Genomic DNA, 72089 nt, shown 5'->3' with positions numbered 1-72089 from the left:
AGACAAGGTTGACCCCAGTGGATGGTCACGAGCATGGTTCAACGAATCTCCCAAATGTGACCTCATTGTCAACAATATCTCCGAATGCTTCAATTCATATATCTTGAAGGGTAGTGACAAGCCTATTCTGACAATGCCTGAGATGATTAGGAAGCAGCTCATGAGAAGGTACCAATTGAAAAGGGATGGCATCAGCAAATTGAAAGGTAAGTTGTGCCCTAGAATTGTTGAAAAGCTTGAGGCCGTTGGTGAAGCGGCATCGGACTGCCTTTCCCATTATTCTGGCGATGGTATGTTTGAAGTGGAGGAAGTAGGCAATATGTTGTTGATATCCAAAATAGGAAATGTGGCTGGAAGAGGTGGCAGATGACTGGGATCCCATATGCACATGCACATTCTGCCATAACCTTTCATGGACATCACCCGGAGGATTATATGGATCCATGCTATAGCATTGAGACATACAAAAAGGCCTATGGTCCACTCATATATCCAATGCCTAGTGAGGAACAGTGGATACGGACTGAGCATGATGTTTTGGATCTACCAAGATCAAGATTGATGCCAGAGACCTCGGAAGGCTAGAGTAAGAGGTCCTGATGAGTCGAGAGTTCCTCAGAATCCTTATGGGATGAGAAAGTTCAGATTGAAGGGTAGGTGTGGGCTTTGCAAGGTGGTTGGACACAACACTAGGACTTGTCCAAAGAAGAAGGAGCAAGCATCTAATTATAGGCAACCCGCAACAGAAGTTTATTTGCCTGCTCCACCCGGAGCAAGTTTGCCTACTCCACCAGGAGCAAGTTTGCCTACTCCACCCACACCAAGTGTTAGTTTCACTAAGCAATATGTTTATTTTATATTTGATGTGTTATTTGATTTGCAACTTCATTAGTTAATGTGTTATTTGATTTGCAACTTCATTATTTAATGTGTTATTGATGTTGGCCTTCAGACCCAAAGCATTGGATGTAGCAGTAGTACAAGGAGAGGTGCACAAGCAGCAACCAACAGTCGAAAGGGAGGGGCACTAGCAGCAACCAACAATCGAAAGGGTGGTGCACAACCATCAACCAAAAAAGTATGTGGGATTCAATTTTTGACCTAAAATTCACTTTAATTACTTGGGGATGATAGTGATTAATCACATGTGTTTTGGTTCTTAAAAGAGTTTAAGGACAATTACTGGTGATACACAGCAACCCACTGCCCCACCTATTGCAACAGTTGAGAGAAATTTGGTACTTATCTTACTTTAGTTTAGTATTTAAAATGCATCCTACCTATCAGCTTATTTATCAATCTTCTTTGGACTAAACTTATGGCAAGAAAGTGACCTTGTTGGACTTAGATTGCCAAGCTGGAACAGGCAACCGGCAACACCTAGACCACCACCACCACCACCCAGGAGAGAGTCTAGCAGAATCAAGAACATGCTGTTTTTATTAACCTGACTGCTAGGTTTATTGCTGCTAGAGACACAGGAGGGAAAGTAGTTGGATTGACTCCAAGAACCCCATAAGTTGTTGGTAGTGGTGTAATGGCAACATCCTCAACAGCGCCTAAAGGAAAAAGGATGGTACATTCCATTGAAAAAGGATTATAGATTATGGAGTCAAAGCAGAAAAAGAGAAGGCCAGAATGGAAGCATTGATTTTTTATTTTTTTTTTTGACATGCTTTTTTTTTTTTTTGGAATGTAATGATTGGTATGTGACCAGTGTTGTAATGGTTTGTTTTTTTGGACCGTAATGTTTTTTGGACTGTAATGTTTTTTTGGGAAGTTTGTATGTGACCGGTGTTGGACTTTTGGTTTGTGTGAAGTAGTTTATGGACATATTTAGACATATTTGGATCATGTAAGTTTGACTAGCAAATGTTGAAATGTTGTTTATATAGATGGTCATGTATGTTTGGTAATGATAGTGGTTTTGGATGCATGTTGGACAGATTTTTGGACAAGTTTTGGTATGCATGCTTGGACACTTTTGGTGTAATTTTTGATACCAAAAAAAACTTTCAACCATTTTGATTATTTTTGGACAGATTTGTTTATGCATGTTTGAACAGATTTGGACAGGTTTTGGTATGTATGTTTGGGTACTTTTGGTGCAATTTTTTATACCAAAACAAACTTTCAACCATTTTGATTATTTTTGGACAAATTTGTTTATGCTTGTTTGAACAGATTTGGACAGGTTTTGGTATGCATGTTTTGGTATGCATGTTTTAAAACACTTTTGTGGACACATTTGTTTATGCATTTTTGGTGAAATTTATGATACAAAAAATTGCAACTACAAGTGAATATATGTTGACAGATTATTTGCTTCCTGATTTAAGCCTTACATCATTGGTGCATTCGGTTTGTCCATTTTAGCTCCCATCATGCATTCCATACAAATTTGTCTACGCAAACAACATCATAAACACATACAACAAAAAATGGATGATGTTTACAAAACAAAACCACCCTAAACATCAACATAAACACATCACCATAAACACATACAAAAAATGGATTATGTGTACTAAAGTCTAAACTAAGCCACCCTAAACATCACCATAAACACATCACCCTAAACCCTAAACAAAAGCATTATTGTCTTCATGGTAACAACATACGATAACGTCTGGAATTGAACACACCTTTTGATTCTGATCCAGCCATAAACAAATACACAATTATCAATATCCATGTACATACAATTACTGTATTATAAATCTTCTTCAATGCTTTGTTTTTGATCTCCCAAATCTCGATTTCTTTACGAAGGGCGGCAATTTCACACTCCATATTTGCCCTCGACTTTGCAACTTCTGCTTCAACTACAAGTTGACATCGTTCGACTTCTTCTGTCTCCATCTTTGCTTTCAACTTTTCAACTTTAGTTTCCACCATTGCACGATATCGTGCAGCTTCTTGAATCAAACTTATATGCCATTCCTGCAAATGATGTACCACCCTCTCTCCATGTGAACACATTTTGGGATCAACCCACTCCCAAAAATGGCAAGTCCGATTAATCTGTAACACCAAAACAAAAAACCAGAAAAAAAAAAAAGATCCACAAAAGGTACTCAAATTTCAACCCACATACCCGAGCTTATATAATCAACCCACACATAAATTTCCTCGGATGTACTCAAATTTCTTCAACTCTAAAAAAAAAAATTAAACTCAAAAAGGTACTCAAATTTCAACCCACACAAACCGTACTTTTACTGGACTATCATTATATAATCAACTCATACCCGAGCTTACAACACCGAAAGGTTCAAACATGATTTCCTCAAATGTCCGGCTCTAGAAATTTTTTTCATATTAATATGCAATATACGACATACCCAGCATTAAAATACCTAAATGCACCTTATATGCGACATACCCAGCATATAATATACACTTAAAAATCTAAACCCTAAATTACCTTGTACTTCTTGCATTTTATAAATCTTATATCAAAATTTCATTCGGTGTAGGAGGTTAACGTACAGGCCGGTGCCCCGCAATAACATAGCCTCTTTGCATTCGAAGTTGCCCCACTCCTTGAAGACTCCGAGTCCGTTGAAGCAGTGCCCGATGGTTGTATCTTCGAGGAATGGTGCGAAAACAAGTCAGCAATGTCGAAAACCGGAAGCCCACTTCGAAAACCCTAGTTCTTACAGAACTATTGGTGAAGGAGATGAGAAAAATGTCTGTGAAAAATGGTGAATGGGGACCAAATGCACGCACGGGACTAATAAAAAACAAAGGGAAAAAGGCACGCGCGCACAGGATAAAGGCTGGATGAGGCAGGGGTATTTGGGTTGGAGATATGTCTTAAACAATCATGTGCGTTGCACGTGATCGACTTTCCATCCAAACAGACGGGCGAATGGACAGATTGTATTTTTTGCCACGAGCTGGCAAATTCGGGGGGGTCATATCTAAATTTTGGTACATTTGGGGGTATATTGCCAGACCGTGGATAAATCAGGGGGGCCAAAGTGTCTTTTTCCCTAAAAATAACAAAGAAAATATAAACGCCCCATGATGGGTTCATCCAGCTTAGAATAACAAAGAAATCACATGAAATTCACTTTATAAGAAATGATGTGGTCGTTTTATAACTTCAATAATAATACCACTCGTAATAGCACGAATCACTGTAGGATAGTGTCTATATTGAGAGTGTCGATCATCAGGGATTGGTTGGTTGCATCTATCAAACCTCAATAAAATCAATTCTAATTTAGCCCTTAGAAAATGATATTTTTGTTTTTTTAAACTAACAACAAAAATTGAAAGCTAGAAAATAAATTAAAATACAACTAAATGAGGATAGAGAATAGGGATTTGATTTCACCACTAACGTTGTACCAATGGCTATCATATTCAACTAGGGAAACTCATTCTAGGCATGATAGTTACTTGTGTGTGGTTGTCAATCACACAACAAGGTTGTCAAGAAAGTACCATCATTAAAAATAAGTGTAAACCATCTTTGACTAGCACGGATCGTCTACCTAAGTTAGAGTGCAGCACGATTTGTCTATCCTAAGCATGGATTATCAAATTCATTAACTTAGTTACACCCAAACAATGATTAAGTGTAGCTCATCTTAGGATTAGTACAAATCATCTACCTAAATTACACTAATCTAAGGTATAGCATGACTTGTCTATCCTAGGCATGAACTATCAAAACCTCTTATTGCTTTTTCAAATAATATCATTGCATAACCGTTACATTTATCATCTTTTGAATTATAAATATAATTTGAGCACAATCAAGATAAATCACTTTCTAAGACAAGATAAGAATTTCATCAAGATTGCATTTAACATTAAAACCAATTACAAAATTGCAATCCTCATAGTTATACAATCATCAATGCCCAAAATATAAATCCCAAAGAAAAAACACAATTAAGCCATTGATACTTGGATAGGGTTTATCAACACCCTAGGGAGAGCTTAGCCAAGGATGGAGGTCCTTTGATCTGTTGGCATTGAAGCATCGTCCCCCATGAGCTTGCTAGAAATTTTGCAAGGAATAACATTGTAAACTCTCCCTCATGTTCACTATTTGTTTGTTCTAAAACTAACCTAAGAAAACTAACTAAAAACCTAAGAGAAGAGAAACTAAGCTACACACTCACTAACTTTACAAAATGGACGTGGGATCCTTTATATAGAGCCAAGGGTTACTTCAATGGAAGGAAAAGTATCTTCCTTGATCGCACAACACCGCCCATCAGGAGAATCACGTGCATCTGCAATTATTCCCAACCTTTTCCATTTTTTTTTTCAGAATTGCTGTTGAGCTGTGCAGTGCGGTGCCACATGGGTCGATTGATCGACTGGAATAGTTGATCGATCAACTTCGAGTTGTCTGATATTCCTTCCTTTTTCAAGCCCGATTTTTTAGGGCTTTTTGGTCTTTTAGCTTCAATCACCTGAAAATATTAAAAACACTAAAACAAGGAAAAACATTTGTTAAATTACAATGAGCTAAGGGTTTAACAATAGCAAATTAAGGGAGGGACCTATGGCCCCCAAAAGGTCCGTCGCTCCTCCCACCCAAACCAAACTAACATTCTTAGCTAAACCAAAGTATGAACAACCGTTGATCGTCATTCAGTACTCATACACTTTTTGAAGTTCCAACTGAAACTAACATAGCCTTTTCTGAGTCATCGTCAACAACATTCAAGGAAGTATCATTTAAACTTCCTATAGCCACATCAAAGTGAGACACCGCACTCCCATGAAACTTATTGTATTGCTAAATCAAACGATTCAAAAGGTGTCTTACCTTTGCCTCTATTTGATCCGCCCACTCTAGGCCATTGCATCTTTTTAACCAAAACACCAAAGCCTTCATCTTGTAGCGCATGTCAACAACCAAAGAAATATATAACATCACGTTGATACTATCCATACTCCCCCAATACTTCTAATATTAATACGACACTTATGATAGGATTAGAAATGAGACACCCATAATTCAAAGTATCTTGAATAACACAAAATTGCATGAAATATAAACTGGAGGTGACATAATTTCAACTAGAAATGTTTAATGTGGTATTATAAAAAGCTTTCAAAAACTTCACAAATGCCCTGGCATTTTCCCAATCAAGAAATCTAGGAACAACTAAATGATTATTCTCATCCTCCCCCTTTAGTTCAAATATCTTTTGGTAATTTTCAACGATGCTTAGCATTAAGTATGTTGAATGCCATCTAGTGAGAACATCTAGACACACCATCTTCTTACACTTAATATTTTTCCGCTCTATACAGTCTTCAAAATTTTCCATCCTTGCCAGTGTAGGCCTCAAATATCTCACTACGTTCTTAATATTACAAATAACATCATTTATGTCTTTCAAACCATTATTTACAACAAGATTCAAAATATGAGCATCACATCACATGTAAAGAACTTACTGCCCAAAGCAGTAGAATTCTTATCATTCACCCTCCTTCTCTATAGTCAATGCACACATCATTAGAGGATGCATTATCAACTATAATTTTGAAAATACTATCAACGCCCCACTCTATTAATGAAGTCTCTAACACTCTTCCAATGGTCTCACCCTTATGATTAGAAACTAGACAAAACTTGAGGATTTTCTGATGCATTATCCAATCACAATTTATGAAATGAGCGGTAACACACATGTAATTCAAATTTCGCAAGGACATCCATGTATCGGTAGTGAAGCAAACCCTTTAACGACTCAACAAAGCCTTCAACTCAAGCTTCTCTTCGATATCTGTCGAAGGGGAATGACTGGATTCTGTTCCTTAAGGTATTTGCCATTCTCTTCATGTTTCCTCGCTATTTATGGCTCTTAAGTAATGCATTTTTTTGGTAAGACCAAATTAGTTCCTACTTGTTTTGGTTTTCTTGACAATTATTAAAATGAAGGGTTCAACTTAATACTCGGGGAGTGCAAAAGGACCTTTTAAAGAGCAACAATTAAATTCTTCATTGTCCAAACAATCCAAAAAAGGAGGAAAAAACAATCTGCCCAGCACAGTCATCTAGTGAGAGCGATTTTGAAAACATAAGCTGAAGTACAGTAACTTCACAATTTCCATTGATGCATCGTCTTATAATCTGTAAAATTGACAAAGGATCCAACAGGTTTGGATGATACTTACTCCTAAAAACTTCCATAAGTTAAAGTTGTGTTTCAAATTATGTTATTTAGTATATAAAAGTAAACTAACGTAGGACAAGGAGTACCATTTAGAAAAAAGAAGAAAGAAAGAAAGGCAGTGTTGTCAGAAGAATTTTGTATGCTCTAAAAAACTAAGCACTGGTTTAATGCAGGAAAAATGGCAAGTATGATTTTATTCTTATGAAGTAACTTGTCAAATGGTTTCTGGTTGTGTGTTTTGTCAATTTTTTTTTTTTTTTTTGGGGGGGGGGGGGGGGGGGGGGGGAGGTGATTCTATCCCAAAAAGAGAGAAAACAAGATCTGTTTGTTACTTGGACAATTTTGGTAACCTAGGAAAATGTCATTTCAAAAAGGAAACTATTTCTCCTAATGTCCATAAATATTTAGGGAAAATCAACTGTCCCTTACCAATTTACAACATTTTCTGTGCTGTCGTCCAAATCTTTCCCTATAATATACTAGATTTGATCTTTCATAGACTCCAACTAATACGAAAACTGGTCTCACATAATAAGTATGTCTGTTTGAAGACATTTTTTGTTGCATAATATGCTGATATACAGTTGATGCATTTCTGGCAGAATTTTAAGATTATAATTGGAACCACAAAGATTGATGGAGCTAGCCAAAGCTTTTTTTTCTGACAAAAAATTTGAGCTGTTAGGGTCACTTTCTTCCTATTTTTTTTTTTTTTTTTGCTGATGAATTAGTCATTTCATCCAACCAAAAGAAGTACAAGAGGTGAAATCACAGTACAAAAGATACTAGCAGTAGAAACTTCAATCAAATCGTGAAGTTTTAAAACTCCTCTGCATATAAAATACAGAAAAAGGAATTCTCACAAACTACAAAAACTCTATTCTGGATGGAATTTGTAACACTCCTACTTATAGCAAGTCTCAACCTCACAGCAGTCATAATGTTTTGAATCAAGCATTCCTCGGATTTTATATTACCATTATGTAAGCTAGAATTTCTGTGAAGCCAGATAATAAACATTGGCTGAGCGGCAGTTTACAGAGTATTTGTAAAAGTCTCCCTTTCAGGATCCATTTGTTTTTGTTGTCCAAGTGGACTTGGATGATGATAAGTCACTACTCTTTACTCTGATGTTTATATCTTTTCTTTCTTTTGTTTTCCTTCCTATATTCTCTTAATGTTTTAATGAATTTTCTTTACTTATAAGAAAATGTATTCTTTTAATGAATATGCATTTGAAATCACCACCATGCTTTTATTTGTACATACCATTCATGATGAGGCACACCATGGCCACCTAAAAAGAGGAGATGTGTAATACACAACTTCTGAGGCCCCTTTGTTAACATTTGTTTATTGTGTAAATAATCCAAATTCGAGTTTGGTTCCTTGTTTTATACCTATATTTTTTGTTCATTTCAGCAATTCTGATGGGGGTTCTTGATTCAATTTGGCTTATACTTTTCTCTGCTTGTCTAATATATTAGGTTGTTCTCTCCCTACTGCTTCTTAGCTTCCTCGGAGCCATTTCACTTCATGGCTTTTTTGTTATAGGTTTGCTCTCTCTCCCTCCCTCTCGTGTTGGAGAAACAAAATTCAGTGTTTGAATAGTGAAAACAGTTTTCCTAAACTTTATCAAACAAGGCCTTGTCCAAAATTTCTGGGAGAGCTTGAAAAAAAGGTTGTGAATGAATCTGATTGAATGAATCAGATTGTTGGATATGTAGCAAATGTCATAAAGTTTTGTAATTGTTGTTCCTACTCCATTTGGCCATTTTTCACTTAGGTTGCTTTTTATTTAGTCATTGAGACTTGAATATGAGCTTCACTTAGGTTGCTCTTCTTGTTTTTGCAGGTCTTCCTGCTGCCTTCATAGCCTTCTTTATATATGAGAAAAAAGAGCAGGAAATTGATGCTATGGTTCTCGAAACTCTCTCTCTCGGACGCAAATTAAAATGCAAAATTGTCGGAAAATTTGTTACTTCCAAAAAGATTGACAGCTAGTAGCGCAAATTTTATTCACAAAGACGTGGTGCTAAAAAACCTTCCACCTTCGGCCACTGCTCTCATAAGTAGCGCGTGAGTAGTAGCGGAGGTGCGTGAGGAGTGTAGTGTTAGGAGTTTTATCAGATTTTTTCTCATGGGTTATGTTGGATACTTCTACGTTGAGGCGAAATCCTTCGAGATTCGATCTGAGAATTGTGTTGGGGATGGCAGAAGGTTAGCAGAGTGGAGCAAAGGTCTCTTCAGGGCAGTGTTTTTGAACAAGTTAAGTGTAGGTTGGTTTAGGAAATCGATGGAGGAATTGAGGCAGGGCGGGGAGATACAAGATTTTTGTAGGACTTTCCGGGTGGGTTCTATGGTGCATATCCTGCAATGGAGAGAAAATGCTTAAGGAAGATTTTTGGAGCTGTCAGAATATGGCTATGGTGGTCGACGGACGTGCGTGATTTTACCAGAGGGACGAAAAGGTAGCGGCTGGGCCAATTATCTTGCACAATTGAGGAAGTTAGAGAAATATTTTGAGAAGAAAGCTGCTAGGGGAAAATAGGCGAAAAGCCACCAATTGCCCCGACGAGGGTGACGAAGCTGGTGATCCATGACGGCCGAACGTTTGCGGCGGTGCTGGTAGGGCAAGGTAGTGAGCTGGAAAAAGGAGAATCAAACAAGGGCACTTTGGGAACTTTCGGAGAGCAACCCATGTCGATTTTGGCAAGAATGGAAAAGAAAGCGACGATTATGGCGGGAGGAGATCGCAGGGAGATTGATGGAGCGCAATTCATGTTAAACGGCTCTGTGGAGAGGCAAATACAGTTGGCAAATTTTAAACAAATGCTGGTTTCTATTCGAGAAGAAGCTACTAGATGGTTGGGTTTACTCGAATTGGGCCCGTTGAGGGGTGAGGCCAAGCCTAACGAAAGCCCAAGACAAGGTCAAATAGACAACGAAGTGGGTCCGGAAAGATTGGGCCTCAAGATGCAGGACCAAAACGTGTTTAAGGCTAAAGGAAAAGAAATAACCCACCAGGACAACAGTGGAAGCTCGACGATAACTTATAGGTGCTGAACTCAGTCTAGGCAGATGGTCCAGAATGGAGTGACGACTGAGACGGTGGCTAAAACGGTAGAACAAGGTCAGAAGACACCGATGACGATGCTAGAGGTGGATCCTGAACCAGAGGTTAACGGTATAGGGTCTGGAATGATGGGGAATAGTGTTGTGCGACTGGTGAAGATAATGGAGATAAACGGAACTGAATCAGTGGGTATTGATGGTGTCACTGGGGGTTTGAGGAAGGCCAGAGAGGAGATTATACTGCATGAGACCTATGATTCCTTATGTACAAGTCCTGGAGTGGCAGAAATAGAGAAGTTGGAGGAGCAGATTCTCGATGGCGGTGAGACTGGCGTTGCGGGTAAGTACCAGTTGGTTTCTGTTTTGAGTGTTGGTGTAGGAGAGGATAGGGTTGAGGATGATTAGGAGAGTGAGAGTCCGAGGAAGGCAGTAGTTGATTTTGGTTTGGGAGAGATAGAATCACCGAGCAAGGGATTAAAAGTGCTGAAAATTAATGGGGAAGTGGCTGAATTAGTGTGTGAAAAGGAATTACGAAGAAGGGTGAGGGGGATAACATTTCAGCTTTGGTGACCCAGACAGATGAGGTTATTGGGGGAAGTGAGATGTTGGATATACAACCGTTGGCAGTATTGGAGAAACAATTAGGAGATGACCCTAAGTCCACAGAATGGGTGATTGAGAGAGTTAGAAGTTTTTGTAAAGTTGTAGGAATGTCTTGTCCAAGCTTTGAAGATAAGTTGATGGATTTGTTCAATGATATTGAAGCACATCGGTATTCCGATAGGGTGAGGCACGACAATAATTTAACTGCTAAATTTGGGAACCGTGGACAACGTGAAGTGAAGAGGTTAGAATATTCGGCGAATTATGATGGGAAAGGAGGTCAATCGTCTAGGTTGACTAGGAAGGGGAGGGTTGGCAATTGTTAATGTTGAAGCCAAAGATAATTTCATGGAATGTACGGGGCATGAATGAGCTTGAGAAAAGAACGAAGATTAGGGGGTTGTTGAGGGAATGGAAGGCAGACATTGTGTGTTTACAAGAGACAAAAATGGAGGTAATTAGTAGGGAGGTGGTCTATAGTTTTTGGGGTTGTGTTTATGTGGATTGGGTGTATGTGGGTTCTAGAGGGGCTTCGGGAGGCATCTTGTTAATGTGGGATAGAAGAGTAGTCGAGAAGATTGAAAAGTATGTGGGTAGGTATGTGGTAGCTTGTACATTCCGTAGTGTGTCAGTAAATTTTGAATGGGGTTTTGCGGCTGTTGATGGACCGAATGATGATGGTGATAGAAGAGGGCTTTGGGATGAATTGGTAGGCTTGAGGAATATTTGGGAGATGCCTTGGTGTATGGGGGGGATTTTAACATCGTTCGATCTCTAAGCGAAAGAGGGGGGGAAGCGAGATCATCTCAGGCTATGGTTGAGTTTTCTGAGTTTATTTTTGAACAGGATCTCATCGATATTCCTTTGGTTGGGGGGAGATCTTCCTGGTCAAATTGCCGCATTTGGTACATAATTGATCAATTTTTGCTATCTACAGAATGGGAGGAATATTTTCCAGAGGTGTCTCAAAGACTTCTGCCTCGTATTCTATCGAATCATTATCCACTGCTTTTGGATTGTGGAGTCGGGAGACGGGGTAGGGGGTCGTTTAAATTTGAAAATATGTGGTTGCAAGTGGAAGGATTTGAGGAGCAGGTGAAAAGATGGTGGGGATCTTATATGTATGAAGGTACGCCTAGCTTTGTGTTTGCCAGTAAGTTAAAAGCATTGAAAACTGATCTTAAACAATGGAATGAGGAGGTGTTTGGGAATGTAGGGGTTAATAAAAAGAAACTGGAAAAGGGTCTGTGTGAGCTGGATTTGATTGCAGAGGAGAGGCCGTTATCTGAAGAAGAAAAGTTCAAGAGAGAAGAGTTTTCTAGAAATTTAGAGCGGCATGTTTTTCTTGAAGAAGTGAGTTGGAGACAAAAATCTAGGGCATTGTGGTTAAAAGAGGGTGACAGTAATACCAAATTCTTCCCATCGGCTGGCGAACTCACGTAGAAGACATAATAGGATTGAGGCTCTAGTGGTGGATGGACAATTGATTGATGATAGGACAATTATCCAAGATCACATTGTGGAGTTCTATAAAAAGCTATATAGTGAGCAATATCAATGGAGACCAAGGGTAGATGATTTATCTTTTCTTTCCATTGATGAAGAGGATAGAATATGGATGAAACACGAGTTTGAGGAAGATGAAATTTGGGCAATAATTCATAATTTCAAAGGCGATAAGGCTCCTGAGCCTGATGGTTTTACTATGGCATTTTTTCAGAAGTGTTGGGAGATCTTGAAGACTGATATTATTGCGGTGTTAAAGGAGTTTCAAACCAGTGGAAAGTTCAAGAAGAGCCTTAACGCTACTTTTGTGTCGCTGATTCCAAAGAAGGCTGGAGCGGTGGATATCAAGGATTTTCGACCTATCAGTTTAATAGGTGGAATGTACAAAATCATCTCAAAGGTCCTGGCAAATAGGTTGAAGGTGGTTTTGGGGAAGGTTGTCTCCCATTCTCAGACTAGTTTTTTGAAGGGGAGGCAAATATTGGATTCTGTTTTGGTGGCCAATGAATGCGTGGATAGCAGGATTCGATCTGGAACTCCGGGCATTATTTGTAAGTTGGATTTGGAGAAGGCGTATGATCATGTAAGTTGGGAGTTTCTGCTTTATGTTTTGAAGAGATGTGGTTTTAGGGAGAGATGGCGTGGCTGGATTGCTCATCGTATTTCTACTGTTTGTTTTTCCATAAATATCAATGGGTCGCCTTCAGGGATTATTCGTAGCTAACGAGGTCTTCGACAAGGGGATCTTTTGTCTCCGCTTTTGTTTGTGTTGGTGATGGAGGCGTTCAGTCGGATGATATTTGCGACGGTGGATAGTGGGCGCCTGTCAGGGTTCTCAGTGGGATCGAGTACGCAAGATGCTATGATGGTATCCCATTTATTATTTGCAGATGATACGTTGATCTTTTGTGATCCTATTGCTGACCAGATTCGAGACTTGAGGTGTTTACTGCTTTGTTTTGAAGCAGCTTCGGGCTTGAGAATTAATTTGTCTAAATCTGAGATGGTTCCAGTAGGTGAGGTAGGGAATGTGGAGGAGTTAGCCAATATTCTTGGGTGTGGTGTGGCCTCACTTCCGATAAAGTATTTGGGTCTTCTATTGGGTGCTAAGTATAAAGATGCTCATATGTGGAATAGCATTATTGAGGAGATGGACGCTAGATTAGCGGGGTGGAAGAGGTTGTGTTTATCTAAAGGTGGGAGGTTAACTTTGATCAATAGTACTCTTTCAAGTTTACCTACGTATTTTCTGTCTCTCTTCCCTATTCCAGTGGGAGTGCCAAATCGTTTGGAAAAACTTCAGAGAGACTTCCTTTGGGGTGGTATTGGAGATGAATTTAAATTTCATTTGGTTAATTGGCATACAATTTGTTCTTCAAAGGCTTTGGGGGGACTAGGAGTGAGAAATATGGTTTTGTTTAATAAAGCTTTGATGAGTAAATGGTTACGGAGATATGCTTTGGAGAGGGATGCTCTTTGGAGAAAGGTGGTGGATTTCAAATATGGAAGTATGAGGGGTGGTTGGTGCTCTAAGGAGGTTGGGGGTTCTTTTGGTTTTGGAGTTTGGAAGAGTATTAGGAGGGGATGGGATGCTTTTGTAACTCATGTGAGATATGAGATAGGGAATGGTTCGAAAGTTTTGTTTTGGCATGATGTGTAGTGTGGGGAGATTCCTTTGAAGACTCTTTTTCCAAAATTGTTTCTCATTGCTAGAGGCAAGGATGCTTGGGTAGAGGAGAATATGCAGAGACAAAATGACACAATTCTGTAGAATATTTTTTTTTTCGCCCAGTTCATGATTGGGAGGTGGAAGCGATTAGTAGATTTTTTGAGATGTTGTATACTCTTAAAGTTAGAAGTGAGGGAGATGATAAAATGTATTGGATTCCAGTGCGAAAGAAATCATTTGAGGTAAAGTCTTACTGTAAGGTTTTATCTAGTCCTATTCAGTCTTCATTTCCGTGGAAAAGTATTTGGAAAGTTGAGGTCCCCCCGAGAGTGGCTTTCTTTGTGTGGATGGCAACTTTAGGGAAAATCTTAACTTTGGATAATTTACGAAAGATAAACATTATTGTGATAGAGTGGTGTTTTATGTGTAAGATTCCTGGAGAGTCCATTGACCACTTGTTTCTGCATTGTATGGTGGCTACAGAATTATGGAGGATGATTCTGCAAATGTTTGGGGTGGAGTGGGTAATGCCGCGGTCTGTGAAAGATATGTTGGGGAGTTGGAGGGGGGCAAAAGGGTAATCAGACATTGATATCGATTTGGCGCATGGCTCCATTGTGTTTGATGTGGTGTGTATGGACGAAACGAAATGCATGTTGTTTTGAAGATTGTGAGACTAATTTGATGCATTTGAAAAGAATGATGTTACAAACGTTGTTTACGTGAAGAGAGAAATTTCAGTTTATGCATGAGTGTTCTTATTTTGATTTTATAGATATGTGCTCTCTTTTTTCTTTGAATTAAGGGCTTCATGTATACGTCCTGTGTACTATGGGTTGCACCCCTTTGCGCCTTTTGAATATATTTTACTTATCAAAAAAAAAAAAAGACGTGGTGCTAACATCGTCTGTTTCCTTGTTTGGACCAATGTCTTTCCTTGGGATAAAGTGAAGTACAAAGCCATTTGCCAGATATTTTGATGATTTGAGAAAGGGCATTGGCATGTCAATGCTGTGTGAATTGAGTTCTATTTGTGTCAGGCTTTGAGAATTCTCTAGAAAATATGAGGTGCTTGATATGCTTGTGCACCTGATGATGATTCCTCTCCTTTTTGGCGCTCTTCTTGCACACCCCCTTCTCTTCCCAATTGATTTGTAATAATTTTGTTTCAGCTACATTGCGTTTTCTTACAGTATAACTTACCATCTTACTTTTATTTCGACGAAAGATAATGCTTGGATGAAATATTTGGATTTTGCTTTTTCTTCTAGTTTTCTGTTCTCCTAAATCATGTTTTACGTCCTGTTTCGTTAAGTAGCTTTAAGAAATATTTTCAAAAGGACTGTCGCGAAAAAAAAAAAAAAAAAAAAATCTCCGAAGGTTTATCATCGTCTCGATAGATATTGTAGATTGATGGGGAATTCCATAGCTCTGTCAACCTAGTTAATGAGCCATTTGGTACCCAAACTGTAGCCCAAAGAACCACCCAATTTCAAGCACGTTAGAAGCAACCAAGTATTCGTTCCCAATTCGTCTCAAACCAACTGACCCAAGGAGAATATTCACTTTTTTTTAAAAAAAAAAAATTGGGGCAGTTTGGTTATTTTGACATCTTCCGTTAAGATTTAACAAAAAAATCTTAATGAAAGAGTGAAATTAAAAGGGGTTGAAAAATAGAATACATATATTGCAACTTTTAATAATTTGGTAGGGACATTGCGAATTCGTGATACATTGAGATCGTGAAAAGGGGCTGAAAAATAAAATACCTGCATTGTAATTTTTGATAATTTGACGGTGACATTGCGAACTCATGATACATGGAGATTGTGAAAAGGGGCTGAAAAAAAAAATTGAAAAAAGAATACAACCGTAAGACGTAGGGATCTACTGCATTTTGTGCACTTAGTTGCATGTGTATGATTGATTTATGCCATTTGTTTAATTGGACTCGGCCTATGACAGTTTAATGTGGCTGAATAAAGTGAAATTTTTGTTAAGTATCTATATCCATCTTTCGTTTTTATAGGAAAAAAAATGTAAATTCAATCTTGTAGTTAGCATAAATTATAAATTGTTCAATGTCGTATTAAAATGAATTCAAAAGTTCTTTTGGTATGCCAAAAAAGCAATTTAATCTTTGGAGTTAAATTCTGTTAGGTGTCACGTCAGCGCTAATAAAAGGACAACACATACTCTTCTTAATAAAAATATATATATAAATATACACAAATAAAAAATTATTTTAAACAAAATGGAAAAAAAAAAAAAAAAAAAAAAAAAAAAAAAAAAAAAAGAAGAAGAAGAAGAAGAAGAAAATATGAAAGGGGTGGCTGCCGGTTCCCTTTGGGGTCGCAAGCCACCACCAAAGGTAGTTGGGGGTGGCGCACGACCACCACGTACTAGCTTGATTTAGGGGTGGTCGAAGGCCACTCACACCTCTGGGGTGGCCACGTGCCACAACTAGAGGTTGTCGGGGTGGCGTGCGGCCATTCCAAAAGAGGTGGTTGCCCAACTGGCAGCCACCCCTTTCTTTTTTCTTTTCTTTTTTTTTTTTTTAAAAAAAATAATAATATTTTTTTAAGTTATATATATATATATATTAAGAGTGACACACGTTGTCTTTTTATTGGTGCTAACGTAGCACCTAACAGAATTTGTCAAATGCTTTAATGGAATTTGACTTTAGGGACTAAACTGTTTTTTTGACATACTCCAAGGACCTTTGAATTCACATTGATACGACAGAGCGATTTATAATTTAAGCCAACCACATGGATTGATTTTATATTTTTCCTTTTTTTATATGCCACTAGTTGATTGTGACTCGTGAGTGGTCGGTTATGAGAGAGATGGTAGTTGTTGTGATACCCTAAAAAGTTAGTTAGGTGGGTGGATTATAAAGGCACTCAGTAGTGTTAACTACTAGCCTATTATGGTGGTTCCTTACGGATTGAGATCCCATGTAATAACTAAAAGTGAGAAAGAAACATGTAGAAATAGAAACAACTTTTGAAACGAAGGGGACTAAACAGAAATAAGATAAATTCACTAAAGAAGATCCTTCTCCTTAATCTTTTTCGGAAGAAAAGGAGAGATCCAGACAAAATTTACGAAACAGAAGAGATCTGAATGAATGGAAAAGAAAAAAACCAAAGGATGAATTCCACATTAAAGAGACTATAAAAATAGACCTATTATGGAACTTCTTATCTAGATGGGAATCAAGAAAATTCCAAGTTAGAAATATTTAAAGATAAATAGGATAAAGAGATATTCCAATTTGAAGGTGCAATAACAATTTTTTGGAAATGAACAATCTAAATCGTGACAACAATGCAAAAAGAGAAATAAATTGGAAGATGACCTTTTGGTGTGTGTTGGGGGCAGCTGAACCACTCAAAGGAGTGGTTTGGCCACCCAACATCATGTTCGAAAATCTAAAATTGTTAAACTTATAATTTTATTATTATTATAAATAATTCAGATCTTATTGAGAAAAAAAAAAGGCTAAACCCTCATACACGAAAAGTATACAAAAGAGACTTAACCCTATAAGCTGCTACAACCTTGTTAATCTTATCATTAATTCGAATTATGCAGTTGTAGTCCTTTAATACCAATAAAATTCAATATGTTACTAAAATCATACTCTACAAGTAGAAAGGCTAAGAGCTCAAAACTTTTCTAAAACGCTGAACTTTTTTGATAAATAGTCAAAATTTTACAAAAAGTGAACAAGCACATCCCGAGTACATAAGAAATATACAAGAGAGATATCTAAACAAAAAAGACTATTTTTCGAAGAAAATCCTAAAAGCAAGAAGAATGAAGACAAACAACCTTAAATACCAAGAAGTATACACATAGTTAAATGAAACATATCCTACTCCCCACTTTGTTGGTGTTGTCCATACTCATACTCCAACATTCCTCGGATACTCAATGCAGAACATTTCTGCTGTCTCATCTCTATTCCTCCCTTCACCAAATCCAGGGATGCAATATGGAGAGGAATGCTCATTTCCCCTTCCTCGTCCACAAAAACATTCCCACTTATCATCTCCTTTCGACACTCAAAATCACCAACAATCTCATCCCCACAGCCTTGGCCTTCCATTCCGTGCATCATGACATTTGTTGTTGACATGAGTGCAGTTGAAGCCAATGTTTGATCCACACTTTGTTGTAAGTCGGCAATAATTTGTGCCTACAAAGGGCAAAGTCAAGTAAGATCAGATCTTCTGCCACTGTTATACTTCTTAGCAATGGGAGGCCCGTTCCATAAAATATTCTTTTGCCAACCAGAAAATATTTTCAGATAACCCAGGAAAATAACCTTTACGAGGCGTAAAATGGTTTACACTTCTTACTTGCGTAAACCATTTTTTGCACCTTTCCCACACCCCTCGGACAGGCAATTATGAGAGAGCTCTTTATGTTATAGGACTTACTTGCCCGAATAGATCTTGATCTGTCCAAATGGGCCCTACAAGGACCCTTTCACAATTGCCTACCCAAATTGCAAGCAAGATGGCCATGCAATCGCATTGAATTTCAATCTCACTCCCAAAAGCCTTCTAATCTTACACACTCTTTTCCTCCTCATTTCCTCTTCGTCATTTCTCTCTTCCTCACAACTTCTCAAATTATATGAAAATATAAGGGATATTTGGCAATTTTCCACACGAGCCAAATGCTGGAAAATACTTTTCGAACCATTTTTAAAGTTGCAAACAAACAGCAAAAAGTAGCCATTCTTTTTTTTTTTTTTTTCAAAAAAATGTTTTTAGCTTTTAGACAAAAAAATATTTTACGCTGAAACAAACCGGGCCCTGACTTTGAAAAAGAGAACCATACGTACCTTAGTGGTGCTCTTCCTTTGCTCTCTTTCTATCTCAGCAATGAGGGACATTTCTGTTTCATAAGCCTACATTTGGAAGCAATTAGGTGAGTTTTTATTTTTATTTTTGGGATAGCTAGCTGGCCTTGTGAAAGAAAGCTATACCTGGGCATGGGACCTCCGGATTAGTTGCATGAGATCTTCAATCGTTTGAAGGTTCTGCCTAAACTGATTCTCTATGACCTGCATACCATAAATTTCATGAGAAATGCTCATGCTGTTTCAGCCAATAAACCACAAAGAACGGACTCACTCACCTGTATGCCCTCATCTCCATAGACATCATCGACTTCAAGTACATTAAGCAATTGAGTACTTGTTCACAAGGCCAGCTAGCAAGTGCATTTAATTGTTCCAACTTGTTCACATCATCAAGAACTGCAAGGATTCTTTTGCTGCCAAGTTCCTTTTTTATCATTGCGGTTCCTCTTTCGACGTTGTCTATGTTCAAATTGTCTTCCATTAGGATATCAGAAAGGAAATGTTTTTGTAAAGCAAGTAGTCCACCTGGTTCTTCTGCAATTGTGCTTACATTGGAAAGGAAACTGCTGCCTTCAAATCTCAGAAAATTTTGATTATAAACAGCTTTGGCAATCGATGTTTTGTCCATTCCACAGATGCCTATTATGAGAACATCATCCGATATGACAGTTAACAAGAGATTGAGGTACTCTTTACCAGAATCCATTCTAGGCGGGAAGATCGAAGCACTCATGTGCGCATCTTGATGTCTTCCCATAACATGTTTCACAATTTCCTTGATGAATTTTGACTGATGCCTGCCAAATTTGACCAAAACCAAAACATTGTAAACATCATTGAGCTACAACAGAAAACGCATCGGGGGATATACTCTAATAAGAAAACTGCATCCATAAATTTGTCAATTAATATGGAGAGTGTGTTAAGCAGCAGCCACACTTGGATGAGGCAGAGCTAGACACAGATCAAACACAACTCAGCACAGCCAGCTCAACAGTAAATGATATATATCTTCAAATGAGCTTCATATGTCGAGATAACAGGATCATATTGTTAGAGTTGTAATTTTTGAATTTCATATTTGAATTTAGTTAGTTGTACATTGTAGATTAGATTGTAGATTTTTTTTTTGTTGGATGAATGAATTTCTATTAACAAAACAAAGAATACAACACGCTCTAGCAGAAAAATGCTAGAACCCCAGTTGCCATCAAAACATCTTGCTACAACCAACATCCAGCCCAAAACAGCCAGAAAACCACACTGTCTGAGATTAAACACTCTAAATCAACAAACTACTCAGTATAAGAGCAACTAAAATTCAAAATAAAAAACAACAGAAACTAACAGCAAAGCACATCAACTAAAAACCTGCAACCAGAGCAGAGAGTACTGACAGCACTCTTCAACTGCTACGATACAAAAAGTATTCCAATCCCCCAACTTCTATGCCAGCCGCAAACAAGCAGACACAATACAATTCAGCAGCAACATAACAGTAGCTCTAAGCATCCAACAGCAATCAGATACCCCAACTTCCATTCTAAAGTCAGAACATTTAGAGAGATGCCCCAATTATTACAAATGGCCACATTTTCTTCATTTTTCTTAAATTTCCCCTTTCCCACAATTCTAGTCCTAACCTGCCAACATATTTTTGCAAGGTTTTTTCTTCAGAATATATTTGGTTCCCATGTTTCATATCATTCCTATACCTCCAAATAGTATAAACTGTAGAACCCCGCCATTCCTTCATTCCTTTCCTTAGAATCTCTCATCCCAATCAGTAGGTATAGTAAACAAATGGTCTCTACATTCAATGCACAACTTCTACAAAACAAGCATTTAACTTCACCTTCAACCCCCCACTTCAACAGATTAGATTGTAGATTATCATTCAAGTATTCAAATCAATACAACAGGTTTATTTTCAAACTATTGGTCCTCCTCATTATCTGCAGCTTGATTTGCTGCATGATGCTCTCAGTTGGTTCCCTGGATTAAAGGAGTGGACATCATGTCCTTAAAACCCCCCACTTCAACAGATTAGAGTGTAGATTATCATCTAGTTGTATGTATTTCAAATCTTCTGTAATATAAAAGATCTAACCACTAGCTTTGCCCCAGCAAACAGAGGAAAATATAAATATGCATGGAAATTGATAAAGAAGTACCAGCTGGCAACATTCTGCAAATCCCATCCTTGAGACAGAGTAGCAGCCTCTGTCAAAGCTGCCCTCCACTTCTCCAGCTTGCTTTCGGCTAAATTCCCTCCCCTGAAACGCTCTTCATGTGTGGCAAACGCTTCCACAAAACTCCCAGGGTCAAGAGGATCAACATCGTAAAAGATAGGCAGAAGCAGCTGCCCAGCTTGGTTCTTGCACTCTACAATCTTCACCAGCTCGTCGAGGCACCACCCCGAATTCGCATAGTTTCTTGAGAAGACAATGACGGCAATCCTCGACATTTGGATGGCTTTTAGCAGCTCAGACGCGATCTCTCCCCCTTTGTGGAGGTTGACGTCGTCTTTGAAGGTTGGAATGCCTGCCGCCTCCAAGGCCCTGTGTAGCTGCGGCGTGATGTTGTGGCGGGTGTCTTCGCCTCTGAAGCTCAAGAACACGTCATGCCTGCACCTTGTGACGGCGGACAAGAAGGAGAAGGATGACGAGTATACCCTTGTGAACGCCATAGATGTGGAGCAGAGTGGATGACACAATTGAAGATTTGAAGTTGCAGCTCTGCTGGCATAGGTCTCGTTGACAAACCATTCTCGACTCCCTCCTCTTTTTCTTTTCAGTTCTTTTAAAAAATAAAAAAAATAAAAAACAATTTAATTTTTTTACACTTCTTATAACACATCAATCATATTTTATTATTATTCAAATAAAAAAAACTCACTACAAAACAAAACTTTTTCACTTTTCTATAAAACATTCTCAAATTTTATATCACATTAATCACTTCTTAGGGTGCGTTTGGGATTGCGATTTCGTAGACAATAAGTGAGATTTTAAAACAAATCGCAAAACATAAATCGTTTAGGAACTGCGTTTTTAAAAATTGCGATTTGAAAACGCAGAAAATATACCTTTTCAAATCGCAGGTAAGATGGTGCTTTTTTGAAAACGCAGAATTTTAAAGACTAATTTGTGATTTTAAATGCTAAACTGCGATTTTGCCAAACGCTTAACTACGTTTTTAAAAATCACTTTTTTTCAAATCGCACATTTTAAAATCGTGATTTTAAATCGCACTTTTTGAAATCGCAAACCCAAACGGACCCTTACTATAAAACACACAAATATTTTACAACACAATTACTTACCAAACGGCCCATAATCACTCCTCTCCACCTTCCAAGTTCCAAAATTACACCACAAACTCGTTTTATATGTCATACACCTAATATAAGAATGTAATTACACACAACTTCCTTCAAAGATTTGGTTTTTTTTTTTTAATTAGAAATTAAAAGATTAAAACTTCTTTAATTTTATAAGCTTGAGTTTTAAAGGTACATAATGATTTTACGTGGTAGTAAAGAAGAGATCCTAAACTTAAATTCTATTTTCGTTATTTATCTTTTATTTCACACGTTAAAAAAATATTAAAGAAAAAAATTTATATACCCTTCAAAATATCATTCGAGTGACATGTTCCTCCAAACTTTTATTTAGAATAATGTCTATTCAAATTAACAAAAATTGTCCTGACAAAAATATTCATAATAAATTTTAAAAAAAATAATAAAAAATTTTAAAATTTTACTTTTTTAAAGAAAAAAATTAAAAGGTTTTTTTTTTTTTTTGAATTTGAAAAGGTGTGTTTGTCCTATTAAAACAATTTTAGGATATTTGTCTTTTTTTATTTTTTGTTGAGAGACATTGATAATTTTTGATAATTTAAAGAAAATCTTGTCACAGTTAAAAGTTTAGAAGAATATTATTAATTATGTAATAATTTTAAAAAAAATATGTGAACTTTTTTAACTATTAAAATAAAATTTAAATAATTATATTCATACCTTCGTATAAATTTATCTTTTAAGATAAATAGTTTAATATCTCAGTTTTCAATTATTAGCTTTTCTACGTACGTTTTGTCCGTTATTATTTTTCCTTTCTTTTTGTCTTGTCTTCTGTACGTAGGACCTGTTCAACTTGGATTTTCTTGCCTTTAGTCAAGGCAATGTCGGCAAGAATGACCACACTGAATTAAAAAAATACTCAAATTTATTCCACACGGACCCCGACAACACACCAAACGAATAAAATTTCAAAAAAGCCGAGAGGAAAGGAATAAAAGCGCAAAGTGAAGTAGCTGTCTGAAAAATGAAAAAAAATAAATAATAAGTTTCGTATCCATTGTTTTTTATTTTTTTTTTACAAAGATATCTCATGTGCTTATTTTGCTGGAGTAATGATTCAACGTTATTTAAAGATATAATTTTTTATTATTTTGTTGACGTGATAAGGCTAGGTGATTTTTTATCTTAATTTATTTTTAAAAAATAAAAATTTAAAAATAGTGACTGGCTAAAAATAAAAAAAATAAAAAAAATTTAAACTCGAGAACTCAGCAATCGTCCTAAGAGCCCCAGTTTTTACGACTCGATCAACCTATTGTGGTTAATTTTCATATGATTAATGATTAAATATCACTTAAAGATATAATTTTTTATCACATTACTTATGTGGTAAGGTATCCTTACCTTAATTTATTCAAAAAGTAGTAGAATGAGAAGTTGTATCTTTAGTTGGTATTCAGTAATTACTCTTTTCATATCCATTGTTGAGCTCTAGCTTGCCTATTTTCCATGGCCGTATCATCTTCGACCTCTAGCAGACTCCATGACATCTACTTTAGTGTTCAACGCGAAGACCCCCGCAAGTACATTACAGACATGGTGGAAAAATCTTTGGCCGCGCGTGGAGTGCCCACCTTCAAAGACAAGAAGGAGCTCCGAGGAAATCAAAGAGGAACTGATCTTGGAGAAGATCTGAAAGAGACTATTAAGATGTCAAAAATCTCGATAGTTTTGTTCTCTAAAGAATACCTCTGCTCCAGTTGGTGCCTTGAAGAGCTTGTAATGATCTTAGAGTGCAGGGAGAAGTGGGGGATGATCGTCTTGCCCATTTTCTATGACGTGGATCCCTCTGATATTAGAAAACAAAGGGGTTACGCTGCTAAGGTAGCCGGCATTCAAAGGGTTGGAGGCTTCTGGCGGAGAAGGTGGGTGGATGCTCTTACGCAAGCAGCCAATTTATGCGGCTGGGATCATCGCGTTAGCCCCAGGTACTCCTCCATTTCCCTACCACCTAACCCCTCCTTGCTACTTTTAAGTTGGAAATTAAACGGGTCAAAACCATCGATTCTAAGTCAATAATTTTGTGTTGGATTATTGTCGGATTTGCTGATTTAGTTAAAAGTTGACTGCCTTTATATCGTGTGTTGGGTTTGGTTCGTGTCTAGACACGAGTATAAAAATATATAAATCAACTCTAATTCAACTCACTTAATCAAACGACTTAGACCACTAAATCCTAACTTATTAATTTTATGTTAGGTTAGTATTAAGTTTAATGATCATGTCAAAAATTGTTAACTCGTAAGTAACACAAAGATCCCTATTTTAGTTTTTGGCGTAAGATACACCATTGCAATTTGAGGCATCCATGGATGGAATAAGTTCAAGTCTTGAAATTTTTTGTGGTTGCAAAATGGGAATAAGGTATTGGAAAAATAGGTGTTGGATTGATATGATGAGCTTGAGCGGTTTGAGAATTAGGCAAGTAACAACTGCGACGAAAATATTGCCAAAAAATGCATCCATTACCATTGAGAACTCCACCACCAACAATGGTCTGACTGATTATTCATTACCCCTCAGAACCACCATTGTTGTTGTTTGCAATTCAACAAGCTTGTCCATGTATCTCTTACTTATCAAAAAATAAAAAAAAAAATAAAAAAGCTTGTCCATGTATGATATTTTAACTTGAAACAAAAATTATACTTTATACTCCTCTTGTGACTTGGTTTGAGTTTGAATTGTCAATCTATTGTTTACATAGTTTAAATTTAGTATTTTTGTTGTCTCAAATTGTTAGATTTTTTTTATTTATTTATTTATTATTATTATTACCTAAACTACATTAATCCTTTAAAAGTAAAGCAGTTTTTGTTATCTAAATTTTCAACCACTTTTTTTTTTTTTTAGATTCCTTGAGAAACTTTTATAGGCAACCTTTTCCTGGCTTTAGCTTTATGCTAAATTAGTTAGCCCCATTGCTAGTTACATGACAACTTTGGACTTTGGAGGAGCACCAATTCTGCCTCTAGACAATGAACAAAGTCCTGCTCATATAAAAAGGCGTATATATGTTATCTTAAATTCAACCGAGATGTCAAAATAGTTTTTTTTTTTTTTTTTTAAGGAATCTAAATTTCATTAAAAAGTGATGCGACCCAAATAGATAGAAAATATATAAGAGAAGCCACCTAGTTAATAGGAACAAAAAAAAAAAGAAGAAAAAGTCATCGTACCGTCCTCGAAGCTTATATCATCATTTATTTTCCTTCATAGATACCATAAAAGGCACGAAGACACTTTTTTTCACACAACAGCATTCCGAGTACTGCTTGCAGTCCACTAACGAGCATACAAGTCAACTACTCATATAGGCATAACCCAAAAGATAACCCAAATTGATTGAAGAAAACATTCCAAGTGGTACAAGCAACCTCATGATGAAGAAGAAGATGGTTCACGGACTCCCCATTCCTTCTACACATACAACACCTATCAACCAAAATGATGCGCTGCTTCTGGAGATTGTCCATAGTAAAGATCTTTCCTAGGGCCATCAACCAAATAGAAAAAGCCACACTCAGAGGGACCTTTGTTTGCCATTACAACTCATGACACTGTAGAAAAATTTAATACCAAATAACCATCTTTTGGATGGGACCCACCACAACTTATCGCCCCCCTTCCCGTCTCATTCTCACTAGATACAACATCCTGAAAAACGAGGTAAAGACATCGATCTCCTAATCATGAGCCACTCTAGGAAAACTCACATTCAATTGAATGGCATCTCTAGAAAATTTCACGTAATCCCCACACCAGAGATCATGCCAGAATCTAACCTTAAAGCTATCTTCCACCTCAAATCTGCTATGACTACAAAATTTCTCCAAACCCTTCATAATATTCTTCCATAAACTCATCCCATACGCCCCAACAAGCTCACTAGAACACCACCCTCCCATGAACTTCCTCATGTCTAAATAATAATTGGGGTTGATAGTGTATATAGTAATTTGTTTAGGAGAAGGCGTAGCATGATCGATGATGGTAAAAGGGCTTCCAGACTAGAAACATGAATCTTCTTATAATTGAAATGCGAAATGTCTTCCAAAATGTAGAAAAGTAAACATCCCAACGCCTTTATTATTAACAGGGGGACGTGTTTAGTTGATTTTTTTGCATTACCACTGCTCACATGATTAGGAATGCTCCTCCTGTAAACATCCCCACCAACTAGGTAGTCTGAAGATAGTGTCAATATATCTATTATTTTTGACCAGCAGATGGTGAAACAAGAATTGATACAACGATTTTATGAGAATTTCTACAAATTTATGTATTTTTATAAGGGTAAATTGTGAGTCAGCTTTTCTTTTCTTCATAGTAGAAACATTGTTCAATTATTATATGCTAGTTAATGCATGGCTATTAACGTAAAGTTTAATTTGTTCACTCATGGATTGTTCTTGTGCTTAAAATTTTCATATTGATGACCACATCCAGGATTGAATCTCTGTTGGTTGGTCAAGTTGTTGAAGATATTATACACAAACGAATTCCGACGAATCTGAACATTTCCATCTATCCCCTTAGATATGATACATGCCATGAATACCTAAGTCTCTTCTTGCAAGTAGGGTCTAAAGATGTCCTCATAGTAGGGATATGTGGACCACGCAGAATGGGAAAGACAGCAATTGCAAAAGCTATTTATGATCAAATCCGTTCTACTTTTGAAGGTAGCAGCTTCCTCACAAGTGTTGGACAAAAGTCAAAGCAGCCCGATGGCCTAGTTTATCTACAGAAAAAACTTCTGTCTGATATTCTGTTAGAAAGAAATATAGCAATAACAAATGTTACCAGAGGAATGGACATGATTAAAGAACAATTATGCTTTAAACGGGTTTTAGTTGTTCTTGACGATGTAGATGATTTGGACCAACTTTTTTACCTAGTTGGAAAACGTAGTTGGTTTGGATTGGGAAGTAAAATCATCATAACGACTAGGAAGGTGCATCTGCTAAATGTTCTTGGAGTGGATCAGATACTTTTGGCTCAAGGGCTTCCTCTACCACAAAATATAGAGGCAAGTAAGCATTTGTCTGATGAAATCTATGCATTGTCACATGTTGGAAATATATATATGAAAAAAAATTACAGACGAGAGATTTTACATGGTTCTGTTTAATAAAGTCCAATGGGTTACATTATGTTCTTTTTCTCTTGATGATTTTACAATACAGAAGACTCATATTTATAGGAGAATTGATATAAATAAGTATGGTAATCAAGTCTACCGTCAAATCTGATTACAATCAATCTTATAAAAAGTAAGTAATGTACAATATTATATTAATATATTTTCTTTTAATATAGGAAATATATTCTCTAACAACATATAGTTGAATTTCTATGTATAGGACTAGGGGTGTAAACGAGCCGATCCTGAGCGGGTATTGCCTGTCCGGGATCGGCTCGTTTAAGTAACAGTAAAGCTCGAGCTCGAGCTCGAGCTCGAGACGAGCTGAAAAATCCTGTGCGAGACCGGCTCGCGTAGAGAAATATATTGTCCGAGCTCGAGCTCGAGCTCGATCCTTTTGGTCGATCCCGAGCTCGAGTACTCGGATCGAGCTCGGCCCGAACCAACCAACAAATGAACAAATTCCATACACAATCCATAAAAGCAAAGGACGGGAAAATAGAATGCAAGCCTGATGGAACGGATCTGAAGCCAATATCGTAAACGGTTGTCACCCAAACAGTACGAGTCCACCGCCCAAAGGTCGTGAACTGCGTGTGATGGCTTCCCCGACGTGCTCTCTGGCCCGAGACTACCGCAATGGCTAGTGACGCACCTAGCACCTCCCCTTCAGCACCCAACACCGAAACATCCCAAAGGCTAAAGACGGCAGCCTACGGAACGACTGAGAATAACACCTTTGCCTGATGTTTTGGGAAGGACGGGTAAAAGAAAATGAAGAAGAAGAAAAGGCTCTGCATGAGAGTGATAAAAGAAAATGAAGAAGAAGATCTGAAGAAGTGAGTGAAGGAAATGTTTTTTTTTTTGTTTTTGGGTAAGGGAGAAAATGAAATGTTAAAATAAGTCAAACCGGCTGCATTTGTTTTAACCTGGCGGGACCTGCGTTTTCAGACGCGCTATCATGTAAAACTTGGGTGTATTTCGCTATAAAGTTCAGCATTAGTATGAGCTTGTAAAGACCGTTAACTAAATCACGATGTAAATAAAATAAATCTTGTCCGTTAGATGCATGTTTACAGATCCGCGTGCACCAAACACTCCAGCATTAACGTAATTCAACCTTCTTTCCTTTTTATTTTTATTTTTTAAAAAAATCAAGCTTTTGTCTTGTTCAAGAAATATGCTCAGGCTCGTCAGACGAAATGAGTGCATTGGAATTCGGCTAGGTGTAAAATATTTACACCATTTTTCCAGAATTTTGTGATTAACAGCCGTTGGATTATTAGACCAGTAGAGTTCCTATCATTTTGACCGTTCATTCAATTTTATAAGGCGCAAGTGACCTCACCTAATAATTGCCCGTAATCAAAGGCATGTCTTTGCCTTTTTATTTGACCGATGCATCATAATGGGGGTAGTTGGGGTTATTTTCTCAGGTGTATAATTGCTTACATGGTAGCTATGGTTTTAATTAATATCAACCTTTGGATTTGTATAATGTAGCTTAGTTATCATCTGGACCGTTCAACCATTGCCTTCTTTGTTCGAGTGCCACAGCATATAATTCCCCATTTTCTCGGTAAATTCAATTCGAATAAGAAAAAATATTCATTAGTAAATACAATTAACTTAAATTAATCATAAAATTAAAACAAAAAAAAAAAGTGTTTACCTTAAATTTAATAAAGCAAAATAAATTAAAATCATTAGTCCAGAAAATTTAATACTCAATTTTTAATTAGTATACACTTTATTTTCTTTTTTTAAAAAAAATAAAACCTTCCGTTGGATTATATTCAACCTTGATTTTAACAATAATTTAATTTGGTTAATAGGATTTTTAAGGAATGTTATTAATGCAATTAAATAGTACGGTTTTAATTTTGGGACTTTAATTCATGTGATTAAAGAATAGGGATTTAGGTTTAAGGTTTTTAATTAATGCAATTTTTTAAATAAATTTTCAAAATTCTAATTTTTGTTCAATTTTCCAAGGGTCCGTAACTTTTGGAAGGAGGATTTTCGCAAAATTAAAAGATTGTCAAAAATAGGAGAATCTTGAGTGAAATTTTAAGAGAGAATTAAATTTTTTAAAGATAAAATTTCTTGCCAACTTTTCACACAACTAAAAACACAACTATCATATGTGGCAGGGAATCATAGGATAATTGTGACTTTATTTATTTATTTTTTTTTTTCAAAGAGCCTATGATTTCCTACCACATAGGATAGTTGTGTGAAAAGTTGACAATGAATCATATCTTAATTTTTTATTAGGTGGATTTGGTCAATCCAATTCTCATATTTACAATTACTAAGATCTTTTATAATTCTAAAATTTCAATTTAATATCAACAAATATTTGAAATCAATAATACATTGTATTTACTTTCAAAATAATAATAATAATACATTGTATTTATTTTTACGGAATCAACAATAATTTAATTTGGTTAATGTGAATTTTACTAAATATATAAATGTTTTTAATGACATTAAAAAATACGGTTTTAATTTTGGAACTTTAATTCATGCGATTAAAGGATATGGATTTAGGTTTTAATTAATGCAGTTTTTGAAATAAATTTTCAAAATTCTAATTTTGGTTCAATTTTCAAATGGTCTGTGACTTTTAAAGGAAAGCTTTTCACAAAATTAAGGGAGGGCCAAAAATATGAGAATCTTGAGAGAGACTTGAGTGAAATTTTAAGAGAGAAATAAATTTTTTATTAGGTGAATTTGGTTAATACATTCCCATATGTACATTTGTCAATATCCTTTGTAATTCTAAGATTTCAATTTAATATTAAATAATATTTGAAATCAATAATATATTAAATTTGTATTTGATAATCTTATGAACTTTGGATTTTAATTCTAAAATACATTTTTTTTTTCCTTCCAAAGTGATCCAATTAGTTGAATTGTATTTGATTAGGTTGCTTTGAGCACCTACTTAATTGTTTAATATTCATAGCTTAATTTGTAATTATATGAACATATTCTTATAATAATGTGATTTTGAACTCAAACTTATAACTTATTTTCTAATTATACATTTATAAATTATTATACAACAATTCATATTTAGATACCTAATCATAATCTATATACGAAATCTATATACTTACATACTTAATATATATAACCAATGATCATATCATATGATCTCGAACAAAAAAGTATTATCATTTGATCTTTGATCATAAAATGTGATATAATGATTCTTGAGTATCTAATGATAGAAAATTGTAACAATTGTCAATATAAATATTAACTATCATATATTGAGTTAATAATATTAACAATGATAATTATTATATAATCATATGATCATATCAAATGATTATATTGAACAATTTTAGATCATATGAGCACATGATCTAAATTGTAATGATAATACTTAATTTGTGATTATAATTAACATATTGGTGATTATAATCGTAATTACTTAATTTTGGATTATATGAATCAGTTTATCATTGTACATGGATAATATAATTATATCATATGTACTTAAGTTTCAAAACTGTAAATTAGAATTTTGAATTACACTATCATTATATATGAATAATATGATTAAGTTTAAAAAGTGTCATTATAATTCATATTAATATGAATTCATACTTATGTATATAATTAAGGAGGCTTTTTCTATTTTTATGGATTTATGTTGGCCGGAGGACATTCCTCTGAGTGTTAGTAATATTGTTTTTAGGGAACAACCATGTCCCTAAGATACTTTTGTTTAGGATCAATATTGATGTAATGTTATTCAGAGATGCAATAATGGAATATATTCAGTTAAAAAAAAAATAAAAAAAAATCTATATACCTAATCATTGTATCTAAGACTCTAAGTATTATTAATAATTATGAGAAATGATAGAGGTACCAAATTTTTGTTACCTAAAGATGGGTACCAAATGATATAGAGCTTATTCATTGGTACTTATAGCATTTCTTTTTATTAATTGTTTTGATCATCTCAAATGAATAAGCTCCAGATCATTTGGTACCCTTCTCTTGGTAAAAAAATTTGGTACACCTACCATTTCTCAATAATTATTAGATACTTAAAATCTTACATCATACTTAATCAGTGTATTTAAGTATTTAAATACTTAATATTTTATTTGTATACTCATATGATCTTAGATTTTGGATCACGTTATGACGGTGATATAATGATTCATAAGTATCTAATAATAATTCTTATAAGTTATAACATTGGATATAGTGAATTAATAATTATATGCCATATGCTACAATGTTATATTATTATATGATCATATAGTCGTATTATATTACATGAATAATATAATATGAATCATATGATTAAGTATCTGAATGTCATTATATCATATGATTATATGATTAACAATTAAGTATTGATATTATTCACTTTTACTATTTTATATACATATTGATATAACCAATTAATATTTATTGATCATTTTTGTTTGTTACTTAATTCATACTTACACATAGTATATCATACAAATAAGTTATATATTAACAAATTAAAACTTATTTTTAATATATATATATACACACGAGTCGAGCCTTAATGAACGAGTCGATCCTTATACGAGCGGGTTCACGAGCTTTAATCGAGTCGAGCCGAGTTTATACGAGTTTGTATCATTTAATAATCGAGTTTAATTTTTGTGTTCACGAGTAGCTCATTTAATAATCGATTCGAGCACGAGTCGAGTTTATTCGAGCCGATCTCGAGTAAGCTCGCGAGTAGCTCAGCTCGTTTACACCCCTATATAGGACATTTGGGAGCCATTCCAGAAAAGTTGTCGCACGGTTGCAGGGCTTAAGGAGTATATCCAGACCTTCCAAGAGCAGGTAGACAATAACAACACTCCTAATTACTTTATTTGATTTCCCTATTAGTCATGTAGTGTTGCCAATTGACTTGCAGACAAATGAGAGAATGAGGTATCTTCAAAATTGTTTACTCAGAGGGCGTCGGAAGAATGCCTTTCAGGTAATGTTTACTTGTGCCCTGTAAAACCATAATTCATTGGATGATGATATCCAGTAATATTTGACCTTTTGTAGATATATTTGTAAATTTATACCAAAGCCCTATGAGAAATGATAGGTTTACACCCACTTTCTACTTTCAGTTACCTATACCCTGACGTGGCATTACTACATCAGATTTTTTTTTTTCTTTGAAAACAAAGATCAGGGTTGGGGTCATTTTCCCCAACTCTCTCTCTCTCTCTTTCTCCAGCCAACACCCAGGTCTACTCAAAAGGATGCCAGTGAAGAGTGGCTACAACCAGATCTGGGCGCCGGCAGGAGAGAGAGAGAGGCGAATCGGATCTATGACGGCAGAGGTGAAGGTCGGCCAGTGGACATGGCGCTGGTGAAATAGGTCAGCCGGCCTCATAGAGAGAGAGATGGCCGGTAGTAGAGAGAGAGAGACGGTGCCGATGGTAGAGAGGAACGGCCGGCCGGCTGGTTTCAGGGAAGAGAGAGAGAGCGTTGGGGAAAATGACCCCAACGTTGATCTTTGTTTACAAAGAAGAAAACAAAAAAAGAAAAAGAAAAATAAAAAGCCATGTCCGCGTTGACGTAGAGATGTAAAACAAGTGTAGAAATAACATATCTTAATGGTGATAATGCCATGTCATTGATGCCATGTCAAGGTGTAAGTAAATGGGAGTGGGGAGTGAGTGTAAGCCTAGCATTTCTAAAACTATATGTGCATATTTACATCACAGATCACTATAAATATGCGACACACTTACGGCCAAAACACTTTTTTTCTTACCTTGAAATATGTCATCTGTCTTTGTTGTTTCAGGAACAAGTCATACATAATCTGAAGCAAGCTCGGGGTCTGGATTGTGGTCAACAGGTTACCATGATGCTGAGAAATGATTGATTGGCTGCAATGATGACATTGGACACTGGCGGAACCAAGATTTTTTTACTACATATATAAAAAATAAATACATAAATATATATACCAACTCTATATGGATCAAGGGATACGGACTCTATATCTATAAGGATTCAAACTATATCTATCACGTTAGGATGAAAATTATCTTTTATTTTTTTAAATACTTGAGATATTCTCATTATAGACATACAAAAAAACACTACAAAAAAAAAAAAAAAAAAAAAAAAAAAAAAAATGCCAATTCCTGACATTTTTTAAATGCTTGGAATGTATCAATAGATGCCAGGAAACACGTTCCTGGCATTTGATTAGTGGCAGTTTTAGTTACCACTAATGCAGTGTTTGAAAAGTTGCAGTTACTGGTATATACCACACATGCCAAATTATTCTGGCGCAATAATTTGCGTCAAGGATGAAGCATGTTGCGCTAGGAAGCTAGGATTTACTTCCTAGCTAATTGTGAATCATCATGCATGCCAGGAGTTTGCTCTCCCTGACATATGCCCATGCGCCAGGATGGGTTTGCTCTCCTTGGCGCATGGGCATGTGCCAGGAAGAGTTTGCTCTTCCAGGCGCATGTTCGTTTGCTCTCCTTGGCACATGCTCTTGCGCCAGAAAGTCAGTAATTATATTTAATTTATTTGTATTAATTTCGTCTAACCAAAATTTTTAAAATCTATAAAATCAGTTTCTGAAGTACCAAAATCCTGATAAACAAAAAATTAAATATCATACACAAAGTCTGATAAACTAATTGCTTAAATATGTTTTGATAAACAAACTAAACATCACCACAATAACTAAAAATGTTCTTATAAACAAACTAAACATCATCCACCATAACATATCCTAATAAATTAAATTCTTAAACAAATGAAACATACTATTAGTGATAAACAAATTAACATCATCGATCCTCGATAAACTAAATCATTTGTTGTTCCCACAAAATTCTTCCTTTAGTTTCTTTGTCATTCACTAATGAAATGGAACCCAAAAACTACTTGCTTACATACTACAGTTTTCTCTACTGGAGTCCGTAGCTATTTCCAAACCAACTTCTAGGGATCTTATTGATAATCTAGACAGTTTTACAAACATACTAGATACCTGAATCAAACAAAACAGGTTCCTTAAATCCAAGAATAAAAATGGTACTTGTCATCACATCCGAATCTCCTTCAGGCCCTCCCAGAACAAGTGAATTGAATAGACTCGCACCGGGGCCAGTGGCTTCTGCACATTCCCTTGCTGTGGTGCTCCCATCTTTACTGTACAGTCCTGCTAAAATGACCGAATAAGACGTATGTAGCAAGTGCCCGTTCCTATTCTACAAGACCCCCAATGAACCCTATTCCACTTTCGGCACAACTACGGTGCTTGATTCTTCTGATCCTGCCGGGGTTGATATTGAGGAATAATTGGAGCATGTCCTTGAGGTGGCCATTGAGATGGTTGGCTACTCATAGCCATCCTTTTGCCAGGTCTGGCCCTTCCATTTGAAGTTCCGAGGACAATGGTCCTTTTCCCCTGTTCTGTAAGGACTGATGCATTTTCCCTCTAAGGTTTCTTCATACATCCAAGTATGATCCACCAATTGAGAGAAGTTACGGATGTTAAAGCATGCAATCGTAGTCCTGATATGCGGGCTTAGGCCCATCTCGAACTTCTTAGTCTTCTTCCCCTCGTCTGAGATGAGATAGACGGCAAATCTTGAAAGTTGGATAAACTTAACTGCATATTCTATTAATGTCATACCCCTTGGACCAAGTCCATGAATTCCCTTGCCTTAGCCTTCTGGACTACTCGTGGAAAGAAGTGCCTATGGAATTCCTCCTTGAATATCTCCCAAGTAATGGGTTGCGCCGAACCTTAAACCCTAAACTCCATGAACCGTTATCTCTACCGTTTCACAGTGAGCGTCTTCCCTAATGTCTCTAAATTCTAGGGCGTTAGGCCCAATAGATGGATTTCTTCGGGGCGTCATATTTTGTAATACATAGCATATTGAAAACCGACTCGAACAGAACCAAGCAACTAACTTAAGACATGATCCCAGATGCTAACCTAAACCCTAGCATTATTGTCTTCATAAGGCTATCTCTATTAATTCCAATAGTTTTCATAGAACAAGGCTTTGATACCAACTTTAATGCCTAGTAAAATTAACTAATCGGTAATTAACTTTATAATTTACCTTCTAGTCTCATTATATAAGGAATAGACCACAGGGATTTCATCTTCTCCGAAGAGAGTCTGCAGCAAAAGACTTTCACTTATAATATAGGGATGGCAATAAAAACCCACAATTTACAATATGAACAACCAGAGTAAAACTAAAATTTCATAACATAGATAAGTCTGCAATTGTCACGGTCAAAGACCAGTCTCTAGTATGGCATAAATATTACAAACTGAGTCTAAGAGTCATAAATAAACATAACGATTTATGGTCTAGTGTTAAGGAGATACAACAAATTAATGAATAATCTTAATCATATCATGACGGGAATCCTCATGGACTTCAGTCAAATTGGGTCTATCTCTTCAAGATAATTCGTATCAAATCCTCTAAACACACCATCATCCACTTTGGAATCATCATCAAAGAAATTACAGAGCATTACATATTTTATAGGTGAAAAATATATAATCATAAGTCCCCGACTGATAAAAAAAAAAAAAAAAAAATTGATAGAAACAGAACCGATAAAAAAAAAAAAAAAAAATTGAAAATTGTTGTTGACAAAATGGAAGGAAAAAAAAAAAAAAAAAATGAAAACTTGTCGGCGCTTTGTCATTAGTGTTGGAATTGTGAAATACTTATCAGCATTTTGTCGTAAGCGCTGAAAATTTGTCGGCGCTTTTTCAAAACGCCAAAAAATAAGGGTAAAACGACGGATTGGAGATAGCGTTTTTCAGAGTGCGGTTAATTTAACAGTGCAATTATAACAAATGCCAATAAATCTGATCCATTCTATTCTCTAATAAACGCTCGATCCCATTGCTATCTTCCTCACTCTCTCTCTCTCTCTCTCTCTCTTTTCGTTGTCCCTGTCACCACCCGAAATAGTCTCCATCTACAAGAGGCTGTATAAGTATGTTTTAGGTTTTTGATTTCATCTCTAATGGGGTCTAGCTTCTAATTACCTTGAAATTGAAATGATAACAAAGATATTCTCCAAACAAACTACTCCCAAAGTTTCGTAGGTATCCTGCAGTCTAATGAAGGGTAGAGATTACTGCAATCTAATGAATTGGACGTTTTAGGGTTTTGGTTTTCTGCTTCCATGCCACTTGAGAAGGTTCTTATGTAATATTCTTCGCTTTTCAGTGAAGCTTAGCATAAAATCTGTCCCAAAGCTCTTTATAGAGATTTCTGCAACTGTTCGTTTATTCCCTGAAGGTACGTATGTGAATTGTGATATATACTTGGAGTTTTATAATAATTTTATAAACTAGTCTTCAATTCGATCCATTCTTGTTCACGTTTCCCTTTCATGGATTCTAGGGTCGGCCTTGACTCTTGAGGATGCTTAATTTTGTTGGGACTTTGATTTTCATGCCCTAAAAAGTCAATTGTTAAAAAGTAGATTGGAAATCTATAATATAATAACAATAATAAAAAATTGCAAGCCATCTAAATTATCTAACGAGTTGCATGTGGAGTATAAGCAATCACCCATGTTTGACATTTCCAAGCATCCGAGACATCACTGGCGTCTGGCAGGGCCAAAAAACAAAAAAAAAAAATTAAAAAAAGAAAAAGAAAAGATCGAGTGACTGAGACATATGTGCCATTGGTGCCGAAAATACCCTCTGTGGTACAGATTTATGTCGGCAAATTAATGCACATTTGTCATATATATCAGTGTCCTTTCAGAGAGAAGATGAGTGAGACTCGAGAGCTATGGTTTATGAAGAGTAGGTCCACCAGTACTGCATTTTATATTCACATGATTAAGCCATGTTTGAAGAAGAATTATTTCTTAGCTGGGGAAGGGCTTTCACTGATCTTGAAGTAGAATGTTTATTTATTTATATAGAGTAGGATCTCTGCCTCTCTAAAGGGAGAAATATAAAACTCACCTTCTTTGTTCACTGAATATGCATGTTCTAAATTCTGAATGGAGTTTGAAAAATTTATCATGTCGTTATATACATCTCTTGCTGATATTTAGTAATTAGGGTTGCCTCTGATCTGTCGTGTATAGTTCAGATCAGTAGAGATTCTATAATGAAAATGGCGCATGCAGTCGAGCAAGGAAGTTATGTTCAACCTGGCAATTTATTCTCTTATCAAGTTTCAGCTTAAGATTAATGGACTAGTTCTTAACTTTCTTGTGTTTTCTTAATGATCACTGTTTTAAAAGTTGCATCGGATTGCTACACCTGCAAATTGATATGGCGGACTAAACAATTATAGTTTAGAACCATCCACTCCAAAAAAAAATAGTGATTTAGCGCCGGTTGTACTAAACAGTCCGATTACTCAGCGGCAGAGAATGAATTGCATGGGAAAGAAAATGCGTGCGAGAAAGAGAAGCTCAAACTCGAAAAGTTGTTTATGGTTTTACAAAAGGAAAACAATTATACAGGGATTAAAGAAGATTTTCTTGATCAACCAAAAATGTTTTCGGTTTAATTACGATTTTCGATCGTACTAAACATTAAAAAATAAAAAATAAAAAAATTATTTTCTAAATAGCATTTCACGTTGAAACAAACGGAGCCTGAGTACCACTCCACTCATAACACATCTTTAGCTAAATAATTCCGCTCTTCCTTCTGGGAAATGCTAAAGATCCTCCGCTCATCCCCCCTCATCACCCTCTTTTCCTTAAAAAAATTGATTTTTATTAAAAAGTTGTCTCTGATGTGACATCAGAGGCAACTTTTTAATAAAAATTAATTTTTTTATTATAAAAGGGTGATAAGGGGGATGAGGGGAGGATGTGTAGAATGGCTCATTCCTTCTTGCTTTGGATAATTAAGAAATGAGGAATGCTACATATCATCTATTTGTCCTCTTTTTGTCTCCCAAAAATTGATGTGGCTCTTAAAATCACCATTGGATCAAAATTCAATAATGATCTATCATAAATTCAATTGTAATTTTAAGAGCCACATCAATTTTAGGAGGATAAAAAGAGAACAATAGGATGATATGTAGCATTACTCTTGAGAAATGATGTGCTATATCTGAGCTGTCTCCCAATGTTAATCGATAGTAAATTTGGTGCTGTCCGTGTCTCCCAGGGTAGATTAAATTTCCAAAAGGCTCCTCATGTTGACACCTTATACTCTAGTCCTTGTTCTAATCGATCAAATTCAGAGCTACGAGCCCCAAGTACACAGCAAATTGGAAAGAGAAATGTTAGATGTTATAATTTTATTTGATATGCATTCATTCAACAAGGCCATGCGTCAAGCAATGAATCCCTAGATTACAAAGTTGATAACGTGTTGACATCACTAGATTACAAAGTTGAGGGCATCAGAGTCAAGCAGCTTGCACTCAAAATGTTACCATGAGCAATGAATTGCACATCCCCTGCATACGGATCGAGCTTAATACTAAGTAGATGCTTAAAGGATATTTATTAAGAGTGACACATGCCATCTTTTTATTGATTTGATTTCATGGATTACACTGTTTTTTTAACATATTCTAAAAATTTCTGAATTCACTTTGATATGACAGAACGATTTATAATTTAAACCAACCACATAGATTGATTTTATATTTTTTTCATTTTTATATGCCACTAGTTGATTGTGACTCAACTTAGTTGATTTTGAAATGAAAACATTTCACTTACAATTAAAGAATGATTTCGAAGGGAAAGTATTTTCACAGAGAAAATGTTTGTACTCAACATATTTTCAAATGGTTTGGAATCATTACTTATTAATTTTTTGCTCATTAGATTTGTTTTTCTATTTTCAGGTAGAATAGGTGGCTAAAATAACAAGGTATATAGAATAGTTGGGATTATAATAAGTCATCATAACAAAATTTAGATAAAATGCCCTTTATTATTTTTAGGAAAAAAATATAAAAAGTACTCTCAACTAATAAGCGATTTTAAAATAGCCTCATAAATTTTTAAGTCTGTTAAAATGACACATCAAACTACCAAGGTGTACAAAAAAATGTAACTTATTCCTATAATACCCTTATTCCTTAAAAATTAAAATAAAAAAATTAATAAAAACTATTTTTAAACAAAAGAAAAAGAAAAAGAAACTATTTTTTTCCCAGATAAATGTAAAATCAGTCCCTGTAACTGACCTAAACCACAAATCGCTCCCTGCGGTATAAAAATAATTCAGAAGTCATAAGAGTAGGCCAAAATAACAATGACGGCCACCTCTAGGGGTGGCTGCTGAGCCAACCCTTGTTTTTTTTGGTTTTTTTTTTTTTTTTTTTTTTTTTCTTCTTTCTTCTTTCGTCTTTTTTCATTTTTCATTTTTTCATTTTTTTTTCTTCAAATATTTTAGTTGTTAAAATTTTTAATTTCTTTAACTTTTTAGATTTCATTTTTTTTTAAAAAAAAAATATAGGTTTTTTTATTCATTTATTAATTTAGTTTTTAATAGAATAAGGGTATTATCGAAAAAAGTGGCATTTTTAGCACAACTTTGTAGTTTGATGGGTTACTTTAGCACACTTAAAAATTCATGAGGTTATTTGAAAATTGACTGTTAGTTGATGGGCTTTTTTTTTTTTTTCCTTATTTATAATAAGTGTACTATGAATAAGAGAACAAAATTATAATTTTCAGACATTTTATTTTGTTAAGCTTAGACCTTTTGTTTCGGCATTTTGATTTTTTAATAAGTATTTTGATTAATTTCTCATGCATATTGTCTTATACTTAGATGTGCTTTGTGTATTCTAACTTATGACCTTTGCGCCTTTGAGGCTTCAATAGATAACAAACCTAGCACTCTCGGGTTGGGGGTGTTATAGTTGATATCAGTGTAAAGTTTATAAGGTTGTGTATTAAGGATTTAAGTTTGGATTTTTTATATCAATGATCTATATAGTGTGATTTCAGTTCTGTAATGACTCTTGGTAGATGTTCTGGTTATAATAGATGTTGTAGGCTTAATGTTTAAGGCTCGATTATGTATTAAGGATTTAAGTTTGGATCTTTTATATCGATGATTTGTATAGTTTGATTTCAGTTCTGTAATGACTTTTGGTAGATGCTCTGGTTGTAATAGATGTTGATAGAATATTTTATGTTTTCGCTACATAGTATTCTCTTTTTGAAGAGTATAGATTTATGAGTCTTATTCCTTTTGGAATGGGACTGGGAGGCGAACAGTGAAGTTAATTACTAGTTAATTTATTTTTCAGGGTGTTAAAAATGTCTAGTTAGCATAGAAGGGCAAATCATGCCTATAAATCTTGTAGTGTTTGACATGCACAAGTTTCACTAATCTTATGCATGGATTGGTTGTCAACCTATCATGCCAGTGTAGATTGCTTCCACAAGGAAGTAGTTTTTAGTCTGCCTGTAACACCCCGCTTAAACACAACAATTATTTTAAATAATTACCGGTTTAAAACCATGAGAATTTTTAAATGATCTTAAAACTATTCAAGTATAAAAAGTTCTCCAATATGTATAAATGATTACAATTATTTTCTATCTTGTATTTGAAATCTGTTTTAAAATTATTATCCTTTGGGTTTCATTGACCAATGATTAATCGGTTTGAGAACAATAAATCGATGCTTTTAAATGATCGATTGATGGACACCTATATGATTTTGAACAATTTTTTAGAACAATATTCGTGGGTAGGGTCCAATTTAAGGATCGTAGATAAACTTTAGGTTCCATTGCACCCTTTCCCAAAAACTCAACCCTAGAGTGTGTATGTGTGTGTGAGAGAGAGAGAGAGAGAGGGCCACCTTCGAGGTCTTTCTCTTAAGAGCTTGGAGAAGTTCCAACCTTGAGGTAAGGAGGCTTAACCCAATTCTTATTCCTTAGTTATTATAAAAAGGGAAGTTTGATTTCATTTTTTTTTTGTCCATACAGTATTAAAGCATCCACATTTCAACAATGTAAAACACTTTTTCTTGGTTGATTAACAATGCATTATGATTATGAGAAGAAGGGTGGGGTCGACCTTTAACATTTTTAAGCAATGTATAAGAACGTGCTTGATTTATAATGTAAGCGCATGACGTATGATGTTTATTAGGACTTTGAGACAATTAGGAGTCTTGGTTAAGCTTGAAATTAAGGTTTTGCAGATAATATTAAGAGAAAACAGTTTCTGGCAGAGGAACGATCAATCAATCCCCTCGAGGAATGATTGATCAGTCCTGAGTAGCAATCGATTGGTCAAGGTAGAAGGAGCTTAATTAAGGTTAAGTGCATGAATAGGGTTTCACCTGTAAGATTATAGTTTTTAGCGTGGAGACATGTCTAATTTTAGAGTATGACTTGTAGAGACGGGAAATTGATCTTTTGAGATTTTCGAGATTGAGTACGAATGCTCGAGGTCAGTAAGTACTTACGGAATAGTTAAAATGTTTTTTTTTACCATGCAACATGTTAATTTTGTCATAAAATGAGTACTCTTAAATGCAGGCCTCTTATGAAAGATTATGTTGTGAGCCTAATGTTTCTAAACAATTTTTATAATTTGATTAAGATTAATGTTTACTCGTGAGAAATTTTTTCGATAATTTTAAAAAAGTTTTGGGGATCATTATGTTTGGATGGTGAGCACACGTGTATGATCATAAAGCTATCATTATTGTTAGAGAAAAATATAAAATTGTCCCTTGAACTAACAACCGATTTTAGAATAGTCCCCTAAATTTTCAAATGCACTAATATGACCTATCAAACTACTAAACTGTGCAAAAAATGCAACATTTATTGAAATATTCCTACAATACCCTTATTCTATTAAAAATTAAAAAAAAAAACTATTTTTTTTTTAAATAAAGAAATTTTTAAGAAACTATTGATATAAAACTAAATAGTTAAAGAAATAAAAAACTTCAAAAATTAAAATTTTTAATTAAAAATAGAAAAGAAAAAGAAAAACGAGAAGACAAGGGGTGGTGCGCGGCCACCCTAATGGGCTCGGGGGTGGCAGCTGACCACCTGAAGCCACCTCTGGGGGTGGCTCGTAGCCACCCCAGCCAAGGGGTGGTTGTCGAGCCACCCCTTTTATTCTTGTTTTTTTTTCTTAGAAAATTTTAATTATTAGTTCTTTAATTTTTTAGTTATATATATATATATATATATGGCACGTAACGGAATCTGTCAAGTGTTTTGACGAAATTTGACTACAAGGAGAGATTGAGTTTTATAAATGTATATTTTTAATGTATTGATATTTTTTTTAGTAAGAGTGACACATATCATCATTTTTATTGGTGTTGAGATTGACACTAATAGAATCCGTCAGTATTTTAACGAAATTTCACTACAATGATTAAATTGTTATTTTTTGCCTACCTTGAAGATCTTTGAATTATTTTTTATTCCACAATGAACGATTTGTAATTTAGACCAACGACATGATTGATTTTGCTTTTATCATTTTTTTTTAAAAAAAAAATAGTTTAGTTTTTTTAGTTTTTAAGAGAATATGGGTATTATAGGAATATTTTGATAAAAGTGGCATTTTTGGCACACTGTGGTAGTTTGATGGTTCACATTAGTACACTTGAAAATTTAGGGGGCTATTCTAAAATTTGCTGTTAGTTTAAGGGACTTTTTCTATATTTTTTCCTTATTTTTATTACTAAATGTCATTACTACTACTGCTAAATGTAACATTGTTATCACTGCTGTACTCATCAATATTATTATTGCCGAACCTATCATAATTATTACTGTTGATCATTTTGATGTTGTCATTGTTACACCTGTAACTATTGTTACAACTAAAATAGACATTAATACTACTACTAAATTTATGCGTATCATTGCTGTTGGAACTACAATTATTGTTGCTATTGAAGTTATAATTATCATTACCACTACAACTAAACATAGTGATCATGTATTGCATTAACATGCGCTTTCTTGTCTTGTGGAATTTTGGATTTGAGTATTTTTTGCAGGTGATAAGCGTTAAATGTTGAACATCAAACCCCTAATTAACTTGCATATGTTAGCCCTTTAGTTTCATTGTAATATTTATGTTTTATGTTATTTCTATGTTTTAAGCATTTTCATGTGACTAAGGAAAAACAGAAGTAAATCTTTCAGTTTTAAGCTTTAAAAGCAAATCCAGTATTCTGTAAGGCAAAATGCTTGAGTACATCTCAAAGGGCTCAAGCGCACTTCGGGAAGGCTTGAGTGCCTAAAGGTTCGAGAGCAAATCCATGCGAGCGAGTGCAGGAATCCACCAGAATGATGAGCTCGAGCGCATTTGAAAATAGCTTGAGCGCACAAAAGGGCTCAAGCAAACCAAAAAAGGGCTCGAGCGTATTCGTGGCGGCATAATAGAATGCAAGGCGGAAACTAGAAAAAGAGTTAGTTTTATGACTTCTACTTGGATTAGATGTTCTGAAAAGTACAAAAATATCGTAGGATTTCACTTCTACTTGGATATGATGTGGCATCTAATAATTTTCATTAATCAACGGGACAAAAAGGACAATATTAAAGGTAGCTCACCTCAAGAATTTTCAAGACATGTTTTATACCTTAGTAATTTATTTGGTACAACTACAATCCTAAGATTACATAATAACTTTACCTTTCTTCATTTTAGTAAAGAACAAACTTTTCTTCAAACTTTTTCAAAACCCAATTTATTAAACTGTCACGTGTTTCAAATGGACGTGAGATTCAAATTGCAATTTAAGAGACTCAGATGAATTTCCTTTTAAGTTTAGAAGAAAGCTTAAGCTCCATCTCTTCAAATTTTTATTTTCTGCCTTTTATTTTATTTTTCTCAAAAAAAAAAAAAAACATTTCAGAAGCTATCAATACACTATTTTTTCAGGTGTGTCATTTAAATATTTGAGCGGTTTTCTCTTCTCGAAACAAATTATTAGTTTGTTATTTAGTATTTCTATTTAATAGACTCTTATACATATGTCATACAACAAAATGGCATGACAATAACAATTAATTATTATTGTAAAAAATAAAATACCCAAATACTAATTATTACTATCTGTTATTCTATATACTTACCTTCTATCTCTCTCAGTTTGGTGTGATAGTGTAACTACTCGTACCCTACATATTTAAGGAGAAGTAAAGACGGTACCCCACTTTTCTTTGGCATTTTGTATAAAATATTGATCTGATCGAACGCACGTGATCCACCGGTCCACAATTTTCACAGAAAATGCGTTTTGGTTGCGGTGGTTGACAAGTTTTTTCAGAAAGCACGTGAATCATTTGTACGGAAAAATCAGGTCTGATTCACTTTTCCACAAAACGTGGTGGGTCAAGGGTGACAGCCTTTTTTAGATGCCACATGTATCACACTTGCACAATAATAACTTCTTCTTTGTACGTTCTTTTTATTGTTTGGTGTTTGAGTACTACGAGACATCTAATAAGAAGTAGAACAAATTTGTACCTATATTAAGTACAAACAAAATAATATATCCTATGAGATATTTAGGGTATCAACTTATATTAGGTACAAATAAAATAATATTTCTTATTTGATATTTAGAATAATTGTATTTCAATTTTTTTCATTTTTGTCTAGGTGATTTGCACTTGGACTTTCCATGTAAGTGTTTACCATTTTGTAAGGGTTTCACTATAATTCATCCAAAAAATATATTTATATCATGTATAAAAATTAAGAAGCCACAGATCTCTCTCAAAGTGACCACTGCATTGCTTACTTTAATTTATCTCAAGAATAAAATCTAAATCCTATAATTATGTTGATAAAAGTCCTACCCCTCGTGAAAGACTCATGTCCTCAAGGGTCATATTTGTAAATTGCTTCTCCGCGGCTCCTTCTTACATAACAACATCCTCTTCCTCATCCTCATGATACTCAATTCTCTAGCACATAGGCCAATGACATAATTCTCATTGCATTTAAAACATAAGCCTTTATTTGTCTCTCCCGCAATTCATTGGGTGCCAGTCGGTTGATGGCGCTAGACAATCAATAACAACAGTGTAGAGGACAGCCACAAGTGGCGGTGGAGAGTGGCGTTGCTTGAGTGAAAGAAATCAGATGCTGGAAGAAAAGAAAATGACACTCGGCTTAGGCCCTTGGGGTTGTTTGATGTTTCCAACTTTCACTTTCGCCTTTTTTTAAAAAAAAAAAAATAGTTTGACCTGTTCATAAATGTGTTATAAATGGGTTGACCCGTTTATGACTCGAACCATTTAACCTAAACCCAAACCCTATAACTTCATGTCGAATTCACGGGTTGTGTAAAAAATATCTATCCCTACTTCTTGTGGTGTTCCTTGATAGCGAGAAAATTATTCCACCCTGCAGACGCAACCATTTGTAGCATCGACCCTCGACTAGAGATCTCTTCCCGTGTGCCTTAGGAATCTTGGGGTTATTCTCCTTGGTCAACTCTTGACGCAGAACGTTCGGTTATGGTCAACAATTGAAAAGTATCGGTGAGTCTCGCATTTAGTTGTTGTTGTCCACATTCAAGCTACTGCACCCAACCCTCTATGCCTAGTCTTTGATACTGCTTTGGTATGGACCCAATCATGCTAGAGGATTTAAGACCTATTTTTAGGATAGGTTAGGGTAAGTGTAACATCCCAAATATTAATTAGGGTTCAGACTGCCATAATAAAATTCAAGAATGTTGGGGCTGGTTCCAAGTGGAATTTTGGACTTTTAAGAACTTCCTATGTGGGCCGAATGTTCGAAGTGGGATAGCGAATGATATAGCGAGAACATTCGATGTTGGATTCCGAATGATCGATGGAGTACGTTTGAAGTTGGATTTCGAATGTTCAAAGATATTCCGGGAGCATTTAATTTTTCCACCTTAACTTATCTTGTTGTGCATGGGCTGTTTTAAATACCCTTTTTACACCCTTAGCCTTCATTTTTGCCATCTTTATCTAAGAGAACCCCAATAAGAGCGAGAGAGTGGGTTTTGAAGGGAGAATGTGCTCTCTTGTGGATTTGTCTTCAAGGAAATGTAATTCTTTAGTCTAATCTTGATTCTATTACTATTGTTAGCTTGGGATATCATTTTTTAGTTAATGTTTAACAATACTTTAATAGGTTTAACCTCTTGTAGATTTGAGCATCTAGGATTATTATGCTAGTTTAGGTGATGGATATTGCATGGGTGGTTTATATTGTACATCTTGATATCGTATTACTTTTTCATGAATGACTTTCTAATTAAAGAGCTTTTAAGTAAACCCGTAAGTATGATAAGGATTTATACTAGATTTAGTGTGGGTTGGTCGTTTAAAGTCGTGGTGTGCCATGTTATGCATGAAGATGATACTCGTGTGTTAGAATAGTGTCTAGAATGATAATAAGACCTTAGATGTGTTGGTTTGAGGATTAGTTAGTGTTAGTATTTTATATTGGCTACATCCTGGATAAATAAAAACACTTTATATAATGGTTGTATTTTAATAGGATGGTCGGTTTTTAATTCAGAATCTTCATGTATTCAGACAATGATCAAATCAAAAACAATAACTGATCACGAGCTTCTTAAAGGTCCATCAAGAGTCCTTGCAAAATCCAAGACAAAAATAGCCGGTTCCTGTGCAACTGTTCGGATGGGCCCTTGAAGGCGTCCGAACACCCCACAGTGCCTTACAGATAAACATTGAAGATGTCCGGAAGTCAGAGCAACATCGTCTGGACACCAGGTCAATCAGTATTCAACAAGGAGTTGGATTTCAGAAGTCGACACTGTTTGGGAAGTCTCTGCAAGACGTTCGGACGACGTGGTAACCGTCCGGACAATGTCCAGTATTTCAGAATATTTCAGAGTTCCGTTCGAACGCGGAAATGATTTTAGCGAAGACCGTCCGAACGCTAGGTCAAGTTGTTCGAACGTGAACCCGATAAAGATAGAATTACATTGTTTCTGAAAGGATATCTCAGAAAACCGTCCGAACGTAGCTAACTTCCGTCCGGACGCTCACCAACCAGAGTCCGAATCTCAGCAGTTTTTGAGGTCTCTTTAAGCCTATAAATAGGGGGCTCTAGGCCAGTGTTTTGTACAGAATTCGACAATGAATTCCATAGTGCTTTGAGAGGGTGTTTAGGGAGAATCGAAGATCCGCTAGCTCTCAAGTCGTTGCCGGTGTGTGCTCAATTGTTCGTGTGAAGTCTATCTTAGGGGTCGGCCCTGAGGTAAAGGAATCCATCAAAAACCTCTTCAGGTGGAAGATCTAGTTAGGAAGCGTTCGTGTTGGGTTATACGTCAAAGTTAGAGGTATGACTACTGCATAAGGGTATGTGAGTAGGAGTGTCTTGTAACTAGCTTTGTTTTTGGATAGTGGATTTCCTGGGTTTGACTGCCCCAGAGTGGTTTTTCTCTTCACAAAGTTTCCACTTCGTAACAAATATCTTGTCTTATTTAAATTCCGCATTTAAGATATTTGTTTGCACAACACACACACTTGGTTAAATTAGAAGTCATTATTTTATTAACAGTTAGGATCTTAGGTTTTAAAATCAAGGTTTTTGTCGGGCATCGAACGTTTGATACTCTTAACCAAACATTCAATACTTCCCATCAAACAATCGATGCTAGGCATTAAGTCTATTTGAAAATAGTTTAGGGTTTAGAACTTGTTTAGCTTAAGTCCTTAGACTGATTATGGACCCCTTTCATAGATTTGGAGGTTGGAGACTTTCAAGGAAGTTACCTAGAGAAAGCTTACGAGCCAAGTGAGTAAACTCACACACATACTTGTTATTAAATTCGTTGATAGTATGATTATTTTATATATTAAACGTGTATGCTTACAATTCACATGTAATACATTTTAGAATAATGTAACCTCTACTTTTGTGAAAATGTGTGATGCATAGCATAATAATATAGGAGTTTGTAAATGCATGTATGCAAGAGAAAATGATTAAATATATCATATGACATGGTGCTTAATGTACAAATGAAGATCATGGGCTACTATTATACGGGTTATTGCTTATGGTCAAAAGATTTATGTTTATATTTGGTCTTGATCCAATGGTTATATAGGTGACTAGTGCAATCACGTTTGAATGGTGGTTTGATGTGGTGTGGAATGTACCAATAATAAAATCACCCGTAATAGAACGAATCCTTGTAAGACAAAGTTTATGTGAGGATGTCGAATGATAAGTCTTGAATTATTCAATTCAAGACCCCTTAATTTACATTTGTTAGACCTAGTTTGTGTTGTATATATAACATTTTGTTGTAGTTTTGTGTTATGTCTTATTTTCAGGTCTTAATTGAAATCTAGTTCAAAACACTTGAATTAGACTTGAAAATAGATTAAGGGTAATTTGGTCATTTCCAGAGTTTGAGGTTGATCCTGAAAAGTTGAAATTGTCCAAGGCATTTTGATCGATCGATTATTTGTACAGCCAATAATTCGATCGATCGACTTTTAGTCGACCCAACTTCGATCAATCTAGATGCGATCGATCGATTCTCAGAGCATATAAAAATCGATCGATCGACTTCGCATCTTCCAGAAGGTCCAGATATTTCCAAATCTTAGTGCGACCCAAATTAAAAGTTGAGTTCTATGGACAGAAATGGACGGCGACCAGCTCTGTTTGTGCGGCTAGAATTGATCCTTGATGAGTCTTTTGTAAATCTAAATCTATATATATATGAGATGAGGGTTTAGGGTTTAATTATGCATCTTTTGGGGGTTTCGAATTTTCTAAGATGTATCACTTAATTTTTAGTGTTTTGTAATTCCTTTGATGCACGTTCTTTGGGCCAAAATCCAGAGAGCAATTTCTTCTTCTTTTTCCTCTTTGTTCTTCATGTTCTAGCTTAGGTTTATTTTCTTTTTGTAATCCGAATTTTATAACTTTAATATAGTTGTTTTTAATTCATTTTCTTCTTGTTTCTTTACTGTTTTCCATAGATTTCATGCTTATATTAGATTCAATTATGCATAGCTAAATTAGTTCTTAGGGTTTGATCAAAATCTTCTCCAAAAACCATGAAGTGTTCTTGATGTTCTTAGGATTTTTTGGAGATGTTTGATGATTGTGAAGGGCCAGAGGATTGCAAAACCCATGCTGAAAGGTTTTGTCTTCAATATTCCAATCCATTTATTCATGAAAAAGAGTTATGCTTGTCTATGAGTTTTCTTAGATTCATGAATAAAATCAACATTCTTGAAAATGAACGATGTCTTTTGCAATGATTTTATTTGACATAATGTGTGTTTACCTATTAGAGTCACCTTATAGGATATGCTAGGGGTCACCGGTCGTTTCACACCGTTGATAGTCTAAAATGCTTTTCAATTATAGTGTAGCTTTTACGTGAAATAGATCGGTGTGAAACTAGATATTTTATCATTGTGGCCTAATTAGGGTTTTCACGTATTATGTATGCTTATTAGTTAGTTTTATAGAGTAGTAAGCTAGGGAGCATTAATCACTTCATACCTTTGGTAGTGTAAACGTTTTTCAATTGTGGTTTAAATCTTTATGTGGAGTTGTTTAATGTAAAACTAGGTGCTTTACATTACGTCTTAACTAAAGTATTTTCATGCCGAGGTCATCGTAATGGTTGATGCCCATTACGTGCTCATATCATGCACGTTAGGAAAATCCATATAGACTTTAAGCATTTCATTGGTTGAGGATTGAATAAGATCAATACCCTAAGTTTCCTTTAAGTTTGTTTTCATTTTCCGCTTTCCTTTACTTTACTCGTTGTAGCTTCAATTCTACAACCCTTACTTTTATTTTTATTTCAAAATTAAATTAAATACGTTCTTTTGAATATCCCGTTATGCAAAACAACCCCGAATCTCTGTGGTTCGATAAACCTTACTATAGTACAATTGATTCGTACTATTGCGAGTGGTAAAACTTATAAATTTAAAATCCACGTAGTCGAGTTGACTACCATCGAACCTCAAGGACTGTTTGGTCGTTGTTAAGTTATTGAAACTACCTCTAATCTAATTCAGAAAATATATTTGGTTTTTGTTTTGTAATTGAAACTAAGTAAAAACATAAAAGTAAGGATAAGATAGTATGGAGAAGATATAGGGGATTGATTTCATCTCTAACCTCATAATAATAATAAATTGCATTTAATATGGGAATTTCATTTACATGAATAATATGACTTGTGTGTGTTTGTCAAGCACTCAACAATGGTGTCAAGAAATTGATTTTATTAAAAAATAAGCATACCTCATCTTTCGGCTTGGTATGAATGCTCCACCTAAACTAGGGTATAGAACAATTCACATTCCTAGGCATGGGCTATCAAATCTCCTAATTAGCATACACACAATTAAGGAATAAGCATAAATCATCTTTCGGCAAGCATAAATTGATTTACCTAGATTATATTCATTAGGATGTAAAACAATTTATCCTTCTTAAGCATGGCCTATAAAACCCTTATGAATTGTGTCCATTCATACCGTTGTAAAATCATCATTCACATAATCACAGAAAATATGAACGTTAAGTTCAATTAAGATAAACAATTTTCTAAGACAAGATAAAAGGTTTATCAAAATTGAATATAAGCATTAAGAAATAATCTCAAGATTATACAACCATCATTCATATTCATAGAATTGCCACAGAAAAACACATTTACACAATCATTACTTGGAAAAAGGCTACATCAATACCCTACGGATAAGTTAGCCACTCATGGAGTTGCTGAAAATCATCTTTGTCAGAGAGAAATCCATCATAAGAAGCTGCTGGAACTTTGAAGCACTTTTCTTCCTAAAACTAGCCACTAATCCAATTGATTTCTCTTCTATATTGTAGCATACCCTTAAAGCACGAATTATAGGTCTATTTATAGAGTACAAGAGCAACCTTAGTCCAATTCGTGGACATCTAGGACTTCTAGTCCCAGTGGGAGAAGGAAAATTCTTTTCTTTTCTGATTTTGCCTTACGGTCAATTTCTGTAGCACGATTGCACTCGATCCCTTTTCAATTGCGCTCGAGCTCTCTATGTCATGGTTCCTGCTGGTGGCCCGATGGTGTGTGCTTGATCCATTGCCCTCGAGCCCAATTTTCTTGTAGCATTAAGAAATTGCCTTTTAAACCTAAAAAGTGATGGATTTGCTTGTATTTTTCCTTTGACACCTAAGAATGCCTACAACACAAAAACAACACAAAATAATATATTACAATAAAAATAAAGGTCTAACATATGCGAGTTAAGGGGCTTGAATATGCAACATTCAATGTTTATCAGTGGTCACTATGATGGCATCGCTAGTGGTGTGGATCACTGTAATGTCCTCCATAAGTAACACCTATATAATATAACAATAATAGTAACATATTATTCAATCTTTCATACGTTATAATTCATTAATAAATAGAATGTCTTTCAATAATTTAAAAAGATCGAAGTTTCCAACGAATATTTGATTTGTCTAGCATATGTTTTTTTTTTAAAAAAAATGACTTATGAGACACCTCAACCATTCTTATCTATTCATCTCGCTTATATAAAGGACATTATGTCCATTAGTTACTATTTTCTCCCCTTGTAGTCTAGAAAATCGTAGACCAAGAGAGAGAAATAAAAGAGGAGAGAGCGAGAGAGGTTTTCATCCTTCAAAGCTTGGAGACCTTCTACCTTGGGGTAAGAAGCTTAATCTATGCCTTTAATATTTCATTTTCAAGCATGTTTTTACTGTTCAAATTCGTATTTGCTTATGCTTAGATATTTTCTCAAATATTAGGTAATTAACTTGATAATCTACCTTTAAGAAGTTTGTTTTCATTTGTGAAGACATGGGATTTCAAAATGGGGTCTTTTTGTTTTGTGATAATATGGTAGCTAAATAATCATGGTATAATGTTTTCAAAATCTTGTTCGTAACATTCTATTAATAGGTTAAGTTATGGTGCATAAAAGTTACAACCTTTAATTGTTTCAAGCAATGCGTGAGTTCGGATCTGATGATTATATGCATGTTTATGAGTTTGTGTATTCTAGGAATGTTATGTTGTGTAGGGGTTAAGTATTGCATAAAAATAGACTGAAGGTTGATTCTAGGGTTTTAGTTTCTGACCCAGGAGAATGAATGTTCGACTATCGAGGAATGAAAGATCGATGACAACATGAAATTGATAATTAGGGTTTTAACTACGGATTAGGGCATCAACTACTTGATTAGGGTTTTGCGTGTGTAGATTAGTAATCCTAGTGTGTGGTGTCTAATATTAGAGTATAATTTGTAGTGACTTGGTGATTAAGATGTCTAGAAGTAAGGAAGACCGCCTGAGGTAAGTAAATTCTTACGGAACTGTATTTTCTCAACATGCAATATGTGAATGAAATGACCATGCTTTACTTTTCAAAAGAATATGACATGAGCCTACTGATTTTTATAACATGTTTATAACTGCTTTAAATGGATATTTGCTTATATATGATTTATAATAAATGAACAATAATTGCATTATATGACATGGTGCATCGTGTTGTGCGGGATAACGACCATGGACTTACCATTATATGGGCTTGACCCATCGGTCAAAGAGATTTACTTTTATGTTTGGCCTTGGATCCAATGGTTATTTGTGACGGGTGCACCATATATGGATGGGTCACCATTACGACTTTGCTAGTAGCGTCGGTTGTAACGCCCAGCATAAAAGAATTGCGAATATAAATAACTAATGAAAACATAATAATTAAATTTAAGTATTATTTATTATAGTAATATTTGGATTAATTATTTTAATCAAGAAAACTATTAGTTAATTGGTTTAAGGTTAGTGGCTAGTAGTTAAAGCTAGTAATAGATAATATTTTCAAGTGATTTAGGAAATAGTACTAGAAGTTTAAATTAAATAAATAAATAAACATTTGATTTGGTCAACAAAAGTGTCTATGAGAAAAAGAAAAGAAAATGATGTAGGAAACATCTAGGAGACAAGGCTAAGGCTTAGCTTTGTAGACATGAAAGTTTGAAAGAAAAGAAGAAGAAGAAGAGAGGTTCACGTGGGTTTCTATTGAAAATGAAGGTCTTGACTTTGTAGTTCTCTCCATTGAAATGAAGTGACATATTTTGATAAATAAATAAAAAAAGTAAAAAAGTAAAAATCATTTATAGGTAGAAGACTTTCATAGCATTCATAACTACATGCAAGAAGCTCTATTATAAGTCTACTTTCAAAGCGCTATCTTTTAGCTTTAATGTGTAGCTTCCAAAGCTATATAAACTTTTACCTTATGTATAAAAAATAAATAAAAATGTTAGCAGGAAAGCTTTAACAAAGAAGACGGGCGTGTCTTGCATTTATTACAGAGAAATTTTCTGTCAGTAGATAAAATGAAAGATAAAGCATGCGCCTCTCTTCATTTAATTCATCTCCACATTTTGTCTATAAAATGTACCTCCTTCGTCAATGTTTAGATAAAATCATAATACGCATGCTTGGCAACTGAACCAAAGAAGACCAATCGTGAGAGAAGCAAATCCAATCATTCAATAGTTTCTAAGCCTTTGGCTATAAGAGTATATCGATGCATCTTCCTGTATTGGCTATCATTTGTTTGGTTTCTGAGTGTTCTTTTTCGAGAAACAAAACATAGGTATTTCTTTTCTTTTCTTTCGTCCATTGGACACACAAATAAAGTAAAGTAAGAGAAAGGAAAGGGAAGGTGTAGTGATTCTTTTAGCAAGGGAGATTACGTAGTAAATATACAAGGGATCATTTCAGGAGATTAAGCCAAAGTGATAAGTATAAAAGTTATTGAGCTTGCACTTGATGTTTATTGCATAAATTGTATAGTATTTTTAGTGTGATTATGAGCTTGTATATTTTGGAATATGATTATGATAAATTATGTTGATATGATATATTTCATGTGTTTAAAGAAAATGAATTTTTAAAGGAAAATGAGTTTCAAAGGAAAATGAGATATGATTATATGCGATATATGAAAAGTTTGTAAAAGATGGTGTTAGTATTTTGGCCTCATTCTGTATTTGGACAAAATCACTTGTGTGTAACGATGCTCCATAGGGTATCTACTATTCAGAAATGCTTCAGAGTCAGAAGATTTTCAGTTCCCTGTCAGCCGTCCAGACGACCATCTGTCACTGTTCCATACGTCCGGACGACGTGCCATACCGTCCGGACTCCAGACAGACCAAGCATCATCCGTCCGGACCCTCCACTGTGTCAAGAAGGTTCTATCCAGCTTGCATCCGTCCGGACGTTTCAGCAGCACGTCCGGACGCCTCTCAGTACTCGATCAGTTTCAAATTTCTTTCCAAGTTCCAAGAAAGGGAAGATCGATCAACCGTCCGGACGATGTGGTATCTCGTCCGGACGCGCATCTCCTTAAGGCAAGAATCGCAATTCAAATATCACCATCCGGACGTCTGACAGTTGTGGTCCGGACGCGCGTTCATCAAAGTAGGAAATTGCCGATTCGACTTCAACCGTCTGGACGACTGCCTATCATAGTTCGGACGCTCGCATTGTAGATATGGAAATTGCGTGTTGAAGAATAGCCGTCTGGACGCTCATCCCCCATGGTCCGGACGCGCTAAGCCTTATAAGGAAATTACTTGAAGTGGATGTGCAACCGTCCGGACGATGTGCCATCCCGTCCGGACGAGGCTCTTAAACAGGAAAGATTTCCTCACGAAATTTTTGGAAAATCTTGTCGCACAGTTGTCCGTCCAGACGGTCCATGTCCACCGTCCGGACGGCGTCCAGGTCTATTTTACCTGACGCTCATTTGAGCCCCCAGCCTATAAATAGAGGCCCCTGGGCACTAAGAACTGCAAGAATTCGGTGTGAATTCCATTAGAGCTCAGAGAAGTCATCAATCCCTCTGAAGCCGTTTTACAAGTGTGCTGTGCTATAAACCAAAGTCTATCTTAGAGGTCGGCTCTAAGATAAAGGATTCCATTGAAGACCCCTTCAGGTAGGAGAACCTAGTTGGGAAGCATTCGTGTTGGGTTACACATCAAAGATCAAGGTACAACCACTGCATCGGTACATGTGAGTGTTACTATCTTGTATCTAGCTTTGTCTTCTGAATAGTGGAATTCCTGGGTTTGGCTGCCCCGAAGTGGTTTTTCTCTTGATTGAGTTTCCACTTTGTCAACAAAAATCTATGTGTCATTTATTTTCCGTTGTGCTTTAATTTTTGTTGACACTTATGCACACACTTTATTTTTAGAAGTCAATTTCGTTTTTCAGATGGGAATCCTGCTGTTAAGTGGGGTTATACACTTATCACCTCGAAGCTATAAGAGAGATAAATTGGTAGCAACCCAGCGGTTAAGTAGGGGTATAGACTTAGCAAAACCTAGTGGTTAAGTGGAGTTATACACTTAGCACCTCGAAGCTATAAGAGGGATAAATTGGTAGCAACCCAGCGGTTAAGTCGGGGTATACACTTAGCAAACTCCAGCGGCCAAGTGGGAGTGTATACTTGTGGTAGCCGAATCGCCAGCTACGTGGATTTTAAATTTATAAGTTTACCACTCGCAATAGTATGAATCAATTGTACTATAGTAAGAGTGATCAAACCACAGAGATTATTGGTTGTTTTGCGTAATAGGATATTTAAAGGAACGTATCTAACTTAACTTAAGAGTAAAAATAAAAGTAAAGGTTGTATAATTGAAGCTACAACAATAAAGTGAAGGAATGAAAGGGGAAAATGAAAACAAACTTAAAGAAAACTTAGGGTATTGATCTCATCTAATCCTCAACCAATGAAATGCTTAAAGTCTATATGGATCTTCCTAACATGCATGAAATGAGCGCGTAATGGGCGTCAACCATTACGACGACCTTGACGTGAAAACACTTTCGTTAAGACGTAGTTATAAAGCACCTACTTTTACATTAATCTTCTCCACATAAAGATTAGTCTACAATTGAAAAATGTTTACACTACGAAAGGTGTGGAGTGATTAATGCTCCCTAGCTTACTACTCTACAACACATCCTAATAAGTATACACAATACATGAAAACTCTAATTAGGCCACAATGATAAGATATCTAGTTTCACACCAAACCATTTCACATAAAGTTTAAACTTCATTGAAAAACATTTTAGACTACCAAAGGTGTGAAATGATTGGTGTTCCCTAGCATACCCTATAAGGTGACTCTAATGAGAAATCACATATCATGTCAAATAGCATCATTGCACAAGACATCATTCTCTTTCAAAAATGTTGATTTTATTCATGAATCTAAGAAAACTCATAGACAAACCTAACTCTTTTTCATGAATAATTGGATTGGAATCTTGAAGACAAAACCTTTTAGCATGGTTTTTGAAATCCTCTAGCCTTACACAATCATCAAACATATCAAGAAAAACTCAAGAACATCAAGAACACTTCATGGTTTTTGGAGAGGATTTGGATCAAACCCTAAGGACTAATTTAGCTAGACATAATTGAATCTAATCTAAGCATTAAAATTAATCAAAAACAGTAAAGGAAACAAGAACAAAAAACAACTATATTAAAATCATAAAATTCGGATTACAAAAAGGAAATAAAACCTTAGCTAGAACATGAAGAACAAAGAAGAAAAAGAAAGGAGACAAGCTCTCTGGAACTAAGCCCATAAAACATGCATTAAAGGAAATGAAAAACACTAGAATTTAAGTGATACACCTGAGCAAATCCGAAATCCCCAAAAGATGCATGTCTAAACCTAAATCCCTAATCTCATATATATAGAGAATTGGATTTACAAAAGACCATCAAGAATTAATTCTAGCCAAGTATTCAGAGCTGGTCGGCGTCCATTTCTGTCCACAAAATCCAACTTATGATTTGAATTGCATAAAGAATTCAAAAGATCTGGAAATATCTGATTTTCGGGAATACGGAGAAATCGATCGATTGATCGATTATAAAGTCAATCGATCGCATTTCGCTCGATCGCAGGCGGGCTTGTCCTAGTTCGATCGATCAAGTTTCACTCGATCGACTTTTCTTTGACTGATAAACTTCGATCGATCGATTATAAATTCGATCGATCGAATTGCCTTGGTCAATTCTTCAACTCGCAGGAACAATCTTGAACTCTGGAAATGACTAAAATACCCTTGATGTATTTCCAAGTCTAATTCAAGTGTTTTGAATTAGATTTCAATTAAGACCTGAAAATAAGACAAAACACAAAAACTACAACAACACGTTATATATACAACAAGAACTAGGTCTAACAAATACAAATTAAGGGGTCTTGAATCGAATAATTCAAGACTTATCAACTTGACATATGGAAAGATGAAATGAAAAATGAATATCTAAATGTGTGAAATGTGATAAATGAACTTGTTAATTCATTTATTATGTGAATCAAGCATGTGGTATGATATATACTGTTTTATGGTTTTATTTATCGTTTTTCATTAACTTGATATAAATTGTTTTAATACTCCATGGTATGAGATATGGGTTTGCTATGTATTAAATGTAAAGAAAAACATTTTGGGTGTTTACTAAGTATGTATTAACAAAACTCTAGACTTGATTTACAAAACGGTTATGAAATTTTAGTAAGTAAACACTTTTGTGAAAACCTTACAAAGATTACCATTTAGTAATTTAAGATAGAGATTTTCAAAGGAAAAAGGGGCTCACATCACACATGTATGGTCATAATATTTTATATTTACTGAGTGGTGGACTCACACATTTCCCCCTGTAAAATTGTGGTAATTTTATAGATACGGCTGAGGAGGAGATAAATGATGACCCTTATGCCTGTCTAAGATTTTGTTCATGAGGCTTGCAGGAGACCTCTCACCTTTTGAAGGACTCACTCATAGTAGTTTCAATATTTAAAATTATGTGTGTGAATGCCATTGTGGCATCTTTGATTTTATCTCAAGACAATAGTAGTTTCATGTTTTTGAAATAATATTATGTTCTATTTATAAAATGTTCTTTCAAATAAAAGCTCTGGTATCATATGATGAAGAGTGACCACCACCGCCACCACCTTCACCTCCACCTTATGATAGAGGGTATCCTGATGCCACACACTCACAAGCGGAATGTGCGCGGCATCTAGCTGAGGCAATGGCAAGGATCTCGTAACCAGAGCAAAAGGTTGAGCAGCTAGGTTGTACATTGAAGGATTTCTATGCACATCCCTACAATGCATTTGATGGTAGTCAAGTGCCCAAGGTAGCAAAATCATGGATTACTAATCTTCAAATGCTGTTTGAAGAGTTAGGTTGCACAAATGAGCAAAAAGTGAGGTATGACGCACTCTTGTTTACAGGTGAGGCATTATGGTGGTGGCAATCAAAGAAAGAATTGTTGACCCTGGAATTAGGACAAGAGGTTGTGGTCACATGGACTCAGTTCAAGCAAGAATACTATGACCGTTTCTTTCCTAGGGCTCAACAGCAGCTACGAGCCAAGGAATTCCAGATCTGGTTCAGGGCAATCTAACGGTGGAACAATACTTTGACAAATTTATGGAACTGGCAAGGTTTGCTCTAAATCTAATTCATGATGAGGAGTCGAAGATAGAACGATTCTTGGATGGCCTTCATCGGCAGATTAAAGAGAGGGTGATCTACCTTGAGATCAAGGACTTCACCACATTGGTGGATGTAGCATCTCTTGCAAAGAAAGGACTTAAGGAAGTTGTGGCTCAGGGCAGAAGCCCGGGAGGAACTTTTTCATCTTCCAAGGAGGACAAAAGCCCACATGTCCTAATTGCGGGAGGTCGCATGCTGGAGAATGTAGAATTGGAACTGGGACATGTTTTCGTTGTATCAAGACACGCCACTTCATCAAAGATTGCCCCGCAGCAACCACGGGAGGAGCAAGGCCACATGGAGGCATCAATCAACAGGGACAGAAACCACTTATCCAGGCACAAGTATATGCACTTACCCTAGGAAGGGCCGACACCAAAGCAGAAGAAGCTGAAGTGGTGACAGGCACCCTTCTACTTTTTGGTAGACATGCTTGCACACTCTTCAATTCGGGTGCTACTCATTCTTTTATTTTTGACATTTATGTAAAAATGTGTAGCATAAACACGGAAATCCAAGGGCAGAAAATATATGTGACATTACCTATAGGGAACACCATTATGTGTAAATATGTAGTGGAAGGCTGTCCCATCGTTATTGAAGGAAGAACACTTCCAACAAACTTAGTTGTGTTCGAAATGCTTGGCTTTGATGTCATCTTGGGGATGGATTGGCTATCGAAACTCTATACGACCATCGATTGCCAAGAAAAGGTGGTGACATTCAGACCACCTGGAGATGTGGAATTCAGTTTCGGCGGTGCCGAGTGCGGGCTACTTTGCCGCTTCTTTCAACAGTTCAGGCGAAGAAGTGTATCAAGGATGGAAGCTATGCTTTCTTGGCTTGTGTCGTCTGGTGGTCTGACGAAGAAGTGAAGCTGGAAAATATAGAGGTAGTGAAGGACTACCCCGATGTGTTTTCAGAACTACTAGTATTGCCTCCTAATTGGGAAATGGAGTTTTCTATTGTGTTAGTGCCTGGAGAACACCAATTCACAAGGCACCATATCGGATGGCCGCTGCAGAGCTTAAGAAGCTGAAGGAGCAACTCCAAGACCTTTTGCACAAAGGGTTCATTTGCCCAAGTGTATCACCATGGGATGCACTTGTGCTGTTCGTAAAGAAGAAAGATGGCACTATGCGGATGTGCATAGATTACTGGGAGTTTAATCGAGTTGCAGTGAAGAACAAGTACCCTCTACTAAGGATCGATGACCTGTTCGATCAACTGAAGGGAGCGAGTGTCTTTTCGATGATAGACTTTCGATCAAGATACCATCAGTTGAAGATGTACAGAAGACAACAATCAATACTGGTTATGGCCTCTATGAGTTTTTGGTCATGCCATTTAGTCTAGCCAACGCACCATCTGTTTTCATGGATATGATGAACCGAGTATTTCGTGAGTTCTTAGACAGATTCGTAGTTGTGTCCATTGACAACATATTGATCTACTCAAATAATCATCAAGACCATGCAAGCCACCTGAGATTAGTGCTGAAAATATTACGGGAGAAAATTTTTTTATGCGAAACTTAAGAAGTGTGAGTTTTGGCTAGATAATGTGTCATTCCTCAGACATGTGGTGTCGAATGATGGAATTTTGGTTGATCCGAGCAAGATAGAAGCAGTGGTCAAATGGGAGCGACCCAGTTCGAGAGATTAGAAGCTTTTTGAGCTTAGCAGGTTATTATCGAAGATTCATGGAAGGATTCTCCAAGCTCTCTGGTCCATTGACTACTTTAACAGAAAAGAATGCTCGGTATGTCTGGACCGAGGAATGCAAAGAGAGTTTCCAAGAGCTAAAATGGAGATTGGTTACCGTACCTATCCTCACTCTACCTTCAGATTCTGGAGGGTTCATGATTTACAATGATGCTTCTAAAAAGGGTTTGGGATGTGTATTAATGCAACAAGGCAAGGTCGTGGCATATGCCTCACGCCTTCTGAAGGATTATGAGAAGAACTACCCCACTCACGACTTGGAGTTGGCTGCAGTAATATATGCCTTAAAGATTTGGAGGCACATAGGGAGAACTAAGAAATCTTCACGGACCACAAAAGTTTGAAGTACTTTTTCACCCAAAAGGAACTGAATATGAGGTAGAGGAGATGGCTGGAACTCATAAAGGACTATGACCGCGACATCTTATGCCTTCCTGATAAGGCCAACGTAGTTGCTGATGCAATGAGCAGAAAGACACAAGGCAAGGCGATAGCAGTCATGCCCACTCAAGCACTACTCATTCAAGATTTTGAGAAGCTCAACATAGATGTGGTGCCAAATGAAGAGTCAGCATTCGACGCAACTCTAGTGGTCCAACCATTAACAGAGGACAGAGTTAAAGAGGCACAACAGAAGGACCCAATGTTGGCAGAGCTTAAAGAAAAGGTTAAGCGAGGAGAAGCTCCAAACTTTCATATAACTGATGATGATATTCTCAGGCATAAAAACTTTCGGTTATGTGTGCCCAATGATGATGAGCTAAAGAGAGATATCTTAGAAGAAGCCTATCACACGTTGTACACGGTACACCCCGGTAGCACCAAGATGTATCAGGATATGAAGAAAAAGTATTGGTGGAACAACATGAAGAGGGATACTGCATGGTACATTGCATAATGCTCCATTAGTGTGATGGCTAAACATCAACGACCGGCAGGACTCCTTAAGCCGCTTCACGTTCCAAAGTGGAAATGGGATGAAGTTGCCATGGACTTTGTGGTTGGTCTACCAAGGGCACCAAGTGGACAAGACGCCATTTGGGTGGTAATCGACAGACTTACAATGAGCGCTCACTTTATTCCTTTAAAGATCATTGATTCAATGCAGAAGTTGGCAGAACTCTACATCAAGGAGATAGTTAGACTGCATGGCATACCAGCTGCTATAGTATCTGAACGAGACCCTCAGTTTACATCAAGGTTTTGGAAGAGTCTGATAAGGAAATGGGAACAAAGCTGAATTTTAGTACTGCCTACCACCCGCAGACTATTGGTCAGTCAGAGAGGACCATCCAAATTCTAAAAGATATGTTGAGTATGCACGTACTTGATTTCAAAGGTAGTTGGATTCTGTTAGTATTTTAATTGGCTACATTCTGTTGACAAAATCACTATTATGTAATGTTGCTGCTTTCACAAGGATGCCGTATATTTCAGAGTCTTCAGATATTCAGAGTTTATTTCTATGATGTGGAAATAGTTGTTTTATGACAAGTTGCAAGTGTCACAAGCTTCATGAAGGCTATTTCAGTGTTCAAGGAAGATTCTGTGTAGATTCAAACTTAGAAAAGTCGGATCCCAAGCAACCGTCCGGACGATGTGGTGTTCCCGTCCGGACGCTCATCATTTAGCAACATCCGTCCGAACGACGATAACTTTCCATCCGGACGCCCCGTAGTGTCCTACAGATAAACATTGACGATGTCTGGACGTCAAAGCCACACCGTCCGGACGCTCAGTCAATTAGTATTCTACAAGAAGTCTTTTCTCAGAAATCGACACTGTTTGGGAAGTTTCAATATTCCGTTCGGACGACTCGGCATCACGTCCGGATGATGTTCATTATATACAAGCCGTCCGGACGACTCGGTAACACATCCGGACGATATACAGTAATTCAGATAGCTCCAGAATTTCGTTCGAACGCGGAAAGGATTTCAGTGAAGACCGTCCGGACGCACACCTGATAAGGATAAGATATGCCCAGTTTCTGAAGGATATCGCAGAAACTCGTCCGGACGATGCAAACTTCCGTCCGGACGGTCGACAGACAGAGTCCGTTTTTCAGGAGATTTCAAGGTCTCTTAAAGCTTATAAATAGGGGGTTCTAGGTCTGTGTTTTGTATAGAATTCGGTGGTGAATTCCATAGTGCTTTGAAAGGGTGTTTAGGGATAATTGAAGATCCGGTAGCTCTCAAGCCGTTGCCGGTGTGTGCTCATTGTTTGTGTGAAGTCTAACTTAGAGGTCGGCCCTAAGGTAAAGGAATCCATCAAAAACCCTTTCAAGTGGAAGATCTGGTTGGAAAGCATTCGTGTTGGGTTACACATTAGAGTTAAATGTATGACTACTGCATAGGGTTATGTGAGTACAAGTGTCTTGTGACTAGCTCTATTTTTGGATAGTGGATTTCCTGGGTTTGGCTGGCCCGAAGTGGTTTTTTCTCTTCATAGAGTTTCTACTTCGTAACAAATATCTTGTCTTATTTAAATTCCGCATTTAAGATATTTGTTTGCACACAAACACACACTTGGTTTAAATTAGAAGTTAATAAATTATTTTGAATTGGTATCAGAGCAGGTTACACTTGTGTTTAGATTTATTTCTTGAGTGTGATCCATGACTTCTTCTAACATAAATCTTCTTGAGTTCTCTGAAGATGATTTTTATGATTTCTCTAAAGATACCTTTTTGATAGGTAAACTCTTTAAGAAATCCAATAAAGAACTCAAGAAGATTAAGCAAGAAAAAGAGTCTTTGATTTTACAATTATCTAAATTACATGTTTTGATAGACTCTTTGAAATCTGAGAATATTATGCTTTTTGATACTGTTGATGCACTAGAGAATAAATTAAAAGAATCAGAGGATCTCTGGGAAAAATTCTCTAGTAATAATTTGAAAAGCAAGCTTTGTATTCATACAGATATTTCTAACAAGCCTGATTTAATTGTTAATGATTTAAGTACTTCTACTTCACATGCTTCTGATTCTAAATTAGATTCTATTGTTATTAAGCCTGTGATAGTTGATATAGCTTGTTTAGATAAATCTTGCTTAACTAACCATGTGATGCCTAACTCCAAGGAATTAGGAATACAAGGTAAGTTTATTCCTAAGTGTCATAATTGTGGGAAGATTGGTCATATTAGGCCAAATTGTTATCTGTTGAAATCCCATAGGCCTTGGATTAAGCAGGATGCTCTAAGAAAAAGTGAAATTGAAGATTCTTCCTCATCAAAATATGTCCCTCCGCATAGGAGACATATAAAAGGTAAAGGCAATGTTACTTGTAAGAATGCTAACTATAATTCTACAGAGAATGTCAAGAAGCATTCAAACAAAAGAAGTTTACCCACCTGTCATCACTGCGGCATCACCGGTCACATCCGACCCAAATGTCCATAGCTCCAGGCTCAAAAGTCGAAGGTTCAAAAGGAGCTGCCAACAAGAGCTACATTAGGCATTTTACCTCTTACGGCACTTCAGTCTCCACGGCATCAGCAGTAGTTTGTTCCTGCCAATTAGAGTGACAAATCAAAGAAGAACAATTCAAGGCGCTACAAGAGAAAGCCGCAGAAGCCCATTAGCAACCATGGCTATGAAGGGTTGCTGAGCCTAATGCAATGTATGCTAAGAAGAATGCATAACATAAACAAGACCTGCAAACCACCACCACGAGTCAAGCAAGTATGGGTCAGGACTGATGACACCATTCACTCCTTGAGGGGGAGTGGACTCACCTAGTAAAGGTGAAGTCTTACCATGCCTAGGATTTTGGTTCCTAAATCCTAGTGCATGTTAGGTATGTTTGCATTGCATTGTTTATCATATCATATCTTATTCATGCCTTACATTCTGTTTGAGGAACCATTTATTCTATCCCCATATTTTTCTCTTGTTATCTTGAGAATCTTCTGCAGATATTTTTTTTGGGGATGACAGTTAAAAGCATGTCAAGTGGCTGCTTTTCTGTCTTGGTATTTCTAAACCTATCTCCCTGAGGACAGGTTTGATTCTAACTACATGCTTTGTCTAGACGTATGTTCTTTTCCTTTTAAAGCATGTCTTTGTTGTTGTTGTCTTTTATTTTTTCAACAAAAAAAAAAGCGGGGAGAAAGTTGCAGATATTTATTCTTGTATTTAGCTTTTCAGATATCTTATGTATTTTTACCTAATGTCTTAGTTCTTGGTGCATTAATCTTTTTTGCTTTTATATAACTGAGAATTCTTGTTTGTTATCTACAAATTTTCCCTGCTGCATCTATTTGATAGATAGTTACTTTTCTCATGTGATGAAAATGTGCACTATCCAAGGCTCCCCTAAGGTATTTTTTTTTTCTTTCTGACTTTTAGCTTCTGGAAATTCTAATGAGAGAGGTTTTTTTTTGCTAAGATGATCAAATTGACCAACTCGCTAGTTGAAACTATAACCCATAAACTTTGGCATTCTTTCTAGGTTGTAGCACCAAGTGATAAAAAGCGTACAAAACTAAATAAATATGGATAAATAAAAAGATCCACTGCTTTTGTGCTATAAATCTATTCTTGAACTTGTCCCTATAGAAACAGTCAGTGACCAAATCATTGCGGAAATAGATGGTCACTAAAGGACAAATAAAAGAAAAGTGTTGCAGCTTAGGGGGAGTGTATCAGATGAGGGTGGCTAGGCCATAGTAAAATAAGGTTTGACTTTTGACTGATCTAACATTGATTTTCTCTCTTATTTATAAAATCCAGTTGCTTTAAATCATATCAGTGAACTATATACCTTATTGAGAAAGCTTTCACACACACACGCATTGCATGAGTTAAGTTTACTATTGAAAAATTTCTATCTGCAGGGAAATTTTTGTACTTATTGACTCTTAACTCTTAATTATATCTTGGTATTTTTTTAAATGCTATTTGACTGTTTTATCAGTTATTTATACATGCGTGTTCTGAAGCTAAAGTTAGGAATTTTTTTTTCTGCATATTTCCCTATGTTTTTCAGCTTCTAGTGTAAAGCATTCGGATGGACATGTTCTTGCGTCCGGACGCGCTCGGCTATGTCAATCTCATATCTGACAGCATGCTGTCCAGACGAGTATGTACCACGTCCAGACGCGAGCTTTTTGCTTTCTCTGTCAAACACACACTACTTTTTGCCTATTCTATCATGTCGTGTTGTGTGTGTTTTCTCTCGGACTGATCCAGAGATTTTGGCATTCTCTGCACATCTTTTCTCATTCCCAGGTATTTCCTTTGACTTTCCTTATTCTCTTAAGCTTTGGTTCTTTTTAGAATATTAGAATATTTGATTGATTGGAATGATGATTTAAGAGATTGTGCATCTTTTTCTGTCTTTATGCTGGATGGATATTACTAATTTGTGTTTTTTGGATTGCTATATCTACTTTTGTATTTCTTTATGCATCCAATTGATAGCCATCATAATACTACATTCTTTTTGAAACTAATAGGATCTAATATTTCCTTGTGGTGTTTTTTTTGGATAAATTTCTGTTTAAATATTTTCAGGAATATGTTGTCCAGCGGCTTCTAGCATAGTGTCAGACAGAGGGCTCTTTGGAAAACAGACCAGTGTTGAAATCATATGTTCCAGAGATCTCAAATTTTAGATGAGCTCATTCCCCGCTCATACAGAGTCTTCCGTAACTTCTTCCTCTAGATCTGCACCAGCTAGAGATTCAGTGGTGAATCTTCTTTATCGTCTTCCAAACCACTTGTTTAGAGGATTTCATTTTGCGGATGATCAGTTTTGAGCTAGAAGACTCAAGTGACTGAAACTTTTCAGTCTATGTTTCCTGGCTTCAGGAGCTAGAAGCTGAAGTGTTTCAAATCCAGCTTTTTATACTGTTTTCTCTCCGTTACTTGATTTTAATGGATCAGCAGGATTTGGTACTTCGAGGATTTTTGTTCCTCTCTTTTAGGCCACTTGCAGACTCTTCTCTAGTTTCCTCTTGTTTCGGATTTTAGAATGTTTTTGTCTGTGGATTTTATATACTCTGTTTACCCTTGTTCTGTTGAGATATCAAGGGGGAGTAATTTAACGCGGAAAGGATTTCAGTGAAGACCGTCCGGATGCTTGGTCAAGCCGTCCGGACGCACACCTGTCGCAGAAACCCGTTCGGAAGAGCCAAACTTCAGTCCAGACGGTCGACAGACAGAGTCTGTTTTTCTGCAGATTTCAAGGTCTCTTGAGGCCTATAAATAGGGGGCTCTAGGTCTGTGTTTTGTATAGAATTCGGTGGTGAATTCCATAGTGCTTTGAGAGGGTGTTTAGGGAGAATTGAAGATCCACTAGCTCTCAAGCCGTTGCCGGTGTGTGCTCGTTGTTTGTGTGAAGTCTATCTTAGGGGTCGGCCCTAAGGTAAAGGAATCCATCAAAAACCCATTCAGGTGGAAGATCTGGTTGGGAAGCGTTCGTGTTGGGTTACACGTCAGAGTTAAAGGTATGACTACTGTATAGGGTTATGTGAGTACGAGTGTCTTGTTACTAGCTTTGTTTTTGGATAGTAGATTTCCTGGGTTTGGTTGCCCCGGAGTGGTTTTTTCTCTTCATAGAGTTTCCACTTCGTAACAAATATCTTGTCTTATTTAAATTCCGCATTTAAGATAATTGTTTGCACACAAACACACACTTGGTTTAAATTAGAAGTCAATATATTATTTTCAGATTCAATACCTACCTTTGGCTGAGTTTGCTTGCAACAATACTTTCCAAGCAACTATTGGCATGGCACCATATGAAGTGTTGTACGGACGCAAATGTAGATCACCCTTCTATTGGGATGAGGTAGGCGAGCGACAGATTTTGAGGCCAGATTTGGTACAAGACACAAAAGAGAAGATTGTGCTCATCCGACAGAGAATGTTAACTGCTCAAAGCCGACAGAAAAGTATGCAGACAAGCAGCGTAGGGAGTTAGAATTTGAGGCTGGTGACCAAGTATTTGTTAAAGTCTCGCCAATGAAGGGAGTAGTGTGATTTGGTAAGAAGGGAAAGTTGAACCCGCGGCTTATTGGGCCAATTGAAGTAACTGAGAGGGTTAGCCCTGTGGCATATAGAGTTTCCCTACAACTCGACTTGGCGGGAGTACACAATGTGTTCCATGTATCCACCCTAAGAAAGTGCGTGCATGATCCTTTACATGTGGTCAGCTACAGACCGGTGCAAATCAAAGGAAACCTAACCTACGAAGAAGTGCCTGTTCAAATTTTGGATCGAAAGGATCAAGAATTGCGTACAAAGAAAATCCCATTTGTCAAAATTCTATGGCGAAATCATGGGACCGAAGAGGACTCGTGGGAGCTGGAGCTGGACATGAGAAATAAATATCCACATATGTTTGAGGATTGAGGTGATATTCCATCCTATTAGATTATTTGAGGTTAAGTCATGCTTAAATTTCAAGGACGAAAGTTTTATAAGGGGGGAGGGATGTAACGCCCAAAAAAAAGAATTGCGAATATAAATAATTAATGAAAACATAATAATTAAATTTAAGTATTATTTATTATCGTAATATTTGGATTAATTATTTTAATCAATGAAAGTGTTAGTTAATTGGTTTAAGGTTAGTGGCTAGTACTTAGAGCTAGTAATAGATAATATTTTGAAGTAATTTAGAAAATAATACTAGAAGTTTAAATTAAAAAATAAAAAATAAATATTTGATTTGGTCAACAAAAGTGTCTATGAGAAAAAGAAAAGAAAATGGTGTAGGAAACATCTAGGAGACAAGGCTAAGGCTTAGCTTTGTAGACACAAGAGTTTGAAAGAAAAGAAGAAGAAGAGAGGTTCACGTGGGTTTCTATTGAAAATGGAGGTCTTGACTTTGTAGCTCTCTCCATTGAAGAGAAATGACATATTTTGATAAATAAAAAAAAAATAAAAAATCATTTATAGGTAGGAGATTTTCGTAGCATTCATAGCTACATGCAAGAAGTTCTATTATAAGTCTACTTTCAAAGCTATCTTTTAGCTTTAATGTGTAGCTTCCAAAGCTACATAAACTTTTACTTTATATATAAAAAAAATAAAAATGTTACCATGAAAGCTTTAACAAACAAGACGGGCGTATCATGCATTTACTACAGAGAAATTTTCTGTCGGTAGATAAAATGAAAGATAAAAGGTATGCTACATTAAATGTTTGTCAAATGAACCAAAGAAGACCAATCGTGAGAGAAGCAAATCCCAACAAAATCATTCAATAGTTTTTAAGCCTATGGCTATAAGAGTACATTGATGCATCTTCCTGTATTGGCTATTATTTGTTTGGTTTCTGAGTGTTCTTTTTCAAGACACAAAACAAAAGTATTTATTTTCTTTTCTTTCATCCATTGCACACACAAATAAAGGAAAATAAGAGAAAGGAATGGGAAGGTATAGTGATTCTTTCAGCAAGGGAGATTACGTAGTAAATATACAAGGGATCATTTTAGGAGATTAAGCCAAAGTGGTAAGTATAAAACTTATTGACCCTGAACTTGATGTTTATTGCATAAATTGTAAAATATTTTTAGTACGATTATGAGCCTGTATATTTTGGAATATGATTATGATAAATTATATTGATATGATATATTTCATGTGTTTAAAGAAAATGAATTTTTAAAGGAAAATGAGTTTCAAAGGAAAATGAGATATGATTATATGTAATATATGAAAAGTTTGTAAAAGATGGGAACCCAGTGGTTAAGTGGGGTTATAAAATTAGCACCTCGAAGCTATAAGATAGATAAATTGGTAGCAACCCAGCGGTTAAGTAGGAGTATACACTTAGCAAAACCTAGTGGTTAAGTGGAGTTATATACTTAGCACCTCGAAGCTATAAGAGGGATAAATTGGTAGCAACCCAGCAGTTAAGTGGAGGTATATACTTGACATATGGAAAGATGAAATGAAAAATGAATATTTAAATGTGTGAAACGTGATAAATGAACTTGTTAATGCATTTATTATGTGAATCAAGCATGTGGTATGATATATACTGTTTTACGCTTTTATTTATCGTTTTTCATTAACTTGATATAAATTGTTTTAATACGCCATGGTATGAGATATTGGTTTGATAGGTATTAAATGTTTAGAAAAACATTTTGGGTGTTTACTAAGTATGTATTAACAAAACTCTAGACTTGATTTACAAAACGGTTATGAATTTTAGAAAGTAAACACTTTTGTGAAAACCTTACAAAGATTACCGTTTAATAATTTAAGATAGAGATTTTCAAAGGAAAAAGAGGGGCTCACATCACACATGTATGGTCTGAATATTTTATACTTACTGAGTAGTGGACTCATACATTTCCCCCTATAAAATTGTGTTAATTTTGCATATACGACTGAGGAGGAGATATATGATGACCCTTATGCTTGTCTAGGGTTTTGTTTAAGAGGCTTGCAGGAGGCCTCTCACCTTTTAAAGGACTGACTGATGTTGTGCCAATATTTAAAATTATGTGTGTAAATGCCGTTGTGGCATCTTTGATTTTATCTCAAGACAATAGTAGTTTCATGTTGTTGTAATTATATTATGTTCTATTTATAAAATATTATTTCAAATAGAAGCTCTGGTATCATATGATGAAGAGTGAGCTGTGATCCCATTTTTTTTTTTTAAAAAAAAACTATACATGTTTTCTTCCGCTGCCAGTGTATGGCAAAGGTTGTAGAGCCATGTGGAATTATGATATTTTTGCTTTGTGACTTATATAAAAGTCGGGGCGTTACATCGGCCATCTGAGGTCAGACTCGGTTGGGTTGCTTGTACATGACAGTATGTGAAAATATCATGGGCACCAATATTATACTACAAGTCCTTCGCGATAGCACCAACCCGAGCGGGAAGGGGTTAGAGGCTTGAGTAGACCATATAGAGGATAGCTATGGCTACTAATAACAGAGACAACACTTACCATTTTTGTTAAAAACACATGGCTAGTCTAATAAAATTACAAATTGTTACTCAAGGCTCATTGCATAACCCCATTTTATAATAATTTACTTATTAAGCCATGGACTTACGGAGTTACTTTTTTCACTTATGGAATAGCTTAATGTTTTGCAGTTTAGCAGGTTACCATGTAACGCCCTGTGAAATTAATTAACTTGTAATTAACTTCACCATTCATCTCCTAGTCCCGTTCCACAAAGAAAAAGACTCGGTGTTCTACTACTCTTCAAGAAGAGAATCCTATGTAGCGGAAACATAAGATATTATATCAACTTTAATTACAACCAGAGCATCTACCAAGAGTCATTAGATTGAATGAAATCACACAATACATATCATCGATAAAAAGATCAAAGCTAAACCTTAATACACAATCGAACCTCAAATGCTAAGACTACAACATCACCTAAAAGTACTAATTTCAATGAGAGATCTTCAAAATCCAGCAATTAATCCTCAAGTATAACTGGATCGATATCAAAACGCCAAATGGCTACATCTATTTCGAGGTCCATCTAGAATCCAACATCTAAAGGTAGCCCAACTATAAAACAACATGTTTCATAGGTGGAAAAGATACATTCGTAAGTATACGACTTAGTGAGTAATAATAAGCATGATACACATGTTATCATATGGTGAACTTAGTTTAAGATATAAATCACATGCAGCAATATAAATTTATAGTTCCTCATTTGACAAATGATCATGGATGAAATATAGATATAATATATGTTGTAAGAAGAGCATCATGTCATAGTCTAATTCTATATGATCTATCCAGGATATTATACCCTTATCGATAGAGTTGGCACAATCCCAAAGGACCAGTAATACAACACCGATGCCTCGGATATGTACGCTACTGTCCATCATTAGCAGCCCAACCGAGTCCGACCTTGGGTGGCCCACACTGCTAATAATTGTGGCCCCATTCAAGCATGGCGCAACGGTCACAAAACAACCATTAGATCCAAGGCCAAACATAAAAATAAATAAACCTTTGACCATTGAGAATAACCTATATAATAGTAAGCCCATGGCCATTTGTCAACACGAAATGGTGTACCATGTCATACGATGCAATTTAGTCTTTACTGTATTTTACATGCATGCTTTCATAATCTCATCATTTCATTATCTTAGCATTAATCATATTTTCAAAAAATAGAGTTCACAGTAATCAAAAGGGTATTTCATGTTAGTTGTAAACACACATGTGTTCATACACAAAATAATCACGCTATGAGGAAAAATAATAATAACAAGTATTCATGTGATTTTTACTCACTTGTATCGTAAAGCTCCACCGCAAAGGTCTATTGAGGCTCTACAACCTTGAAATCTGACAA

General features: G+C 35.9%; 3 protein-coding genes across 6 annotated transcripts; 1 reads left to right on the top strand and 2 right to left on the bottom strand.

Moving 5' to 3' along the window:
* Window positions 1-17693: 17693 nt before the first annotated feature.
* Window positions 17694-19221, bottom strand: LOC133860982 (uncharacterized). The gene is made up of 4 exons (XM_062296671.1): window positions 19171-19221; window positions 19019-19096; window positions 18875-18940; window positions 17694-18220 (listed from the first exon to the last, which is right to left on the bottom strand). The coding sequence occupies exons 2-4, from the start codon at window positions 19046-19048 to the stop codon at window positions 17897-17899; spliced, it is 420 nt and encodes a 139-aa protein (XP_062152655.1). The 5' UTR covers window positions 19049-19096; window positions 19171-19221; the 3' UTR covers window positions 17694-17896.
* A 23-nt stretch (window positions 19222-19244) lies between these two features.
* LOC133860345 (disease resistance protein RPV1-like) lies at window positions 19245-21647 on the bottom strand (the record flags this gene model as incomplete). Its single annotated transcript, XM_062295971.1, has 2 exons — window positions 21070-21647; window positions 19245-19692 (listed from the first exon to the last, which is right to left on the bottom strand). Coding segments are annotated over exons 1-2 (963 nt in total), but the record flags the coding sequence as incomplete, so codon positions are not given.
* Window positions 21648-23668: 2021 nt separating this feature from the next.
* Window positions 23669-33500, top strand: LOC133861014 (disease resistance protein RPV1-like). 4 transcript variants are annotated; one of them, XR_009898944.1, is made up of 5 exons: window positions 23669-24190; window positions 26712-27294; window positions 32188-32265; window positions 32322-32407; window positions 33236-33270. XR_009898944.1 is itself a non-coding variant. In XM_062296707.1 (5 exons), exons 1-5 carry the CDS (start codon window positions 23712-23714, stop codon window positions 33314-33316), a joined length of 1287 nt encoding a protein of 428 aa, XP_062152691.1. In that variant the 5' UTR covers window positions 23669-23711; the 3' UTR covers window positions 33317-33500. The 4 variants fall into 4 exon arrangements, 2 of the variants coding, with proteins under 2 accessions (XP_062152691.1, XP_062152692.1); XR_009898945.1 differs by having other exon boundaries at window positions 26712-27298; XM_062296707.1 differs by having other exon boundaries at window positions 32342-32407; window positions 33236-33500.
* Window positions 33501-72089: the final 38589 nt, after the last annotated feature.

This window comes from Alnus glutinosa, chromosome 2, assembly GCF_958979055.1.
Source record: "Alnus glutinosa chromosome 2, dhAlnGlut1.1, whole genome shotgun sequence".
Taxonomy (NCBI): Eukaryota; Viridiplantae; Streptophyta; class Magnoliopsida; order Fagales; family Betulaceae; genus Alnus; species Alnus glutinosa.
The sequence above is the reverse complement of the archived record's forward strand: the minus strand, read 5'-3'. Positions and strand labels throughout refer to the sequence as shown.

Excerpts from the sequence above, each read along its gene's own strand:
- LOC133861014 (XM_062296707.1), top strand. The coding sequence starts at position 23,712 with ATGGCCGTATCATCTTCGACCTCTAGCAGACTCCATGACATCTACTTT. Across the intron at positions 27,295-32,187 it reads CTCTACCACAAAATATAGAG|GACATTTGGGAGCCATTCCA; the intron begins GCAAGTAAGCAT and ends ACCCCTATATAG. Across the intron at positions 32,408-33,235 it reads GTCGGAAGAATGCCTTTCAG|GAACAAGTCATACATAATCT; the intron begins GTAATGTTTACT and ends TTGTTGTTTCAG.
- LOC133860982 (XM_062296671.1), bottom strand. The coding sequence starts at position 19,048 with ATGCAACTAATCCGGAGGTCCCATGCCCAG. Across the intron at positions 18,941-19,018 it reads TCCGGAGGTCCCATGCCCAG|GCTTATGAAACAGAAATGTC; the intron begins GTATAGCTTTCT and ends TTCCAAATGTAG. Across the intron at positions 18,221-18,874 it reads AAAGGAAGAGCACCACTAAG|GCACAAATTATTGCCGACTT; the intron begins GTACGTATGGTT and ends TGCCCTTTGTAG.